This window comes from Tachypleus tridentatus, chromosome 9, assembly GCF_004210375.1.
Source record: "Tachypleus tridentatus isolate NWPU-2018 chromosome 9, ASM421037v1, whole genome shotgun sequence".
NCBI classification, from domain to species: domain Eukaryota; kingdom Metazoa; phylum Arthropoda; class Merostomata; order Xiphosura; family Limulidae; genus Tachypleus; species Tachypleus tridentatus.
In genome coordinates, this window is record NC_134833.1 from 88,974,724 (window position 1) to 89,046,812 (window position 72,089).

General features: G+C 33.3%; 1 protein-coding gene and 1 long non-coding RNA gene across 2 annotated transcripts; one reads left to right on the top strand and one right to left on the bottom strand.

Annotated features, from left to right (window-relative positions):
- Positions 1–18,039: 18,039 nt before the first annotated feature.
- On the top strand, positions 18,040–25,181 carry LOC143227424 (WD repeat-containing protein on Y chromosome-like). Its single transcript, XM_076458875.1, has 4 exons — positions 18,040–20,455; positions 22,957–23,453; positions 24,372–24,599; positions 25,044–25,181. The coding sequence occupies exons 1-4, from the start codon at positions 18,040–18,042 to the stop codon at positions 25,179–25,181; spliced, it is 3,279 nt and encodes a 1,092-aa protein (XP_076314990.1).
- Positions 25,182–28,020: 2,839 nt separating this feature from the next.
- LOC143225705 (uncharacterized) lies at positions 28,021–52,371 on the bottom strand. The gene is made up of 3 exons (XR_013013997.1): positions 52,171–52,371; positions 42,956–43,109; positions 28,021–31,998 (listed from the first exon to the last, which is right to left on the bottom strand). It is a non-coding gene; the product is annotated as an uncharacterized LOC143225705 (long non-coding RNA).
- Between the last annotated feature and the right edge of the window lie 19,718 nt (positions 52,372–72,089).

Sequence of the window (72,089 nt, forward strand, 5' to 3'; positions counted from 1 at the left end):
AGACGGTTAAAGGAGATAGTCTTCTTGTAGCTTTGCTCGAAATTCAAAACAAACAACTAATTCTCTCTGTTGTTGGCAAAAAAAGAAACAAAAAATAGTATATTTCTCCAATCAGTCTCACGTCGGCACTACACTCTGATCTGTATGAGGTATTGAAAGTCTAGCCTGTATATCATAGTTTCGCTAGCCAGACTCGTACTCATATAGCGGACAATTTTCAAATGAGTTGAAGAATGTTTCACTTCTCGTCTCACTTTTTATACAAAAATAAGAACCTACAAAAACGCTTAAATCACAAACGCATAATCACTTTATCGTTATCTTTTCATGACGCAACGAAGATTGCTAATGCTCAAAACTACATTAAGCTGTATTAGATATTTACGACTGTTCCATTTTAAACTTAATACGATCGGTTGGATAGCTTACACAGCTAAGTGTCATATTTATTTATTTTTAGAAACGAGAGTTTACGGTATATGTGTTTACGAATTATACGTTATATAACATATACTTTCTATTGTTATGAAACAGCGATTCTTATATTGTTGCATCGTGTTACTAGAACATTAAAAAATTATATTCTTATTGTTTTAATTCAATATTATTGACTCTTTTCACCAAGAATTTCATAGAATGTTCTGGACTTCTGTCGGACTATAAACACGCGTTGAAAGATTATTATTTGGATATAAACTGCGTAATTGTGAGTTTAACAGTAAAGACCATATAATGACTAATTTTAAAGTGAAACCATTATAGAGTGTATTGTAGTAAAAGAGCAGAAAAGAATAATTTGTCTTGTGAATTGTGTGTCTTAATGTAATTAAACCAGCCACTGCGCCCTTCGACGAAAAAAAAACAATTATTTAAAGCTCTGGGTACAACTGTGATAACCAACAATGCAACAAACATTTGGGCCCTGCATGGCCAGGTGGGTTAAGGCGTTCGACTCGTAATCTGAGAGTCGCAGGTTCAAATCCTGGTCGCACCAAACATGCTCGCTGCTTCAGCCCCGGAGGCGTTATAATATGACTATCAATCCTACTATTCGTTGGCAAAAAGTAACCCAAGAGTTAGCAGTGGGTGGTGATGACTAGCCGCCTTCCCTTTAGTCTTGCACTCCTAAATTAGGGACGGCTACCGCAGATAGCCCCCGTGTAGCTTTGCGCGAAATTCAAAAACAAACATTTGTATATATGTTTTACTTGTTTTAATATATTATTTTGAAACAAGTGGGCTGTGTTGTTGTTGTTTTTTTATTGTTGAAATTTATCGCCAACAAGTCACAGACACTTACTGTTAAGAATTCGGCCTACAAAACTTGAAAATAGCAATATGGCTTCAGTTTCCAATTAAAATGTCGACCAAAGCCATTGTATGCGACTATTTCAAGCAAGCCATAAAATGCTAATACTTCATCCGCAGAATGAAAAAGTAAAATACCATAAGAAGCTCAACTATAACCATATAAACATGTTTTTTTTTTTAATTTTAGGAAAATAAGGTGTGTCCAAACTCCCTTGAACTCCATATAAGTGAACATTCAGTACTGGATATGATGTTAATACCACGCTAGCACATCATATACTAAATTCTTCAGAGAGAAAACACTATTTTGTATTCCTTAAAAAAAAGAAATTAGTGCTAAAAGATGTTAAGAGAATAATAACTTTTTAAACAAGGAAAAGATGAAAAAATACACAAGCATGGTTTGTTTGGTTTTAGAATTTCGCACAAAGCTACTCGAGGACTATCTGCGCTAGCCGTCCCTAATTTAGCAGTGTAAGACTAGAGGAAAGGCAGCTAGTCATCACCACCCACCGCCAACTCTTGGGCTACTTATTTACCAACGAATAGTGGGATTGACCGTCAGGTTATAACGCCTCCACGACTGAAAGGGCGAGCATGTTTGGTGCGACCGGAACACAAGCATGGAAATATTATGTTTGTTTAAAGTTAAGTATAAAGCTAGACAATAGGCCCTCTATAACGTACCTTCTACAAGTATCAAAAGTTGTTTTTTTGTGTTGCAAGTCTACAGACTTACCACTGTGAGAGATGAACTATTTCTAACAAAAAAGATATATATGTATATATAAACAAAATACAGAAATTAACTCTTTCTTTTTAACACAATAGTATTATATAACACAAAAAGACACACAAACAAATAAAAACACTGACACATATACACATAACAAAAACAACACTGTAATAAAATTTAAAAATCAACAATATTCTTCCATTACTAGTTCTCCTTGTCATCTTTATTTCATAAAGCTGTAGCAGCTATTAAGATAATGGTTCGTAATTCTGTTTAACATCACTTTATAACAGTTAGATAAAAAGAGTGGAGGTTTGGAGAATTGTAGATCTACATGGTGGTCTATTTGTACTACAATAATTTGGGAGTTTTACATTGTAGAATTTTAGGGTGCTCTAAGGTTATATTTAAATATTAAGGATAACTGCCTCTCCACAACTGGCGGCAGACAGCGAAAAGCAGTAGGAGTAGAGACATTTTGAGTTCAAGCAATCAACTCTCAACCCTTAACTGATTATCCAAGTTGCTGGCTGGTTTGTCGTCGGCGTATGGATCTTGTCTGTCAGATGAAATATCCCCAACACTTTTGGGTGTTGTGGTCACAGACATTATTATCTAATGGTGACGAGGAGTAGCAATGGAGGAATAATTTTAAAATTAGGATCTCATTATAATACTGATTTCTGTTTGTATTAAGTTCGTCATTGTTTTATAATGTTGATTTAATCTCCTATTAACAATGTGTTTAATAACATTAGAGTTACTGACTTACATATTTCAATATAAATATACACACACAACACTTTAGATAAATGATATTGCAAAAACAAAACAAAATCAAAGAAACATGAAAACAACGAAGAACTATATGAACATTAAACTAGGGCAACCATGTTGTTGAGCCACTTTAATCGTATCCCAAGATCCTCTTTGCCGTTGCCAGCCCAATAAGATAATAATGTATTTCTTTATCGAACTAGAATAGAGATGTTAACTTCCACTACAACTGGTACCATTCTCAATTGTAGAAGTCCCAAGTATCCGTTTGTTTGGCCAGATCCTGGCAATGATACTTGAACGGTAAGATCAACTTCAGGATGAGACACGTGGGACAGCTGGTAGGTAGGCTGAATAGTAACTCAATCCGTGGTTGTTCACAGATGACTTCCTAAAGATTCTTGTCCATTGGCTCAACTGCTGCATCTGTTACAGTATCTTGTTTTTCATTATTTGCCCCGTAGATTGAGACTCTCTCATTATTTCTGTGTGAGAAGTTTTCAGCAGATCTTATCACAACTGTCAATGGAACCTAAGATGTATCAATTTTGTTGGCAAATATCATAAATCTGATACAAATTGACATTCAGTTAACTTCTAAATTAAAATTTCTGGTGATTTAAAATCTTAATACGTAGCATACGTAACATAATAAATCGGAAACGCATTCGAGATAAATTTTAATACGTAATGTGTTTCTTTGTGAGAATCATCAGTAGCTGTGTCTCAGAGACTGAGACGCTTGCTGGATGAAATGTTGCTATCTCTGCTATCTTGTCTAGCTGGGTATTGGCTGCAGTGGCTTTTATTCCCCATGAAACAACTACAGGAACTTCAATGTTAACCTGACCATTAAGTCAGTGAGATCTCACACACCAGATACTGTGCCAACAAACACATCATTCTATAGGGTCTCTGTTAGGTGAAAGATCAAACCTGTATCAATTGTCCTCTGTTTAGCGAAGATGTCTAGATTCTCGCCAAACAAAACAACTCTCTAATCATAACTGCATTGATTTTGCAAGATTTTAGAGTTTTGGTTACTTCACGAATTTCTCTAGCTATTTGAAGAACAAGATAGTCAGATTAATCTAACACTTGACTTTATATACCAAAGATTCATATTGAAAATGTTAAGTTAGTGAAATCCAATGAAATGTGTAGGTTTAAGAGGTTCACAATCTAATGACTACATTCATTATTTATTTACTCACATCTAAATCTACATTTAGAAACTGAGTAACTCCTGGTGCACTTGTACAAGGTCCACATTATTTCATGCATAACACACCCATAGAATGTATATCACTTCATTGTCTTTGAATGGTTCAATCCACAGGTCGCCATTCAGCTTTTATTTGACTAGTACTAAACTAACCATGATGGTAATATCTCTGCTACCTTGCAGGGTAAAGGCTGGGCTACAAAATAAGTTTTCAGAAGACGTCAGCATAGTCATCATGGGAACTTGTGGATCTGGCGTCGTCCTCGCCACCCTTTTGGTAGTTGCCTTTCGTGTCACAGCAATAGTTATCTTCTTTTTCCTCAGCATCTGGGAACCCTTCAATGATACTTTGACTCTGGAAAGGTCTCAATGTCAAGATATCTTATTACTGATGATTAGGGAGATTTTCTTGGAAAAATACAGTACACATGCTATTTCAATTAATATTTGAAAGTAATGCAATGAAAAGTGTACACTGACTCAGATTAGGTAAAAATAATATTTTCTTTTGACAACTAAATCCGCAAACTTCTTCATTGTCTTTCCTTGACAATCTTCTTTCAGTTAAAGTTTATTATTAAGAATAGTAGATATTTTAATGTTTCACTCCAGATCTGCAACCAAAATATCCCACTCTATACTTAGCAAAATTCATAGGTAAAACTAAGTTTTATCTTAAGCTTAGTGTTTTACAACTCAGAAAACCACAATTGAAAGGAAATTATGCTTTCTCACAAAAGTATTGTAACTGTTGCTGTTAATCTTACCTTTCTGTTAAGATTTTTTCTTGCCAAATATTGATATTGCCACATACAATGATACATTGTTGTGAAACGCATCAAAATTTTCAAAGCTCTGTTACTTATTTCAATGTATTCCATGGCCACTTGAATGCAAAATTGTGTAATGTCTTCCTGCTGAAATTTTGTTTTTAGGGTGTAATCAGTTGAACTTTCTATAAACTGTTTTTTCTCTTTCAAAGGCAAATCATTAGTATTTGCAAAGACAACAAAGAGATCTTGAATCCACAGTAATTCTTCTAAATGGAGGGAAGTACTTCCCAATAGTTGTACACAAATCAGATATGTGAGGCAAGACTGAAACTTTCGTATCTTCACTTAAGGAAATTTTATTCATAAATAAAAAACCACTGAGATTTTCGAAGCAATCAAGTTCTTCCATAAGTATACATTCACCCCAAAGTTTTAGTTTATGTTGAAGTGCTTCCATTTTAGCTTTGAAGTACGTTATCCTGGTACCCTGCATTGTAGCATTCACTTCATTAAGATAGGCAAATACGTCCGAAAGATAAGCCACTTTCTGTGTCCAGCATTTGTCTCTTAATTTGTATTCAACTTCAAAATGACATTCAGATGAAAAGAAATCTATCTCCTCACGCAGTTCGTAAAACCAATTAAGCACTTTTTTTCCAGAAAGCCATCAAACTTCAGTATGAAGCAGGAACTTTTCATGCAAACTTTCCATATCCTCACTGAGTAAACTGAAGACCTTCGCATTGAGTGGTCTTCATTTTATAAAATTAACTATTTTTATGACATCACCCAATACCTCTTTTACGTCTTCTGGCATTCGTTTCATTGCAAGTGCATGAAGATAAAGACAGCAGTGGATACTTTTGATATACGGGTTCTTCTTTTTTATGCGTACCACTGTGCCTGAAAATTTTCCACTCATAGCTACAACCCATCAGTGCAAATAAATACTTGAGCAAAGCTGTCATTGGATCTCATGTTTTTCCATCATCGATCAGTCTAAATATTTTTTCGCCTCTTGTTTGAGTAGGTAAATGTTTGCAAATTAGCATGTCTTCTTCAAAACTAGCTTCGTGAATATAGCAAACAAACACCAGCAACATCGCATAACCTGCGACATCTGTTAATTCATCCATCTGAAGCGAAAAAGTTGGACTCGCTTTCACTCGCCTTGTTAATTCCGTTAAGCAATTTGCTGACATGTCCTTGACTTTTAGAGAAACTGAATTGTCATAAAGGGGCACAGAGTCGATGTTTTGAAGAAATTTCTCATCAATCATGCACTCTACCAAATCTTTTTCGCATGGTTTTATCAGATCTTTAGCAATTGTATGAGCTTTACCTGCTTTTGCAATACGGTAACCAACACGATATAAAGCAATAAGAGCACTTTTGTTGTCCTGATGGGCAAATCAACGACATGTAGCTTTCCTTGCATCTAATTGTAAACACTTTCTTTTGAAATACTTGGAAGTTGGATTTTTTAATTGAGAGTGTTTGGCTTCTAGACGTCGTTATAACTTTGTTGGATGTAAACTACTGTTACTCAACACCGTTCAACACACAACCCACTAGGTCCATCTTCATTACCTGTCCATGTAAAACCATATTCAATAAAACTTCATCATATTTTCTTTTCTTTCTTGTTTCAGTACTTCTTGCATAATCCTGCGTTGAAGTGCTTGCACACGACGATAACGCCGATGAATTCGTATTAGGCCTAGTAAGATTTTTACTCGTATCAGATTTATTACTCATATTCAGCCACTTATCCATTATAAGGGAGACAACTAATTATTAATTTGCCTAAAACCGTATCCTTATATCTTTGGCACTTTAAAAGTATTTTCACGGACACTAAATAGCTTCTTAATGAACATTCGTCCAAGCACTTGAGTTTTATCATCATACAATGATATGCTGACCTAAGATCAGTGCTGACATAACGAAGTCAGAAATAAAAATTTGGGGAAAACAGACTGCTAGAATAATATATTTTTCTGAAGGAAAGTGGTAACCTATTATTTTTAATTTTTTTTTGTTTTTTAGTAGAAGGTTTTAAGCCAAATAACAAAATATTAAGCCAGATTTGACGTGCATCTAAATCTCGAACGAAATGAAACATGACGTCATGTGGTCGTATGACATCATGGAGCTCATTGGTACCAAATTTGTCTAAAACTAGAACGAATCTAACCAAATCTAACAATTACCAATCACAATTGTAATTATAATTATAGTTCTAGGAAGAAATATTAACATTTTAAAATTTCCTCGTGGAGCCCCAGAAAACTATGGCGGAGTATAGTTTGAAAAACCATGCTTTAGTGTACCTTTGAACTGCTGCATTTCGTACCTTAATGAATTAACTTGTCAGATTACAAAATCTACTCAGCCAGCCAAGCGTAATTAAGAATCTTTCACGCTTCAGCCATGTATTATAACGGCATTCAATTTTCACTTTGGTAAATCTATACTTTTACTGCCTTTTATGAGTTATGGTACTCATTCGTAGTTATTGACTTGCAAACTCATATGCATCAACTAATGAATACCTCAATCATCTCTACTTTCATGTAGACACCATGGGATGTCTATTCTAGACGGAGAACTGTATATGACATTGACGAAAGAAAGATTTTTTCTACAAAGCATAAGTATATTTGGTGAGAGACAAACTGATCTATATTCAGTTGCACAATACCCCAACATGGTGTAGATCAAAAGTTCATCCCAGTTAGCTTAGTTTAGATTAACTTAGTGAGCATGCTTTTAACAGCTTGTATTACTCTTTTTACTAACCCCTCAAATAAGGACAGTAAGTTGAAGTTTATGTCTTCAACATACCTATCACTACACAGCTCTATGAACAGTTTGCAGTTAAAATGAATAAACTTAGGTGCTATAAACTGGTCTATTCAGTGTTTCAACATTACATCAGCCATGGATGGTGCACAGGGTGGATACGTCTCAGCTTCATTGATGAAATATTCAGTTATCATGAATATATATATTGGTGCCCCTTCTCTGTCTGTGGAAGAGAGTAAATGATACCCACAGCTGTTCTCTGTAGAGAACACTCAACAATTTATTGTTGGGAGTTATTTTGTGTAGGTTGAGTTTGACTCTGTGCAGTACACACCATATAGTATACACGCCACTTTTGAATATCTCGAATCGAATATGGCCATAAGAAGCACCAGTGAATGTTTGAACAAGGATATAAGAATTAGACGGAATTAAAATAGATGTAGTTTTTAATAAATGTTTTCTATTTGGTTGTAGAACTTGAATCATTATATTTGCAAATAAACAACTAAAACATTATATAGAAGTCGTGGGATTAAGTAGTATTGAAACATTAAATGATACAGTTAGATGCACAATTAGTTGCTCAGAATGAAGGAAATGAATCATAAGACAATAGATATTTCAAATGTAACTTGAAAGAATATATTGCTAAAAGGCAAAAGCCAGAATGGATAAAGAAATCCCCTCAAAGAATACCAGATAGAAAGTACTGTTATAGATGAGGAAAAGGGGGCATTACAGACCATATCGACAATGAGTGAACCAGACATCGGAAAACAGGAATACATTAGACCTATTGAGTGAAATTCATCTTTAAAAACCCATGTGTTCAAAAGGCTGTAAAATGCTGAATATTTAAAGAAACCAGTCTACATTCTATGGGTTTATTATTAGTAGACCTTTCAATGTGTTGAAACAAACTGGTTTTGCAGGTACAATATTTTGATACGTTATAGCAATGAAATGAGGAATATTATCTATATAAATGATAAAAAAGAAGAATAAGTAATGTAAACAACAAGTGGAAATACTTTTCTAGTAAAAGAGAACTTGGAAGTTATTATTACAGTATAATTCTTCTCCGCACCTCGTTATGTGAAGATTGTTGACATTGATGACCAGCGAATATCAAGAAAAGTCTTCATGCATAGATATAAACGAAAGATTAGACTAGCTTCGAATGGCTTTACAATCAATTATAAGGCATCCATTTGCACTACCCAACAGATACTACAACAGAAGCTTAACTTCAAGTGTCAACAAGAAGAGCAGTAACTGTATTATCAAAAACTGATTTATCCAAACTAGGACTTAATAGAAATAAATTTATATTTAATGATCGGCGCAAAATAAAACTAAACACTCCAACATATCCTAATGGATTAATGACTGGAAAACATTATCATAGAATTGAAGAATAACTATGTTGTCATGAGCTCAATTGACCATGAAATTCGAGTCAAGTCTGGATGAGACACTACAAGATGTGAAAATACTGTGGCCATACTTTCATATCAGAAAACGTCAGGAATAGTCACCTTTGAGACAAGATGTAGAAAAGATGATATAATATCATAATATTATGACAACTTACCACCTCAATTACAAGAGCTGTAAAACCAGAGCTACCGTGATCTTGTGCTTATAGATCACATTATTTACTCACAGAATATGAATTAAGATACCTTCTCCAGTAGACCATGACTTCGATAAGCTAAACAAATAAAACATCTCTTAACACTTATAATGTAGATGTAGCCTCAATATGTCAGTTAACCACAATCACCCTCACTTGTAAAATATGTTTAAGCTTCAAAGAGATAAAGCTCGTGAAGGTATAAACAGTAATAGAACCAAGTACTAGTCCTTGGGCATTACCTTTTGTAGTTGTGAAGAAAAAGATGAACATACAATAATTTGTGTAGACTACTAAGGTTAAAAAAGAGGTCCTAGATAGCAAGATATTGTTTATTTCATGGTTTATTTCGACACCAAAGCCAATAGAAATAATAGTTGCATAGAATTAAGTTGGAGCATCACTTGAGAAAGTTGTTTTAGAGTGCTTTGTCTTCTGCACAGTATAACAATGGAAATAAATATATTATGATAGTGATGGACTATTTCACTTAATGTCAAGAATCATGTGCTGTTCCTAGCCAAGAAACAGAAACTGTAGCAAGGACACTAATCAGTATATTCATTTCAAATGTAGGGTTGCTAATGGAGCAACTTTACGATTAGAGAGAGATATTTGGGTCAGCCTTATTTGTGAAAATATGTCACAATCTTGAAATAAAAAAGCCAGGATAATGGTTCTTTACCCATTGTTGTGATAGCATAAAGGAGAGATACAACTGTACAATTTTAAGCCAATTAACCACTAATGTAGATAAACATCACAGAGAGTGGTATCAGTATCTTCCCCTTCAACTTAAAAGTTATTGAACAAGAGTATGTAAGGCAACAGATAACACACCATCATCATTGATATTTGAGAAAGACCTGAAAGCTTCTGAACCTTCTGTATGCACACCAGAGAATAGCTACTCAGCAGTCTCACAAATAAAGACATAAAAACTAAAGAAACACCATTGATGCCACACATGAGTTTCAATAAAAAAAGACTTAACTAAATTAGTGATAAAATAAAAAGTAGCTGTGATTTTTATACTGAAAAGATCGCACTACATTAAGGTAACAGTTTTTGTTGTATAATCTTTGCCACAATAAAAGACGAATTCCAAAGTTAAGTGGGTGTTGGGAAGAACCATGTATTGTTATAACACAAATCAATGGTGTGGCTAACAGAATCCAGAAAAACACTTGTCCGAGTTAAAAGTCATTTGTCGTTATTATCATTAGAATTACATTAGTGAGAAATTTGAATAACTTGAAAGAAAGAATTCGCCAGTGTAAAGTCAACCTACAGAAGATCCCAAAGTTTATTCTTAACTGCTTCCATATGACCACAAATGATAGAACCGCCAGATAACATGCTTAAACACCTATCTAGAAAGTACTCTTCTTCCCCTTAACAGAACAGCCAGAGATTACAAGGGACAAGAGGCATCTAATGCATATACCATAACCCTAAAGAAAAGAATATACCCCATAAACTAGTGAATAAAATTTTAATGTAGAGTCTTATTTCTGTTTTAGTATTTTTCAAACGACTTCATAATCCTAGATACAAGTGGTAGTGTTGCAAGTTATATTTTCGATGTTTTGGTTTAGATGTTCCTCTGCTAGTGGAAGCTATTAATTATGCTTGTTATTAAGAATGTATCCGAATATTAAAGATCAAGAAACTTTGTGAAATATTTAGAAACAGAAGCATATTATTTTTTGTTTTGAATTTTTGATCAAAGCTGCTCGAAGGCTATCTGCGTTATCCGTCACTAAATTAATATTAATAGACTAGAGAAAAGGCAGCTATCAAACAACATCCCTTGCCAACTCTTTGGCTGCTCTTTTGTCAACGATCATCCTATTACACCATCCTTGCTTGGAAGAGCTAGCACGTTCATTGACAAGGGTTTCAATCCTGCAAATTACGAGCTAGGTAACCTAACCATTTTGCTATGCTAGGCTAAGGAACGAGAAATAAAAATCAATAATATATTCATTAAGTGCTTCAGTTCAGGTCTATACAGTGAAAGTTATCGCATCTATTCCACCATTCATGCAGTTACTCAGTGAATTATGTATTTTTCTAGTAATCAAAACTAACATAGGCTACATTAAAAAGAAATTTCTGTTAATCATTATTGTGAACTTAGGTCTATTTTGTGTTATAGTGAACTTGTACTGCAGTTAACGTCATAGAAAACTGTATTAATTCTTTTTCAACTTTAATGAATTGATCTATAGAATAGAACATTTTAGCACAATTGATTTAGAGCTCTAATGGAAATATTATCTCAACACTCCTGTATTATTCCTGTAACTACCAGCAATCACATTGAGCTTGAAGGCCTATTCTTGCGCTTACCTGCATTGGTAAAATACAAATATGGCTGCCCAACTGGGTTAACATCAAATTCGACATCGAACTGAGAAAAGTGCAACACTTAGCATCATATAGCTTCATTGGATAAAATATATTTCGTGGAAATATGCCTTGACTCCTCCCACACACTTGAAAAGCGATCATTGGATAAAATATATTTCGTGGAAATATGCCTTGACTCCTCCCACACACTTGAAAAGCGATCATTGGATAAAATATATTTCGTGGAAATATGCCTTGACTCCTCTCACACACTTGAAAAGCGATCATCTTCGGCATTTGCAACACCATAGTATGCAATAAAAATGTTCTTTAACGGATGCCTCATGCAAACAGACTTCTAAAAGTGGGGAGCTCTGTGGTAATATTAGGAAAATCTCTTGTACAATTTATATATTTGGATCAAATTGATTGCCTGTTTTATCTGCTGTACAATCCATTCCATCAGTTAGGATCACTCCTACTGACAACATTTGAAGATCAACAGAACTCCAATACAATAACGACTTTTCCTTCTCTGAGTTGTTAAGATCTATCAAAGATTTGACAGTTTCCTTGCAAAATTTATATACGCATCATTTGTTAAGTTTAGTATGTATCCAGTAGAAGACATACGTCACTCTTCTTGTTAATTGAAATAGCCTTCAGTAGTAGAAGCTGAATGGCACTGTTAAAAATAGTATAAAAATTATTTTGAGCTGTTTCGCCGAGTTATATATGTGTTCATCCCTTTTCTCACATTCAAACATAGATTCATTTAGTTTCCAACAAGTTTAAGATTTTGCGTCTGTCAAAACCCTTTCAAACCTCTCGTAAAACTTAACGTTTTCAAAAAATGGTTTATTTTTTATTACCAGGACATTTAGGCGATAAGTTTAAATGAGGAGGTTCCTGTAGTGTTTTACTTACTATGTTTAGTTTAAAAATCACAGACAACACAGGATCTTGTAGAATTACTGCTTAGTTGCGAGATTCACACCTTGTAGTTATTCAATCAGTTCCGATGACACTTGTAAATACCAAACACTGAAACCAAAGCATTACAGCATCTATTTAGTTTGGTGACAGTTAATATACTCGACTTCTAATACTCTTCCATCAAGGTTTTCAGATTGTATGGATCATACTTCTTATGGTTACAATATTCTTGAGGACATACCACTGTATGTAGACTAAAGGAAAAAGTATTTCGAACTACTACAAAGAAAAAGGGTTTAACTTTAAGACAAGACACTGGAGCAATCAAACATGAGTAAGCACAAGATGGCACGAAAAGCTTATTGGATTTAGTTTGCTTTTTTTTAATTCGCGCAAACCTTCACGAGGGCTATCTGCGCTAGCCCACCCTAATATTTTGCGGTATAAGACTAAACGGAATTTAAACTTTGTCGGAAAATAGTTCCACTGTTTTCTGCAGTAAAATATAATGATATATAATTTTGTATTTTTGAGACGCTCACGATGATGTAAATTATCTTACCAGCTAACAGTTGTATACGTTCATTTTAATTTATTTTACCAAGATAGCGGGACTTAACCTCGTGCGTTGTCATTATTCTCACGTTTTCTATCATTACTATGTTACACTTAGAAACTTTAAAAGATTAAATTCAAAGCATTAACATCCTAGTGACCATATAGAAGATGTTTAAAATATTTTTTTTAATTTTTAATTGAAATAATTCAATTAAATTCAGTGTTTAATAACTTACAAACTATATTGATCAATTAATAACACATTTCACCATGTACTGCATAACTCTTTTGATACCAGTATGGTTTAATTTTACCTTGCAGACGATTTTTGTCATTGAACGAAAGGTCGCCGAGTAAGTACTTAGTAAAAGACAAAATATAATAAGAAATACTATTTTACAGACGTCTGAAACCTACAAACAAAAGAAATTTTGGTAAAAAACACGGTAGTAAAACGTCACGTCTGTCAGAAGCCGCTACGTCCAGGTAGTTAGGGTGCTAGCCTTGCAATCTGAGGGTCCCGAGCTAGAATCCCCACCACACCAAACATACTCTTTTTTTAAGCCATGGGGGCATTATAACGTTACGATCAATCCTACTATGCGTTGGCAAAAGAGTAGCCTAAGAATTGGCGGGGAATAAGGATGACTAGTTACCTTTCTTCTAATGTTGCACTGTTAAATTAGGGACGGCTATCACAGGTAGCCTTCTTGTAGCTATGCGTAAAAAAACCAAAAAACTACGATTATCAAAAATTTAAAAAAGTATATTAACAGTTTTAAACCAACTCGAAACCTGATAAAGGACTGTTGCGCGAAAGGTTTATTTTAGATTCACTTTTAAAACTATTTTAATTGCGCGAGCTTTTCATCATTATCATATTTTCTATTTTAGATCTTACAATTTCCTCGTCTATACATTGATTTTATTATTAAAACCTATCACGATTATCAGACCAGTTGATTTCATTGTTTCGCCAGGTTTCAGCGTTCACATTATATCAATGCAATATACTTATCTAACAGACTAAAGAGCATTTAAAGAGAGTTTTTGATTTTTTTAAAAAGAAATAATAACAACATTAAGAGTAAAGTCCAAAATGGATCAATAAATTATTGTGTGAACGGTTTTACCGCGGAAATGTTCATCTTAATGAACTAGAACTGCGAATCTTCATCAATTATCAATCAGGTTTCGATACTCATGGTGTGCAAAAACAGATAGCTTGTTTGTTTTTTTGGAATTTCGCACAAAGCTACTCGAGGGCTATCTGTGCTAGCCGTCCCTAATTTAGCAGTGTAAGACTAGAGGGAAGGCAGCTAGTCATCACCACCCACCGCCAACTCTTGGGCTACTCTTTTACCAACGAAAAGTGGGATTGACCGCACATTATAACGCCCCACGGCTGGGAGGGCGAGCATGTTTAGCGCGACGCGGGCGCGAATTCGCGATCCTCGGATTACGAGTCGCGCGCCTTACGCGCTTGGCCATGCAAGGCCAACAGATAACTTATTGTTGAGCTTTGTACGTAATAACAAACAAATATTGTCCCCCTCGTGGACATAGCAGATACCCTGATATGGTTTTGCTATAAAAAAAAAAACAAACGCGCATCCTTTTGTTGTTGTTTGTTTTAAGTTTCCTTCATTCCGACTGTTTTTATAAATAAAATATTGAATAATACCTTGTTAATTCACTATTTAAATTATTGGGTACATGCTGTTAATTGCAAGTTGAACTAGAGGGGAACTCAGTGGATCGCATACCTGCACCACTTACCGTCGATCAGCCCTCAAAATATAATGAAATGTGTCCAAACATTCCGTTATTATCAGCAGACATGTACCATTTTTGACAGAACAATGAGAAAAGCTATTCTACATAAGACCCTTTAGTCTGATCATTTTTGACTGAATAATAGAGTAAATATAGTGTGAAAAACTGGTGCCTATGTTGTGCCCTGACTCTCCAAACACTAATCACTTCTAAGTTGGGCCAAAGTCCAAATATATATCAACTTTCGTCCGAATCCATTTAACCATTTTCGAGAAATCTTACCGACAAACACACACACACAGGGGTTAAAACATAATATACGTCATCATCGGTGACGGTGGTAATTATACATTTTACGTTTCCAAGTTTTTGTTGTGGTTATTGCGTGTATATACATTTTATAAATTTTGGTTTATCATGAAAATTCCAGAAGGTTTTATAATGAAGTGGGAATTGTCATGTTCACAAAGAAAGGAAGAAGTAGCTGACCGGAAGCTGACCACATGTTTGAAAGGAGTTGTGTAACTAAGTGTCGGAATGTAGAGGGCGTGCTTTGGGAACCTGACGATGACCGAAGAAGGTCGAAACGTTGTTCGCTCCTCTGCATAAAAAAATTTCTGAACCTAAACGAGCCGTTTTTACATATATCTTTTTCTCTACAAGTGGGGTTTCTCGACATCACTAATGTGTATGGCTGTATTAAAACCTTCTTATATAGTTGAACTAAAAATAAATCGCTTGTGATTCAGATAAAATTTTATCCATATGCATAGTCCTTGGATGTATCGACAAGTTATGTGAAATGATTTTGTTTGTAGTTAAGCACAAAGCTACACAATGAGCTATCTGTGCTATGCCCACTATGAGTATCGAAACACGGTTTCTATCAGTGTAAGTCTGCAGACATGCCGCTGTGTCACAGAAGGTAGGCGTGCGTGTGGGTGTGTTTGAGTTAAAAAGCAAAACTTTGTTGCTGGCTTAAGTAATATCAAAAGTTGAAGAAAATATGGTAATTTTACGAAATGTCTAGAAACAATGTTATAGATATAAATACAGGCATCCTATCAGTTCAAGATTTCTGAATAATGAACGAGTATTTAGTAATCAATTGTTTTTAGGGCTGTATTTGGATCAGTGTTAGTTATTGTATGTATTCAGTTACTCTATCGATTAACCGTGAAATTATACAATTGTACAATAAGTTTATTATTATATTAGTTTAGCACCATTAGCGAGGTACTTTTGTTTGAATGTCATTTGTATAATCAGGTCTACAACAAGTGAAAGTAATTTGTAGAAATATCTAGGTAAAATAAACTAATCTGTTATTATCACGTAAACTGGATTATTTTCATGAAATAATTTAAAACAACTCACTCAACAAAAGAACGGCGTTAACATTATAATGAATATAAACTCACGATAGAGATTTTTTGTTCCTGATGTGTTATTTTTATATTTAAGTAATATATTGCCACGTAATTTAACATATACACTATTGAAAATAACCGTTACATTTAAACTTGATATTGTTGTTAACCGTACAATGTCCGAAAATTTCCAGTTCAAAAGAGGCTGGTTGCAATGTCTTAATTAATTTGAAAGAAACATTTCCACTGTAAGGGTGTGCATGATACTAATAATGCAATTATTAAATTTTATTATAATATTGTTTAAGAAACCTTAATAGTATTTTTTTTTTACCAATAGTTCATAGTCTGATAGAATGGGATTTATAATATTATTGTTTTTGAAGTTAAGCACAAAGCTACACAATGAACAATTTGTGTTCTATGCACCACATGTATTGAAACCTGATTCCTAACGCTTTAAGTACGCAACTAAAGTAATGTCGCTGTGCCACTGGGGTGTATTTATAATTTACATTTGCGGTTCAATGCACATTGTCATTAACTGATATCGTAACATTTATGAAATAATGATTAGATCTTTCCTCTGAAACTGTCTGTTGTTTCAGATTAAGTTCTAATATTCAATTTACAATATATCAGTTACTGATTTAAGGATTTAGTTTAATAACAACTCAAATAAATATGTACATATGCTTGTTTTTCGTGCAAAAATTAACTAAATAACAAACAACCAATTAAATTAAGGGGAAGAAATTCTAGAAAGACTGAACAACAATAATACTGGGTATCGCATTGTCCATGACGAAACAAAACAACATATTCATTACATAACAGATTATTTAATTTCTGTAGTGCTTATTGGTGTATAAAAGACAAGTTAATACAAGAAATGCATGATCTTATGACGCCAAACTGTAGTTTTGTTATTTAATTATATACTAAACGTTTCGTTTCACAGCTTCGTACTGTTAGTTTCGGGGGGTGTTTTAAGTGGCCTTACCAGTGACACAGTGATATGTCTGCGGCTTATACTGCTACAAATCGGGTTTCGATACCTGTGATGGCAGAACATAGATAAACAGTTTTGTTTTAGTTAATGCACCCCAAGACACTGTTAAACTAAACGATGAGTATCTAATTAAATTTAAAATACTACATTTTGATGTTATAAAAGCGTTTAATTCTAGTATTAATATGTTCGTTGTATAGGAAATATTTGAATGAAGTAATATAACTCAAAAAATATCTCGTTTCTTTTGTTGCCAACACTCTGCAAACAAAGGTATTACTAACAGTATTGTTAGAATAACTGTGAGATTAAATGATCAATAGAATATTATTGTAACTATTAGGTACCATACAAAGTTACCGTGTCAACCAGTTTAGTCGCGTATAACACTTTTAACTGCAATTAATATTCGCTTAATTAAACGTTTGAAAATGCTGTTATTAGGAAAGTCATAAAATATAAAATTACCGGAGTTGTTTCAACATTTCAACATACAGCCTTTTAAGGTGTTGGATAGAAAATAGCCTACAAAGCTCAAACACTTAAAAGAAACGTAATACACAGTAACATAAACGTTTTGTGCATGTGTTTGTTTTTGATAAGCTGCAGATTATATCACATTAAATATTTAAATAAGCAGATAACAAAAAGCTAAATTTGTTTCAGTTTGATTGGTAACGATGAAGATGCGATAGTTTCTTTAATAAAGTGTAAAAATTACTGTGCCAATAGCATTTTAATCTTACTAATCCAGGAATTTAATATGGAGTCAACACAAGAGAAAATCGAAGAATGCCCAGAAAATGAAAAACTTGAAGATAAATTAAACTTTGAACATCTAAAACGTTTGCAAAGACTTTTTGGGGAAATGGACACTGATGGAAGTGGAGCGTTAGACATTGACGAATTTAAAACTGCAATGGCTGCTCTACTTGGAGGACACATTGACGAACACGAACTGGAATTAATATTTATGAAGATCGACACAAACTGTGACGGGACAATCGATTGGGAAGAATATTTAAGTTATATGCTGTTAGAATACTTAGAAAAAGATTCCATGAGCAGTAACTATCGTGAGAAACCATTTCCTGGAAAACTACGGTTAATTTCGAGCTTCGACCACAAAGGATCTATTGTTCGCATCTCATTTTATCCCAGCAATATTCAGACCATGTCAGATTCTGATAATCTCAGTGGCAAGTACTTGACCTTAAGTAAAGAGGGAAATCTGTGTTTTTGGTCTAGTGATATGAATTTAATAAAAACCATCTACGTACATGAAAAAAGTGTTAGAATTAGCAAAGCATGGATGACTGATATGGTATGTCTTCCAAATGTTAATCTTTTGGCGATTTCTACTACAGAAAGTGACATTCGATTTTTCGACAGTAACCCCTCAAAATGTGAGCAGACATATCAAATCGTTACAATGAATCATTGTGTTGTAGCAATGAGTTACTATTTCAACTCATTAAACCCTAACGAAGCTTATATGGTAGTCGGAGATAGTAGTGGAAGTGTGTACTGCTTATGGTTTTCACAATGTCTCGTCGATGGACTATTTGATTCACTCTTGAAAAAGCAAAGACCTAATCGAAAGATACACTTCAACGAATTACTCGGTAAAGCAGTTCCAGGGCTTTTAGTACTCTCATTTCCAGGTCTTCACGACAATTGGATTCGACAAGTACGTTATGTCCCACAGTTGGCGTCATTTATTTCTTGTGCTGCTTCTTCAAACTTTTCAATGTGTAACTATGACGTACAAGGCCAAGGACGCTACATTTACCGACTACGTCGAGGCATCACCTGTTTTGACTACAGTGAAAGTCAAAACTTCATCATCACAGGAGCCATGGATCGTACAGTCCGTGTGTGGAATCCACACGTAACCAGCAAAGCAGTCCTTATTATTCAGGGTCACTTATCAGCTATCACTCATGTCATTCTCCAAGATGAACTCCACCAAGCTATCTCCATTAGCGAAGATAAGCACATCAAAGTCTGGGACTTAAGAAGCCAACAGTGTGTTCAAGCAATAAAGGGAGAATCCCTCAAACCACTCGGCAGTTTAACAATTTCCTCCGCGTTCTTCCATCAGTCTCAACAAATTCTTATCTTAGGTACCTCTAAGCTCGGATATTTCGACAACTTTTTTCCTGAGGGTGAAATTCCGGAACGTGCATATACGTCACATCCCAAATGTTTATGTGGTGCACTTTACAATTCATTATTCAATTATGTTATCAGCGCGTGTCATGGTTCTGTAATAACTGTCTGGGACTTAACCACCGGAGATAAGTTAATACAGTTTAATAAGTGCCATAAAATCACTAAAATTGGCGTTGATTATCCTGTTGAGATCACAGCAATGACCTTAGATCCTACTGAAAGAAGGCTGATCACGGGAGGAAGCGATGGAACCGTGAAAATCTGGAACTTCAATAATGGTGCTTGTCTGCGTGAAATGAAAACGATAGGAAAACGAGAGATTACCAATATTCTCTGCCAAAAGCAGTACATTATAGTAGCAGGCTGGAATAAACTTGTCACAACATTTTTAGACAGTGACGATGATGATTCGTACAAAGTATGGACATCTAAACACAAAGACGATATTGTAGCCATGGATTATTACAAGGATAGGCTCTTAGCTACTGCTTCTTATGATGGAGAGATTATTCTATGGATGTTGGAAACGGGCCACGTTTCTAAGCGATTACGGGAAATGTACTCCCAACCAGAGAGTTGGGTGCAGAATAATTCGGATCTTAGTAAAAATGTACACATGCCAACCGAAAATAAAGAAAGCGGTGCAAAAGGCAACTTGGTTGAAAACAGTACACCTGTATTAAACAGTAGTATGAGTCAGGCTCATGAGAATCAACAATGCGACAATGCTTTGTTTTCAAACAAGCCAACATTACATGAAGATTCTGTATTTATTCGCTGTTTTGATACAAATCCAGTTTCAATCAGTCATTTACTCTTTCTTAAAACGAGAGAAGTTTTACCAGAGGTTGCAGTCCTTCTAGCAACGGCAAAAGATGGTTTTGTACGTGCTTGGTCCATACATCAAAATGGTCAGATCCTTGGAAAATTTTATGCTCCAAAACGAGAAGATCAATCAGTAACGTGCATAACAACAGATCAAATGAATAATTACTTGTTTACAGGTATAGGATTTGCTTGTTTATTAATTTGTAGCTAAGCCCAAAGCTACACAATAGGCTATCTGTGCGCTACCCTTTATGGGTATCGAAGCCCAGTTTCTAGCGTCGTACTGGTACAAGAATCAACATAATTTGAATACGTATGTTTATATGTATATATACATAATAAAGAATTCAAAATTAACTATACTAATAAATATCCGAATGGCATTAGCTAATTCATAGTTATATCAACTTAACATAATGTATGCTCTGATTTGCATGAATTGTAACAAGGACCTTGTTCCCCTGAATAGCATTCCATTTACACATTTCAATATAAAATGTGACAAGTGAAATTCCATACGTACTTTATTAATGTTCTACTTTTGATAATTTTATTATAACTGCAAAAATAAAACACATTTATTCATTTTTGATGGTATTGTTTGTTTGTTTTTTAATTTCGCACGTAGCTACTCGAGGGCTATCTGTGCTAGCCGTCCCTAATTTAGCAGTGTAAGACTAGAGGGAAGGCAGCTAGTCATTACCACCCACCGCCAACTCTTGGACTACTCTTTTACCAACGAATAGTGGGATTGACCGTTACATTATAACGCCCCCACGGCTGAAAGGGCAAGCATGTTTGGCGCGACGGGGATGCGAACCCGCGAACCTCAGATTACGAGTCGCATGCCTTAACACGCTTGGTCATGCCGGGCCTTTTGATGGTATAATTAGATAAATGTTTGGTGTGTTTTTTTTAGTAAATGAGATGTAAATCGATCAGTGTTGGAGCGCGTAATTAGTACCTGTACACTAGAAATCATGGAATAGTTATGAAATAAATCCAAATGTTAAGTATGTGTAGCAAATTTAAAGTTTCAACCACAAATTAATAAAAAACATGAATATAAACAAGTAGAAGAGATTTGTTTCGCAAAAATCATATGTAACTCTGTGTTGTTGTTGTTTGTTAGTTTGGATTTACTATTCAAACTAATTGTTTCGCATTTATCAGTAGCCATTAAATTCTGAATTTCGGATTTGAACATAATTTCTTTAATTATTTAACTTCGTTAGCATAAAGCTTTACAGACGAAAAAGTGATTTTGAGTCAACATTGATTACAGTCACCCTTGTGGAGATAATACACAATAAATGTTCTGTTTTATTGAGAAATAAAATTTACAAGATCGATAATTTCCTTGTTTGTTTTTAAATTTCGCGCAAATCTACACGAGGTCTTTCTGCTCTATTCTTTCCTAATTTTGTAATGAAAATCTAGAGGGAAGACAGTTAGTGATTTCCACCCTCCTCCAACTATTGGACTACTCTTTTCTTCAGTAGAAATGACTGTCACATCATAACACCTCTGCGGTTGACAGGACAAGCATGTTTGAAGGGAGGGTATTCAAACCCGCAACTCTCAGATTCTGAGCCAAGCTTCAAGGGCCCTAACCACCTGGCCATGCCAGGCCCGATAGTTGGTTTGTAGCATAATTCAGCGATGTCGCAACTTTAGTATTGTTTGTTGGTTGTTGTTTTTTTTAATTTCGCGCAAAACTGCAATAGGGTTATCTGCGCTAACCATCCCTAATTGAGTAGTGTGATACTAGAGAAAAAATAGCTAGTCATCATCATCCACTGCAAACTCTATGGATACTCTTTTACCAACGAATAGTGGGATTGACCGTCACATAATAACATTTCCACGGCTGAAAGGACGAGCATGTTTGATTTGACGGGGATTCTAACCCGTGTCCATCAGATTACGAGTCGGACGCACTAGCAACCAAGCCATGCCGGGCCTCTTTATTAGTGAATCATTTCGGGCGTTACAATAATATTCATAAAGGTGTCTGATGTTACTTGAATATCCTGTATTTATTAAATAATTTGCTAAACATAACATTCCCCAGTTCGACAGTTGTAAATCTACAGCTTTCCAACCTTAAAATTCAAGTTCGATTCCATACTATGTAAACAGCATAGAGCCAAGTTTTGTTTTGCTTTGAAACAAACTTCAGTTGCATATACTTAAACAGATTAGGAATAATGTTTTAACTTTTCTCTAGTTACAGTTATTTAAAAATATGAGAAATAACTTCATACTGTGATGCATATATGTTATAAATTTGTCAACTGCTTTTGTTTGTTTGCTTCAATGGTATAAAATAAAACTGTTTTATTTATTCGTAAATAATCTAAACATGCTCGCCCTCCCAGCCGTGGGGGTGTATAATGTGACGGTCAATCCCACTATTCGTTGGTAAAAGAGTAGCCCAAGAGTTGGCGGTGAGTGGTGCTGACTAGTGCCTTCCCTCTAGTCTTATACTGCTAAATTAGGGACGGCTAGCACAGATAGCCCTCGAGTAGCTTTGTGCGAAATTCCAAACAAACAAAAAATCGTAAATAATATAAATTTAGAATTTTAATTTAACAGATCAGGGTTGTCTTCTTTTCATTTTACATGGTACTTTTTTCTGTAATTTTATTTTTACGTTAAAACTTATGTTTCATAGGCGATTCCTTAGGATATATTCGAATATGGTCTCTCTCCTCCTACGGAATATCAACAGCAACCTGTGAAGTTATTTCGCACGTTCCACAGCTTAGATACCTGTCTCATGAAAATATGGAATCACACTTAAGAGAGTTTCCATACCTGAGATTTAAAATATTAAATAGCATTCGAACTCGTCGAATGGCTGAACAATCGCCTAAATTTGTGCAGTTTCCAACTTGTACTATTGGCAAGCCTCCACTGTTGTTGAATTCATATCGTGCTCACATGGAGAAAGTTGTTCACTTGAACTTCATTGATGGGAAAAACCTTCTAATCAGTTCCAGTAAGGACTGTTGTGTTCGCCTTTGGACACTAGGGGGAAAGTTCATTGGAACTTTTGGTCAAAGGGAACAATGGAATCTTCATGAAGAGTTGCTCATTCCCAACACAACGGTGCGACGAAACATTCTCCCGCCAGATGTCAGGCGTATAGCTTCGGCCACAACATTAAAAGTAAATATTCAGATTTATTCCACAAAGTTAATAATTTTATTGACAAAATTTAATGTCAGGTAGTCAGTGACGTAGACAAAAGTAACAAATATAATTTTTTCATGCTTTTTTTAAGGATTATAGTAAACTAGCAGTTACCAACAATTTTATTATTGATTTAATGAACTAAATCTGTGCTCTACTCATTGATTGGATTAAACATTAAATTTTAGCGCTATAAGCCCTCGAGTTTACTGTTAAATCATTGGATGGCAAAAAATATTATGATAATGTATTATGTTTTCAGGCTTTTCAGAGGTTTAAAAATGAAAACATGAAAATACAAATTTGAAATAAAGAATTCATAAATTATACTACTAAATTATAGGTGTTAAATTCTGAAGAATATGGTCACGAATAATTATATATGCAAACTTGAAGTGAATTTCCAAATGCGTCACATTTTCCTTTTTTCTTTGTTCCTTTGATATGCACATTGAATTCTAAAAGTATTTTCACATATGTCCAAACTTTCCTGAATACAGCTTATGATTTCCAATTCGCCTCTTATTAAATTTGGCTCTCTGAGGATAAATACACTATTTAGACACACTGCATTTGTAAATCTAGTATTATATTCGACTAAAAAGAGAAATCTGACTTTTCTAACTTTAATTGTCATTTGAGTTCTTTTAATTATATATATATATATAGTGTTATCTCCTACGTAAAAATAGCTTTTAATAATAATTATATAGATGTGTGTTTAGATTATATTATATATACGTAAAGAGTAAGAAATTTGCAGCTTTAAGCATTAGATGCCAAAGAACACAAACAGTTGTATCCAGTATTCCAATAAAGATAATTTTTTTGGAAAAAAAAGACAGTGTTTCGTAAGTTCAGTTCAAATGAGTTTGATCTTTTGTATTCTGATAGGTCTTTAACGAGGGTCAATGTCCTCATTGGGTTATGGCACGCAACATAATATCTCTTTGCTTGGGAAACATTAAAAAAGGAATCCCTAATAAAATTACTGAATCCAACCTCAGACAACGGACAATAAAACCCAACAGTTCTAAAAGCATCCTGGGGAAGTTTTATGAATCAAAGAAGAAACACAAGCCACCTCCTCAGCTGTTACCTCTGTCACAAATTAACAAAAACGTAAGGATTTTTTATATTTATTTTTTCCCGCTAATTGGAGCATAAAAATTGTGGGTGTTACATTATGTCTTGATGTCTTACGGTTACAGCTTGAAAGTACATTGGAATATCTTAATACTTCTGTTTCTCATGCTCAAAATGTTTCATATTTATATTCAGATGTATCATTTTCCCATGAGTGCTATGTCACTTAATTATCGTTACATGATCCTTAATTTGTCTCTTTATATTCTATATTTGTATGTTTTTTATGAAAACGTTTTTTATTCAGAATTTCAGTGATGTTATGATTTATAGTTAATTTAATTATTAAAATTATATTACGCTAAAATTATTTTTATAATATTCCAGAATGCTTTCTTTATTACATTTTGAAAGTTTAAGATATATAATATTAATATGCCGTTTTCATTTGATTTACATTTAATCATTTTTAATCATAAGATGGCAGTTTTCAACGCTCTTCCTTGTTCCTCACTTGATGACAGTGCCGAAGAAATATTGCAACCTGTTCGTGACATAGTAACAAGAATTCAACGTAGTAAAATAAGTGTTCGATTTAAAAACCTTTTTAATAAGTAACAAATAATAAGTTCCTTCTTATTTCATTATTAATATAAAGTAAATAAATAAAGTCTTTGGCATAACTTTGTAAATTTACAAAATATTAACGAACAGGTCTATAAGTGTTACAATATTTTTAGAAGTCAAAATATTAATTCTCGACTATCTAAACTGTAAGTTTCGTAATATTGTAGTTTGTGCCAGAAATTATCATAAATGTTTTAAAACTTCTTGTTCCAATTTCACAGCGTTACAAATACTTATAGTAGAAGTATAAATTTGTATGAAGAATACATACACAAATTAATTAAAATTAATTATATTTTCAAACGTAGTATGTGAGTTACTGTTTAACATCTCATTCATTAAAAACAAAAAAAAGCATATTTGCCTTCGTATCTCTACAACTCGTGTTATTGTTTGTTGAGATTTAAGCACAAATCAATACAATAAGCTATTTGTGCTCTGCCCGCCACGTTTATCGATATCCGGTTTTTAGCAGTGTTAGCAATCTCTTGGAAACACTTTTGTTTACTTGTTTATGGTTAAGCGTAGAGAAATATAATGAACTATCTCCGCGGTACCCATCACGAGTATCGAAACCTGGTTTCTTACTTTATAAGTTCAGAGGCTTATCGCTTTACCATTAAGAAGGCAAGTTGAACAACATTAATTTTTGTAATGAAATAAAAAAAGGAGTATTTAACGGTCCAGGACTGTGATCGGTGAATATATATATATTAGGTTGAGGAATAATTCGTGAGCGTTTTTAAATAATTTCATTCAAGCATTACATGCAAGACTATACAATACTTCAATGCATGAACACATTACACCCAAAACATTTATTGTGATACTTCATTTCATGTAATACCTAGGTATATAGTATGCATTGTTTTAAACGAAATTGCAAGAAAGTAAATGCGAAAAGCAGATGGTGTCGAAAATGCTCGATTTTGTCCACTTGACATTCCATTTAATGAGCTGAAAATGAAAGCAAAAATTAAAGACATATGAAAATCAAACACATCATCTATTAGAGCAAACAATTATCTACCAAATGACACGAAATATTTTGCGAAAGCGTTTCATTTTTGAATATATTTTTTTAACTTGAAAATACGCTCACGAATTATTCCTCAACCCAATATATATGTGTATATATTAACTGATTTTGCCATTTTGAATAATTAACTTTAAATAACTTTAATTTCAGTGGAAATGGATAGTTTTTTTGTGGAGCAAAAAATTCAAGTTTTCATGAATAAAATATCCAATAGATATATTTTTCGAAAATTAGTGTCTTTCAACTTGAAACATCATTAAGTGACTCAGTTCACCCGTGCATTTTTAACAATAAGGGTCCCATAACAATACAGAGATCAATTCTGTGATCATAATAAATTCAAGGTCACAACTGCTTTTAGGTTTTCAATTGGAAAATATTATCTTATTATCTTCCTTCAATGCCATTTAGTTTTCTTCTTAAAGGAAGTGGTGAAAACGTATATTGCATGTTATAATTTTATATTTTCTAAACCTCGTGCACATTAGTTCACATAAAACAAACTCAATCGCTATTAAATATTGGCTCAATTAACCCTCTAGGAGCACACATCTAAAATACATAAACTGCTTACGCGAAGAAGCTTTCACTAAATTTAAGTCACACAAGTGTAATTTGTGAAACACAGAAGCTGGCGAAGCATGATTATTATAAATTATACCGGCCTGAATATTTCTAAATTAAGTGAAACGCGTTGTCGGCAATGGATATGAAAAATACAGCGTGTTTTACTATTATTGTACATTCTCTTAATTTTTGAAAACCGCTAAGAAACTAGATGTAGAACGCAATGCTGAAAAATATAATAGGCCTGTAACGGATATACTGTTATACATTTATTTTAATATATGTTATTTAAAACTATCAAAGTATTAAATACGTATGTGCGCGTGAGCATGCATACCTGGCACAACGTAGAGATATTTTGACATGAATACCATATTTGCAGGTTATTAATACTGTTATCGATACGCACGTGGTTTTCTTATTTTAAATCAATTTCGGTCAAGCCCAGCTTGTGTATCTCATCTGATGATATCAAGTAAATCCGGTGAAACATTGCAATAAAATTTTACTGCATATAACGGACAAAAACTCGTCTAAACATTATGTACCCTATGGTTAAGTATACATTTGGAGATTAACAGAAGCAGGCTACCATTAAAGTCATTATGTTAATAATAAGCTTTTAGGTTTGTTTGTTTTTCTTAGAGCAAAGCCACATCGGAAATCGAACCTCTGATTTTAGCGTTGTAAATCCGTGGACTTACCGCTGTACTAGCGGGGTGGCAACTTTTAAGTCCAATTGACAACAGAAATGGTACACGACTTTCTGTTTAAGTACTTACTAAAAAAACATTTATTTTCTCTGAGTCACTAACAAACAAATGCAGAATTGACCTTGAAATTTCTGCAAATAACATTCAATCTTTGAACTGACAACTTCAGCAGGTCTGTCTGATGATTTTCATAAGGGGGTGTAGAAGCTGTTGTTGAGAGCGATAAAACTATTCATCAAGTGGTTTTAGTCTATGAAAATGAAAATATCATAAAGGAGAGGGGATATTGCCCTTCTACATCCTCCTCATTTAGCGTCCCTAACATTTATTTATAACTTCCAGCCAGGGTTAGTATTCAAAGCTTGCATATCCTTTTTTCCCTAATTTATCTGCAAATAAACTAACTTATAAAACAATAATATTAAAGACATACGTATGAAAAGACAATAACTGCATAGACACGTTTCTTTTATTGTTGTACATATATATATATATATCAACATTTATCATTTCATAATTTTATTCGTCAACTAAACTGTTCATAATATTATCATGTGCAAAGTAAGAAAACTGGTGCCGTTAATTTTGCTCCATAAATATGAAATGTTGAATTTGCAAAATTTTTGAATATTAAAGAGAAGAACATGAAGTTTTCTACAAATAAAAACCACTTTAATGTGAGAAATATATTCCTAAAATGTGCTTATGGGACAATTTTTCTATATTTGAAAAACCTACGGTTATTAAAAATGTATTAATGGAAGAAATCTATAATTATTAAATACTAAAATTCACCCGCATCTGCAGAAAATTTCATTAAAATATAAGCACGATTAACAGAAAAAGCCATATTATAATAATAACAACCACTGAATATTGAATGATTGCAAATGTCTTATCATTAGTAAAGACAGTACAATGGAAATAAATACGTTTTAATGAAATATCTATTAAATTATTTCTCAAAAGTATATGAAACTATGAAATAGATTTAGTAACAGATTAAAGATAAATGCGTACGGAATATTTTATAATATTCTTATTATATAAAGATATATGTATATATATATATATATATTTCTATTTTTGTTTAGAAACAGTATGTTTATTTGTTTCATTATTGAATTTCATGCGAAATCGCCCGAGGGTTATATGTTCTAGCCTTTCCAAATTTTGAAGTGTTAGGCTAGAGTTTTTTTTATTGTTTTACGAATTAAGCACAAAGCTACACAATGTGCTCTCTGTGCTAAGCCCACCACGGGTATCGAAACCCGGTTTTAGCGATTTGAGTTCGCAGACCTGTTGCTGTGCCACTGAGAGGCGATAGACTATATATTTGGTTTGTTTTGAATTTTGCGAAAAGCTACTCGAAGGCTATCTGCACTAGCCGTCCCTAATTTAGCAGTGTAAGGCTAGAGGGAATCTAAAAAATGACTCACTATTAGACTTATATTAAACATCATCAGCAAGTGTAGTTAGAGCTTAAGATGTAATATTTCCTCTTTAAAAGCATGAATTATAACAGGTGTTATGTTTATGAAGTATTTTAATTAATGTAGAAGCTGTGCCAAAATTAACTTAACTAGGCCTAAATTGCAGCAGAAATTTGTGTTGATACTTATTACTATACGGTACTATACTTTCACGTATAATATGAAAGTATTTCATAGTCTGTTTGTTTTTAATTTCGCGCAAAGCTACTCGAGCCCCTAATTTAGCAGTGTAAGACTAGAGGGAAGACAGCTAGTCAACACCACCCACCGCCAATCTTGGGCTACTCTTTTACCAACGAATAGTGGGATTAACCGTCACATAATAACGCCCCAACGGCTGAAAGGGCGAGCGTGTTTGGTACGACCTGGATTCGAACCCGCGACCCTCGGATTATGAGTCGAACGCCTTAACACGCTTGGACATGCCGGGACCCATAATCTGTTTAACAGAAATGTGTTGTTGTCTTCAAGGTCGTTTAATAGGCTGTCAGAATTAAGTACATATTTAACTCGCTAAAAAGAAAAAATATATATACAGCATGTTTAGAGCTATTTTTTTCAGCAACGTGCAACACCTTTCTTTAACACAAAAGTTATATTTCCACAAATAAGAGGAAAAGACGAAAAAGGGTGACAAGAGTTTAAACTATAAACTAGAGTGTTCTGGATGTTCAAAATAGCTTCTAAATCTGCGTGACCCTCAGACAAATAGAAAACTAAAGGGTTTATCTGCACGTGAATATTGAAAACACGGAAATATAACTTATGAAGAAGAAAATAGACTACTTGTGAAAAAATGAATCCAGACTGGACGGAAGGTCGGTAGAAATATCGATAGGAAACAAATGTGAACGACCACAAATAAATAAAATGGTTCTGTCAAAGATATATAAATCATAAAAAAGTTTATGGCTGAAACAGATTAAAGAGGTAGAATGAAAAATAAAGAATAATACTGTCCTAAAACATTGTTATCAAATGCTAAACTAAATGTTCTAAGATGAGATGTATTTCATATAACACTTTTAACTGGTTGACGAGATTTGGCATTTACTGAACAAAGTTTTTCCCTATGATAAAAGCAAGTGTCATAATTTGGCTTAATGATTGCGCTTATTTTTTTCTATGGCTCAGATTACTTAGAAAAATAAATATTCTAGGCAATCTCTGTTTAATTTTTTTCATTTAATAAAGGCATTCCTGGTTGATTGCATTTTCTATACAAACTGTTTATCATACAGGTCAAGTAATTGTTCAGAGGTGAAGCTGTTTATAGACCAGTGTGCCAATCAATTAAAATAAAACATTCTAGGCGAAACATCGCCAAAATGCTTATTTGAAGTAAACGGAAAGCTACACAATGGGCTATCTGTGATCTGCCCATCACAGGTATCGAAACTCGATTTATAGCGTTATAAGTCCTCAAACATATCCATAAGAATGCACCATTACATTTTAAAAAAATTAAATTTTTTTCTCGGAAGAACATGCCTCCAGCTCTATATTCAAGGTGATCTCCATGTGTTTACGCTTTCGGCGAGCATATTAAATGTTTCTAGATTTTACTTCATTCATATGAAATGAGTTATTGAAAAAAAATTAATAATTATATTTTTGTCCTTTTATTAACATTAAAATAAATTCATTCAAAATATTTTGAAAAATGACAAAATAATTAACTTAAAGAAACTATTATAAACTGTTCACTTTATACATTAACTCTGCACTGGATAACCATTTTATATATATATATATTAATTTATAAATTGACAATTTGAGTCATGTTAAAGATAAAAAAAAATGTTTCTATAAAAAACATCTGTTCTTTACAGCTTGCAAACTGCTCAAACCTTTTAAAAATAAACTATTTCAAGTTAAGTTTACGTGCTCTAGTTTTGGTAACTAAATAGTACTAAAATTTCATATATGTTTTTTGCTTACACCTTTGTCATTTGTACTTCGGTAGGCGCAAATATTGAAAAATATTATAAATATACTTATTTAGATAAAACGTTCTTAATCTATGCTTTCTTTACCAATTATTTTGAGCTCCCCAGTAAATTCGTTAGAAGTAATTTTGTTTTGTTTCTTTCTGAGAAGAAATGTAGTGTTCGAAAATTTCTTACCACTCTAGAGTATAAGGTTTCTGTATCCAGTATACTGAATTTATATAAATCGTGTATTTTCACTTACTAATACATATCTGCTTGTTCGTAGTACACGATTTTTTCGTAAACAAATATATGTAAGACCAGTGTCTGCCATAACTAGGATACAATAAGTCGGGCAAAATCTTTAGTCAAATTATTGAAGCAATGTTATTTTTGTAATGTTTTAGTATAACTTTAATCCTTTATGGCATCAAAATTAAATCTTTTTTGGATATGATCAAAATGAAAATTTCCTCGTTTGGCTTACATACAGAACGTGGTTTGATTTATCCGGATATTTTTCTCCTCGAATTTTAAGAAGAAATAATTTATTTTATATATCTTAAAATACTTAAAGAATTTGTGGTTTTCCTCACTGTTTAGTCTAATCATCTGTTAGATATATGTGATTACAATGATACTCATTACTAACAATTATTTTTTATGTTCTTACTGTTATTTTGTTTCAAACCTCATATGCGTGGGTTTATACATTCCTTTCTGTTTCATTTATTTTGCACAAATATCACGTGGGTTTATATGTTCCTTTATGTTTCTTATGAGAGTAAAATGACATCTGCCGTGCTTCGTTTTTAGGTTTTGGTTTTGATGAATATAACCCCAACAATTTGTCTTCTTCACATGGAGGTTTCGGTGTGAGGGGAGAAGAAAACCCCGATCCTGGTCTCTCTTTCTCTGGCGTACAAAGAGGCGGTGATTCTCTCGAGGGTCCTGGTGGTGGCTTTTGTGCTCTCTGCTGGCGTTGCCTTTTTAATTGTTTTGTCGTTAAGTGTGATCCATGGTATGAAGTGAGTGTTTTGAAGAAAGAACAGATGCATCCCATACCTATGAAGAAACAAGATATATTTGAAACCCCAAAATAATGCTTCTCTTTATTAAATGAGAGTCTACGCTTAATATTCAAATAACTTCCGGGATTTTGAGCACGCCATTACATACTACATCCTTTCACTCATAATGTATTCGTATTTAAGCTACAATTCGTGACTGATATACAAATATACTGGAATTCTCTAATTTGAATTTTGGGTACAACTTACATTTTTACACAATTAATACTGCTTATTATTATTAAAACTGTAAAATAAGTATCCATGTACCTTTGATGATATAAGACTAGGAAATTATAGTTGGGTTCCTAGAAACCGTTTGCTACGAAACATTACACAAATAAAAGCTTTCAACTCTAAAGCCAGGTCTTTCTTTATAGGCGCTTTCAATATGGAACGAACGAGCTCTTCTCGACGGTAGCATTTATACAAAACCTTCAAAAAATTAATTTATTTTTCATAAGTATGATAGATGTATTTAGCAACTTAACAAATAGCATATAACTTACGTAATTTAAATAAATAAAAAAAACTGAAAGAGTATAACAATGTACAACGAACCATCAACCAAAGCAGCTCTGTATTTAATCAAGAGAAGGTATCGGTACACAACAAACAAGCTGAAACAATTGCGAAACTACATCATGAAAGATAATACAATAACAACCTAATCTTGTCATAAACAGATCAGATCGACAACTAAACGATGTTAAACTGTTGAACTATCACTTTTGAAGAAAGGCCCAAACTTCGCTGTCAACCACAAGACAGTTCCCCGCCTAGAATTAAAAAGCAACCTAGAAAATTTATCCAGAAGACTGGTGATTCACTAAAAAAGTAGAAGACAAAAAAATCTGGTCATGTGGCTGTAGAATGAATTGGATTGCTTATTATGTTTAGTTTCATTATATCCCTGCTCATTCTTAGTGAGCCATAACAAATAAAACAACGAAACTCAATATTCACAAGAATATTTTGTTATTCAACATAAAGCATATAGTTTTAAAACAGAAATACATCTTTGCATATAATAATAAAACACCAACGAACTCACGTCATATATAAGTAATGCTATTCAGTTCTTTACTCTTGATATTTCAACTAAACATTACCATCTAGTCATGAAATATAAAAATATATATCACTTCTCTGAAACAGGTAATAATTAGATTTATAAGTTTGATTTAGACAAATAATGGTAGACAGAAATGCAATAACTTGAACAATTGTACCACAAATAAAACACAAAATAGTGACGTTTACTGGATCCAAATCGAAACCAACCAATTACTGTAGCTGAAAATAATTAGCGGCTTACCAGGCTCAAAAGAAGCCAGACCAATCGTGCATTTTCAAGTAGAACGAAAAATAATAATGTCCCCAGTCTAACAACGTTAATTTTTGGACTTATAAGCTAAAAGTAGGGGTTTGATTCCTCTAGTGAATAGATAGTAACAAGTGGTTTTGCTGTAAAACAAACAAATGAATAATGAATAACATAATGCCAAATTTAGAAGTAAGCTAGCCAGTTAAGAGTGTCCTTCACAAAAATAAATTAATTTCCGACACACCAAATGTAATTGGAAGCAGATGAATCAAATATTTCATTTAAGAAAAGAAAACTAAATACCAACATGTCAGCTTTAGTCACGTTATCCACAACTGTCACAACACATCCGATACAAAATGAAATGACCAATCAACCGATCTTTCCACTTACCGATAACAACTAGTTACATGCTTTTATTCTAATGATTTTGTTGTTGTTGTTGTGTCAGAATTTTTTATTAATGCTGTGCAATCGTTCCTAATTTCGACCTGAAATATAGGGAAGGCAGTTGACAAATTTTGTCAACTCTAACAGCTGTGAACAACATTTTTTTGACACTGAACTCATAAACTCACTAAATACTAATTAATTTTACCAATGATTATTCTTATTATAATACTTGATTTTTATCTGTCCTGAAAATGCGCGTGCGCTTTATTTCGACTGATGTAACTATATTTTAGTGAAATTTGTGTAGCAAAATATTAAAAATATTATCTAAATTTTAAAAATCGTCTAATGTTAAACCGCAGAATAATTTTGTAAGTTTATTTATTGTTAAGATGAAGGATGGTATATTTTAGCTTTAAAGCAATAAACGTACACAAGTTAGTGTTAATTTAGTTATTTTTCGAATATAAGCCGTTAATAAAGACTTAACTGAAGGAACGTGCATTTTTCGATGTCGGTGATTAAAACTATTTAGTGTTATTCTAGATTTGTTTATTTGGTTGTTTTTTTAATTTCGAGCAAAACTACACGAGGGCTATCTGCTCTAGCCGTCCCTAATTTAGCAGTGTAGGACTAGAGGGAAGGTAACTAGTTATCACCATCCACTACCAACTCTTGGGCTACTCTTTTACCAAAGAAAAATGAGATTGACCGTTACATTATAACGTCCTCACGACTTATAGTGTGACCATGTTTAATGTGACGGGGATTCGAACCCGCGATCCTAAGATTACGAGTCAAGCACCCCTAACTATCTGTCCATACAAGGCCAATTATTCTGGAAAACCTATATATAAGAAAATACTGTCGAATACTGGTATTAATTTGACCACAAATATTTCACGAATCTATGCAAGTTTGTAAATAAAACACTCTCACCTGTAGATATTAGACGAAGCTTCACGATTAGTGCATCATCATTGTTAGCAAATCCTTTCTATAAAACAACTAAATTGTAACAATGAAAATATAGCTTAACACAGTATTTTCAGAAACGATTCTTTAGAATAATTTATAGGAGAAGGTTCTTGTGATTGTTACTTAGGTCACTAGATATTTTGTACATTACACCACCTATAGCATAGAAAGAATATGAGTTATGAGATATCCTTTATAAAGTTGTCAGTTATATCAGAATAAGTCAGCCTAACTAGAGTGGTGATCCCTTCCACAACAACAGACTAGTAAACACAAATATATCTACTTTTCTTGAGACCCTCATACCAGTAAGTTCTACAATTATAAATTTTACTCTAAAATTGTCATTTTGTCAAGAAACTTCCGGTAGCTGATGATTATAATTTACTCAGTATTCTTCAAACTGAAGTATACCAGTGCAACTCCAGGCTGTCAAGTTATCATGTATCTTTGCCTAAAATGAACAATGTAAGAAGCTTCAAAAATTATAATTAACGTAAAAACTGCAACTTGTCTCTGATTATTTGAGACCCTTGTTATTCGTATAGACATTCTTTGGACTTGATGAGACACTAAGTGCGAGAAAGCTTATGGTTGCTAACGTAAAAAAAAAAAAAAATCATTGTTATAATATTTATGTGCTCGTGATACAAGAGAAACAGTGAGAAGACAACATACGACTTTATTGCCAAGAGTTACGCATATATACATAACTGGAGTATACTTACTGGTACTATTTTTTCTTCTATGCTGACACAAGACATAATAGATATGAACGAGTTGCTGATAGATTTTATGATACTAATAATTTTACGTGAAGTAAACGTGCTTTCTCTACAATATACCTTATCTTTTTCACATTACTCTCATAAATGGAACTATCGACAGCGTTTATCAAGAGAAGAAAACAAAATCATGTTGAACATGAAGAAAAAATTAAGCAACTTTTGTTGTGGAAACAAACAATAAGAAGCAGCAGAACAAAAAAATGTTGTTGTTTTTTACTATGAAAGTATAGTGTGGATGAGTTTTTTGCTTCTGTTAGATTCTCCTGATTCAAAATACAAAACTGTTTTTGTATTGTATTTTTACATTTTAAGGTGAAAACACTATAATGAATTTAAGACTGTCTCAAATTCAATGCGAATTAATATTTGGCTGAATTACTCAACTGATTACTCCGCTTAAACCCCCTCAACACAGTTTATTCAATCAAAAAATAACGTTTAAACTGTTATCTTCCAAAACTCAAAGTATTCTATTTTCCCTATCCTACCCATGAAAAGAGATCGGGTACCTTCTTATATGCTACAAGTATAGTAAGAGCTTATAATTATTTGTAGGCTAGATTCCATTCGACAACAAAACATTTGATACTTCAAAAAATATAAGTGATGTGGGGTAATTTGATGATACTGATTTCAAATATGCAGCCAGAATCTATCTATTTCTTCTAGGTTTAGAGTTATTATAATATATTAACATTTTATCAGATCTATGTAAAATATCAACTCTATACAATAGATTTATGTTGTGAAATTAAGTTTACTTGGTCAGCTTAATGGAAAAATACATGTTTTTAATTACTTTAAATATTGACTGTATTGTATTGACGTAAAAGTTCAAATATATTGTTCATATATGCTTTATATCCTCGATGTAATTGTAGGGAATTGCATCATTTTATTCTCATGCTCAACTGCAAAACTCGGGAATCATGAAACTCTCACGTGTTCAGTTTGCTAGAGCATTCGAGACGTCCGTTCAGTGAGCATACAAGAGGAGGAGTCATAGCCCACTCTATAAATTGCCTCTCACTCACTCAGTTGGTCACTTCACCTCGCTCCGTGAACAGTCAAAACAAGCTACGATCTCCTCACATCATGCCCGCGATATAATAAAATTATACAAATTTTGTTTTTAAAATCTTTTAAACTCTAGTTCTGTAAACACAAAATTATTTTATATTTTTAGAAAATTATTTGAAATGTTTGTGCTTTCAGTTCAATTAAAGCCCGAAAGTGTAAAAAAATCACCTAAACAGTATCTAGTACATTTGTGTGAAATATATCACGGATTTTTAATGCACTAATGAAAGAATAATGTACTGAACATCATCTTCAACAATGAAGACTTTTATCAACTCATCTAAAGTTAAAGTGAAAGATGTACGTTTGCACAATGAAAGCACTAAACGACTCCATCAATTCCTGTTACTCGTGCTGTGCACATGAAAGAAACTTATCAAAGCATGCAGATTATACATTTATAAATGCAATTCTAAATGAACAAAGTTAAATAAGAATTGAAACCTTCACGATATAAAATAATATTTCAATGAACCTGTCATAACTCAAGTACTAGAGGTTATTAATAGCTTTCGGCATAATTTTTGGAATCAGCATCGTAAAATTACTGACAAACAGATGATTTTTTCTAATTATAGAGTAAAAAAACTTATTCCTGTAAAAATAAAACCATTAAAAATAATCTTGTACAATGAAATGAATGGTGTTTTCTAGTGGTACTGTGATACGGAACTGATTTGTTTTCATCTTATCATCATTTTGTACATATTTTTCAGTTGAAACACTTGAGACATAAATAAGAATACTAACATTCTATAGTAACTTTGTTCTATTAATCCACTATAACAATATTTGTTGTGATTTTGTAGATGTACCACTGACCTTCTAACTAATCAATCCATATGAAATAATTGATAGCTAATGAAACAGAAACGGCACCACTACACAAAAGCTTCTAAATAAATCTCTTTAAGTACTGAGGGTAAAACCTGAAAAATTAAATTGTTTTAAAGCATAACATGCTAACTAATACATGGTAAAGTAACAAGCATATAAACAGATTAGGTCACTTGTAATATGTTTATCATTTAAACAACTATTTATTCTTTAAAACAAATGTAAAAAGATTTTCATAGATACTAAAATACGCATTTTTGTTTTAAAATTTCCATTACAAAATATATGAATAACTATGTGGCAAACATAAAGTTAATTTTCTCTTTCTCTCTCTTACATATACACAAAACCTCCCTCTGTCTTGTAAATAAAGTTGAATATCAACATAATTTATAAAATGTTTTTACATTTTCAGCATACCAATGAATCTGTGATGTATCACCTAGTCTAATGAAAGGTTATGATAAAATTTACATATATTGAATAAATTTACTGCAACATGAATAATAATGATATGTTTCAGTTAGGTTTCATATAATGTTACATAATTTTTTAATTTAATTTTTCTAACAAAATATTCATCAACGAAAGCCTTCATCTGAAATAAAACTGTTAACAACAGTGTGTGAAGCAATTGAAATAGAGTCTGCACAGATCCAAACTTGCTCTTCATTACCTCAGTTCTTAATAAAGGGTGAACATGCCCACGCTGTATTTGGTTTGCCAAGAAAATTAAATAGAAAGTTGCACATGTATATCAAATAAGTTCATAAATACCAAAAAAACTTGAGATTCAATGACAGAAAGGAAAGACTAAAGAGAAATATTGAATGTTTCTCACGTGTTGTTTATTCGCTGAAAAAAAAAAAACTTTATTTTTGCAGGCTGTGCTGAAGTTTTAAAGTCCAGTTTTGAGGGAGAAAAACAAATTATAATGGAAGTTTTGGCAAAGAAAGGAAATAACAATTTTAGTTATACTTATCCAAAGGATATTAGAGCATTTGTCATAACTCTCCAGTTTTCTTCCTGTACGATTTTGTTAGGAAAACCTTTCACCTTGTTCTAACATACTTTAGGTTAATAACATCATGTCAGAGTAAAGTAAATGAGGAACCTGTTTATACCAAGGGTGCCTTTGCAGCCCTCTAAGTAAGAATTGTACACGACCAACAGAAAGGGTGTAAAACTATATGTGCATTAATGCTGGATGAAAGGGCCATAAGAAGACACATTGAGTTTATTAATAACAGGTGCTGGAATTTGGTAGATGTTGGCAATGCACAATGTGATGCTGCTCCAGTTTCCAAAAATTCTTTTGTAATCATGGTTGTTTCAGTAAATGATTGTTGTAAAATACCTAAGAAATTTCTTGGTACAAGGACTTACTGGTGAGGAAAGAGTTAACATTGTGATTGAGTCTCTTCATCGGTTGCACATTTTACGATGATGAAAGTGTTGTACTAGTGGGGGGCGAAAGTGTTGGGTTCAGATTTAAGTGTTGAAAGTCTGAAACCATGTTTTCTTCATCTATCTGACCCAATCAGTTTGGTTCATGTAATGTTTGATCCATGCCATGAGCTTAAACTGGTTAGAAATGCATTTGCAGAAAGTGACACCTTTTCTGATATGCATAGTAAAGTGACACAGTAGTCACACATTGAGAATCTGCTCAAATTACAGAAAACTGAATGAGTTCAGCTTGGCAATAATTTAAGAAATATTCGTTTAGAATTGAAAAATAACAAAACGAAGGCGAATCTTGTTGCTCAAGTTATAAGTTCAAGTGTTGCTAGTGCACTACAATACTGTGGACATGATAATGAACCTTTCTTTTCAAGGGCTAAGAAGGGGCTGTAAAATTCCTTAAACTTTTGGTGGCACCTTTGATGTTTTAAATGCCAGAAACCCTCTTAGAAAGGGGATGCAAAGCCTCAGTGAGTGTAGCAAACATTAACAACTAGATGGGAGTACTTAATGAAACTAAGGAATATAGCATGTCTTTGAAAGACAAATAAGGTAAAACAATTGTCACAAGTAAGAGGAAAAATAGTTTTCTTGATTTCTTTGTTTGTATTGAAAGTGTTCAGAATGTTTTTCATGATCATGTGGGAGATTCAAGTCCATGTCTATGGCATTTATTGACCTACAAAATAAGTCAGGATCTCATTGAGTTGTTTATTCATCTATCCGTGCTAAAGGTGGTCTCAACAACAAAGTACCTGCTCAATAGTTCTTGGCTGCATACAAAAGGCTACTTGTGTGTCACAATATAGTAGCAGACACAAGTGACTGCATCCAAGACAACACAAACATTCTTGGTGTGCTACCAGATTTTGATAATTTAGCTGATCATCTCACAGTCACTTCATGTTCAGATATCTCTGTCTTGAGAAAATATGACCTCTTATATCAAAAGCCAACTATAAATGGACATGATTATGTTGAGATTCCAAACTTAATCAATTTGTCTTCTTACAAGGAGGCAATAGTGTCCTATGTTGCTGGGTATGTAGTTTGAATGGTTAAGAAAAGACTAGATCGCTAGTATTATGTGGAGGCATTGTCTAACAAAGATAGAAAAGACTATGCCTTCGTATTTATAAAGGACAAGGGAGGCTTGTAAAAGGTATCTTCAAGTGTTATCAAAATGTGTGAGGAGACTGAAAAATATAATCAGCATTTGTTAAAGTCCACATGTGATAACTTTTTACAATAAAATTTTATCTGCTGTTCTCTGAAATCTCTCATATGTGAACCTGTTTCCAATACTTAATGACTGTTTGATACTGATGTTATTAATTACAATTCATGTCTCCTGGTTAAAGTCGTTTCTGAATCATTTGCTAAGATAAGATTAAAACATCTAGGTAAACAGTTCAATGAGAAGCTAATAGGACAAAAATAAGAAGAGAACTGTCAAAACTAATTCGAATTAAACACCAGTAGCAATAAAGATAATCTAGAAATACACACTATAAGTGTTCCAGTTAAATAAAGTTAATCTTGAGATACATACTACAAGCGTTCAAATTACATAAAGTTATTCTTGAGGCACATACTATAAATATTCAAACTATATGTAATTAATCTTGAAACACATATTGAGGCAGGTGATGAAAACCAATCGATCATTATTAAGTATTTTCATTCGTTAACAATTTTTGTCTTCTGACATGTTTATATTACAAAGGATGATTTTAAATTTTCGTTTATAGGTATATATCTTTTAAAATATAATAATAAAAATGCACTTCATCATTATCAGATCACACGGTTCTTTAATTAAGCTGAAGAAATAAGCTTGTAGACCAATGACTTAAAACACCATTGTGTACCCTGCTATAACCCCAAAACAAGTAATATAACGCTTTCTTTCTTTCATGCCACATAGTGGTTTTTCTGTAGACATATACTGCTAGAAATTGGATTTCGATATCCGTAATGGGCAGAGCGCAGACAACTCTTTGTATAACTTTGTGCATAATAACGAGACAACAACTTCCTTTCACAAAATGAACATTTATCCTATTTATGGCCTATTTCATAACGTAGTAAAATAAATATTTCGTATTTCTTATTTAGTTCTAGATATATTACAGACCCTAGCTTTGCTCACTAAACTTGTAAAATCATATGTTGTATACAAGCTGAACTTACACATTTAATAAGAAAATAGAGTGACGCACACAAATTCATTCAATGTTTCATTTGTAAATGCTAAATTGTATATCATAACAATTAATGCTCTTTCAGTTTAGACAAAATAAAATTAAACTTGTTTCCATACAAAATACAACCACATTCTTCATGAACACAACGAATGCTAAAATTTAACAAGAATAAAAAAAAAACAATTTAAAAAACAAAACACAAAGCGCGATGTATTTCTTTCTATGCTTTTTATTTTAAAAGAACTGCAAGATGGAGGCATTTTTTCTTCAATTACAACAATATTCCTACATATAAAGTTTTGACTTTCTAAATACACTTGACGCAAATTATGCTTTTTATGAAATATTTTGTCGTGAAACTAATCTAATATCTGCGCCCTCTTTCGATAATAAAGTTTTTGTAAATTATAAACAATAAAACAGCAGATTGCAAAACATAAGAGCTTTTAATCTTAAACCAAGTCAAGAATTAAAATAAACTAACGTAAAGATAAATAAACAAAGTAAAAATTAAAATCGTCACGTTTGTTACATAAAAAGCTGAATAAAACAGACTTTTAAATAACAAAACAACATTGATAAAATTACGTATTGGTAAAAAGTACAGTAAATGTTCATATTTGAAACGCCTCTCAAAATTAAAGTTGAAAGAAGAATGGAAATGTAAAATAACCGGAACTACATTCAGTATAAAATAAGATGCGCAACTTTGTAGAGACCTTTTTCAATAATGTTTAGTAATTTGTTTGGTTTGGTTTGGTTTATGAGGTTATGAAAAACATAAATCAAAAGAAAATCATTTTAAAACAAAAATACCAAACTCTACAACCAAAGCGTTTAAGAAAGGAGGATCTTTCTTCATGGTGGTTTGTTTGTTTGAAGTTAAACATAGCACAACAAAATGGGTTATCTGTGCTCTGCCCACCGCCAGTATAGAAACACGGATTTTAGGGTTTTAAGTCCGCAGACATATCGTCTAGCACTGGAAAGTTCTCCATCAAGAACAAACTGAGAATGTTTGGTTAGTTTCGATGTATAGTACATCCAATGCTCTAAGAGTTTGGATAACGTAACATACCGTTACAATTAAATATTCATGAGTCAAGGATTGATTCGTTATTTATTTAGTTTTTAATTTATTCTCTTCCCCAAAACATAAATTTAAGTGAAGAAAAAATAATGTACGGACCTAATCTGTTTTTAATTTACTACTTTTCTGCAACAAACTAGTTTCGTTGAATACCTAGCTCGTCATTGCTGAGAAATAATGGAAAATTAATTGTTATGCTATGTTGCGTTATACAAACATGTGAAACATTTCAGGGTAACAGTAGATAATAATCAACTATTCATACAAACCGAGAAAAATGTCTACATTTCAATACGACATTACACTTACTTTATTTACTTACTATGCTCTTTCAAGTAGCTTGTTTGTTTTTTAGTTTCGCGCAAAGCTACAAGAGGACTATTTGCACAAGCCGTCCTTAATTTTGCAGTGTAAGACTAGAGGGAAAGCAGCTAGTCATCATCACCTACCGCCAGTTCTTGGTCTTTCACCAACGAATAGTGAGATTGATCGCCACATTATATAGCCCGACACCTGAAAGGGCTAGCGTTTACTGAGACGGATATTTGAAGCTACGACTTACAGTCGAGCGTTCTAACCACCTGGCCATGCTAAGCCCTTCCAAGTGGCACCGATAAGCTGACGCAGCGAAAGTACTGAATCGAAAAATATTTCCGGCTTCTGCATCATCGTTTCTTCATGAAATTCTCTCTTTGATAATGAAAATAAATTACAAAGTAAAATTTTTACATTAGTCAACACAAGAAACACGAAAATAAAATTAAGAAAACTAACCTATAATTTCATACCTTGTGATTAATTTATCACCTTAAATACACAATTTTGCCATTTACATCGGCGTGGTACCCTGCTGGTATAGCGGTAAGTCTACGGATTTACAACGCTACAATCAGGGGTTCGATTTCCCTCGGTGGACTCAGCAGATATCCCGATGTGGCTTTACTATAAGAAAACGCACACATATATATTGAAGCTTAATAATAGTTTTTTAAAAGAAATTTAAAGACCTAAAGAAAGAGATGACTTTTTGTTTATGCCGAGAAGTATCTTTTGAATAGATCGGAGTAATGTATATAACCACTGCTATCTGATCTTACGTGAGATGCGGAACCTCTTTGGAATTTTTACTTAAAATCTAAAGGTAGAAATACTTTAACTGATTTTAAAATGTTTCAACAGCATTGCGAATAGATATTTAACTAACGTATTTCACTATATTACACCACTTTGTCCCATTCCAAATAGTAGCTTCAAGAAAATTTAAATTATCTTCTTAAACCCAAACATTATACTAACAAAGTTCCAATATTTTTCTTCATAGAAATTCCAAATTCTATACGACTATTTGAAAATACGAAAGGAATAGGGAATTTTAAATCAAATTAGAATATTTCAACCCATTAAATAAACTGCCCAATCATTATATGACGTTACTAAAATACTGATGAGGAAGGACTAGGCTGGCCTTGTAGTTAACTTACTTATATAATTTAGATGAAGGGGTTTCAGATATCATGTTGCTTTGCGCGTTATAAAAGTGAGAGTCGATCCCTTTACTTTGTTGAAAGAGATAGGCGTTGTCTTTGTGACGGTCATTACAGCTAGTTGACTGTCATTCCTTTAGTTAGGAAATCACGAACTTCTCTACATGAACCAGTGGGGCCTCTGACCCTACCGTTTAATACATAAGTGTATGAGGTTCCGCTCAGTAGGCAAGTTATTTGAAATTGATGAACGATCGAATTTCTGGTAAAAAGTGTTAAACATAAAAATCAGTTTCTACGCACGATATATATTACCTTGAAATGTGCAAGCATTCAACACAGTTACTGGGGCTAGAAGGTAATACACTTTTATGCCATTAGGTGTAGGGTGTTGCTGGATTCGTAAGTGACTTGAGCTAAAATTATGTAATCAAAGCAGAAGATTATTTCGACATTCATATCACGTACTGGAAAACATCCCTACACGCAGAGAAAGCAGAATATTATGCGGTTTTCTAAAGCAAAATATTTAAACACGATTTGCTCGAGTTCGTTATATCTAAAGCAATTTTGAGGTATTTTCGCTAAAAAAGAGCAGTAAATGGAAGCAACTGTAGTTTTGGAAATAGAAAGTTTCCTTTCCATGTGTATGAAAATTATCTTATAATCAGAAGCGAGCAGCAGCTTAGTTTAAAAGCAATATGGAATAGTATTCCATTACAATAGTTCAATTAAACTGTGGTTAGGTTTTCTAAATATAAAGTAAGGCACGAGATTAATCGTGTACAAGTGGAATAATCCAACAGTCTGGTTTTATGAAGACAAAAAATAATAATTGTGTTCTCAATGTAATTTTAACCAAAAATTATTCAAATTTAGCCATTAGTTTATTGAAGTTTTTTTAACAATAAAGTCGATATTTATCAATACTTCACGATCAGAGAAAGTTGATTAAGTAATCATAACTAAAATAATTTAAGAAAACAATATCATTAATTTTATATCTCGAACTGCTTTCAACAGAGTAGGATTATTTAAAATACAAAAACTTATGGATATTAGACTGTATCGTTTTTAACAATCCTGAAACCCTCGCTATTATAGCTATATTTGCTCGTAATCTTAGTAATATTTCACAAAGATTTGCCACAGAAGACATAAGTTACTCTTAAATCCTATATCACCTAATTCCCTCCTTCTCAGTGACTCAATGATAAATCTGAGTGCTTATCAGGCTAAAATTCAGGTTTCAATACTCACTGAGAACACAGCACAGATAAATCATTGAGTGGCTTTGTATTTATCAACAAACAAGCAAGCAAAATAATGTTTTAAGTGTAAATATATATGTGTGAGTATTTACATCATAAAGAAAAAATGTTCGTAAAACTTACTTAAAATAAAAATAATCTATATTTACTCATGATAGTCTCTCTATAACCTATCAACTTTAAGTACACTTTAGTTAACGTAGATCATCATTGAATATTTCTATTTGATTTTAGTAATCTGGGTTAATAGATTTAGTAAATGTAAAGCTCATAAAAAACCTTTTTAAAATATTTCTTAGGTTTATAGATACTGGTTATCTTGTTGCATACAGATACATGCAATTTCCCGTTGTGGGACAGTGGTAAGTCTATGGAATTACAACGCTAAAATCCAAGGTTCGATTCCATGCGGTGAACGTAGTAGATATCCCAGTGTGGTTTAGCTTTAAAACAAATAGACAGTTTAATCGTTATAAGAACATGGCCCAGCTAAAAATGCACACTACATAATATCTCAAAAAACACTTATAATCACAAATGTTTGTTAAATAATAACCTATTTCATATCTATAAGAGTTTATTATACTACTTAAGTCTCAAGACAGTCGCAGTTTAATAGAATTGGATCGTGTTTCACAAATAAGTATTGATATTTCTGTAAAGTGTTGTTTATGAGTAACAGAACATACGGTAAATCAAACATTGCATGTCATCGTAGCTGGTATTGAAAATTATGTGTTAAACAAAGCCGTTGCCAGGGTGAGATCTGCAACTAAACACACCTGAACTACAGACATTAGGGAAGAGCGTATTTGAAACTAAATAAAAATCGTAATCGTAACATATTTCCTGAAATTGAAAATGAAATTAGTTTAAAATATAGTCGGACAGTTATTAAAAAGTCCTCACAGTTTTGACTTGTGCCAAGCCGCCCAGATCTCTAGCGACGTGTCACGCTATTTGGTAGACTTTAGCTATACTTTTGCAACAAGATATTTAAAATTATCAACTTTATGAGACGAAATTCATGTTTCTTATGTCTTTTTCTTTGACATTCACTTCATAAATGTTTATACGTCACTAATCGCCATTTTTTCTTAATGGAACGAACTTTAAAAATATTTTGGGAGTAGAGCTTATCACAAGAAATCTAAACATCTTGACCACGTCAAATTCGTGGATGTAAATAAATGGTAAAATCTAAGGAAATGTTCCAAGTTGTAAAGCTGTCCTGTCTTCAAATTTAGATGGATAAGGAGAAAAACATCATGTGTTACAAAAACGTTTCAAATCAGCACAACCTGATGAATAACTATCTTCAGTGTTATGCAAAAATCTAACCTACATAAAAGCCTGTGTGTCACGTCACGTCACACTTGACACGCTCGAAACAGAATGAGAAATCACAAAAGCCAAAATACGTTTATCCAGGTAGACAAGTTTGATTACTGTTTTTCCTTTATAATTTTAGTGACGTTGATGCAGGTGAAACGTAAATCCTTATAAGCGAAGTGAGTGTTGGTATTAAAAAAGCTCAAAGTAAGACATGCCCCCCAGTGGTTCAGCGGTGTGTCTGCAGACTTATATCGCTAAAATCCGGGTTTCGATATCCGTGGTTGGCAGAGCACAAATAGCTCATTGCGTAGCTTTGTGCTTAATTCAAAACAACAACAAGTAAGACAGTTTGGCATCACCTAGCCTAAAGTACATAAAATTTATCATAAAATTAAAGTATTGATTAACTTTCAAACTTAAATCGTTTCTGAATTAAGCCATATTCCCTTACATCACCAATGGTTTTTAATAAAAGAAGAATCAAACGTCTTTAATGAACAGTGTGTGTGTGTGTCTTTCTTATAGCAAAGCCACATCGGGCTATCTGCTGTGCCCACCGAGAGGAATCGAACCCCTGATTTTAGCAACGTAAATCCGTAGACTTACCGCTGTTCTTGCAGGGGGCTTTTACTGAACAGAGATTTTAAATTAAGAAATCAACAAATATTTTTTCAGTTTTGTATTCTACACATTTCATTTCATACATTCAGGACATGGACTAACAGCAGTATTAGGTTGTAGTTTTGTTGCTAAACAATATGACATAAAAACCATTGACGGAACAGTGTTACCAAAACGCACTGGTTTTTCTATATATTAGAAGCTACCCTGATTTTTTTTCACCAATAATTACTTCATGAATACGTCACGAATTCATTTCATGGATGATCTTAATTGTAACTGGTTTAAAAATAAATTTGTCGACACTTAACTGCCTCCACTGCACTTTTCTGCCTCTGTTTGTCAAGGCTGATTTCAAATTTATTTATTTCAGTTACTCCTAAAATGTGTGATTAGGTGTGGGGATGGCATTACTTGCTCCGTCATTTTTAATGGGCTATACGCTAGTTCCTCAAATGAACAAACAATCTGAGGAACAACATAGTATTACGAAAATTACTTCTATACATAGATCATGAAAAGCAATATGATGCTGATAAACAGAGCCTGAGAAAGAATGTGGTGCTATGTAATCTTCTACAAAAGCTTTACAAGGAAATCTATGTGTTATCAATTAGATGGATGTCTTTTATCCTTGTTTTGTTTTTTCTTATATATAATTCATATTATATTATTTCAGTATTATTTCAATTTATTGTATCAGATTTTCTTTGACATAATGGATATCTGCAGATAGATCTATCATGTTTCTAAGCTTTACTTTTTGGTGATCTCTCTGTTTCTCCATTGTGTAGTTGTTTCCATTCACGGGAGATGCTATAAGTTGGTGTTTTTCCTATATTATGGCATTTCAGGTGATTTTGTGTGTACTAATTTCGATCGTATTGTGTTGTGGCTTCTAAATGCTGTTATGACTTTCTTCTGTTTACGTATTCTCTGTATATTGTCAGAAGGATATCTGACATCCCTGAATATGGTTGTATTTCAATAAGTTTATTGCTGTTTATTCACAATATTTATCTTCTTTTATCAAGTACTCTGTATATCTATTGTTGAGAAGGGTCGTGTTGGTATTTTTCTTCTATTTTCTTAATTTTCTAGGTATTATAAATCTTGAACATTCCGGTAACCGGGCAGTCTATGACGCCTGTGTTTACACTATCGAGGTGGTTTTGTTTAAGAATGATATATTTACCCATACCCGTGTGTTTTTCCTGTAAACTCCTATGGTATATGAGTTACCTGTCTTGGTAACCATCACATCAAGGAAAGGTAAATAGTTATCTTGTTCTGTTTCTGTTGTGAACTTGGGTTCCTTCATTTTTACTATTAAATTTAGTTTCAAGGGTATCACTTTCCTCCCTTCAAAAAGGGCAGATAAATCCCTACCATTGAACATAGGAGCAATTTTTGAACACTAAGGTATAAACGATTAACCCTTAATACCAACAGCTACAAAAATTACAGACTCACATGATCCGATCATCTCTTAATATCAACAGTTACAGATGATTACAGACTCACATGATCTGATCACCTCTTAATACCAACAGCTGATAAAGGTTACAGACATCACGTAATCTGATCATATCTTAATATCAATAGCTGCAAAAGATTACAGACTTCACACAATCCGACCACCCCTAAGTACCAACAGCTACAAAAAATTACTGACTTCACATGGTTCGATCGGTTCTTAGCCGGCCCGGCATGGCCAAGCGCGTTAAGGCATGCGACTCGTAATCCGAGGGTCGCTGGTTCGCATCCCCGTCACGCCAAACATGCTCGCCCTTTCAGCCGTGGGGGCGTTATAATGTGACGGTCAATCACACTATTCGTTGGTAAAAGAGTAGCCCAAGAGTTGGCGGTGGGTGGTGATGATTAGCTGCCTTCCCTCTAGTCTTACAGTGCTAAATTAGGGACCGCTAGCACAGATAGCCCTCGAGTAGCTTTGAGCGAAATTCAAAAACAAACAAACAGTTCTTAGTTATAACATTAAAGACCTTAAAACTCCATGTTTAGAAATGTGTTTAATATGATGATAAATGTTTAAACTCTAAAGAATTTCATCAATGTTCTATAGAATGTTTTTAAATATTACGCACGGTTGATACTTAATATACAGAATAAGATATAAAGTAGTCTTTGAACTTACTTCTAGCGGCCCGGCATGACCAGGCTGGTTAAGGCGTTCGACTCGTAATCTGAGGGTTGTGGGTTCGAATCCCCATCGCACCAAACATGCTCGCCCTTTCAGCCGTGGGAGCGTTATAATGTTAAGATCAATCCCAGTGTTTGTTGGTAAAAGAGTAGCTCAAGAGTTGGCAGTGGGTGGTGATGAATAGCTGCTTTCCCTCTAGTATTACACTGCTAAATTAGGAACGCCTAGCGCAGATAGCCCTCGTGTAGCTTTGTGCGAAATTTAAAAACAAAAATAAAACTCGTATCTAAATATGTTAAGCTCTAAACATATAAAGAGAATGTTTAGGTCCAAAACTTCGTTTGTATTTTTTAATGTGTCATTTATGTATGGGTGTAGGACAAACATATTCCTTCAAAATAACATAAGCCATCTTTAATGTTTATTTTTGTCAGGCCTTTTTTTAACGTTTCTTTTATGAGACTAATACGAGTTCTCTTATGTTTTGTTTTATGATACTAGCATGTTTTCTTTGATGCACTTATTCTCAGACTAACGTATCTTTTTTGATATTCCTGTTCTCAGACAAACATGTTTTTTTTTATTCTTTTTTTCATCCGGTAAAATAACGTGTATTCTTTTACGTTTCCTTTACGTGACTAATAAGTTTTCTTTGTTCTTTTTGTCAGACTAATAAGTTTTCTTTGATATTTCTTTTGTCAGACTAATATGCTTTTTTCGGAGTTTCATTTTTGAGAATAACAGTTTTTTGGAGATTATTTTGTCAGATTAACATTTTTTTGGTGTTTCTTATATCAGACTAACAAGTTTTCTTCGGTGTTTCTTTTGTCAAAATGACATTCTTATTTGACTTTCTCTTCTGTGAGATTAAAATACCGAAATTAAAATATGTCACCTTTCTCAGATTAGTTATAGAAATTTTGTTATTAAAAGTATATTACGTGCTACCATAAAAACCAATAATATTATATTTGAAGAAAAGTACAGTTTCGTACATCTAAACTTTGTCTTCAAATAATTTTCAAGCACTACACTCACATAACAAATATTGACCTCCAACAACCTATAAAGACTTGCACCTCAAAATGTTTTCAAGACTTTCACTAACAGATAATGTTGAACTTCAAAAAAATTCAATCTCTGCGTTAGTATATAAAAATGTTAACCTCAAATATTTTCAAGACTTACACTAGCATATAAAAAAATACTGACGTGAAAAAGTTTTAAAGACTTGAACTATCACGTCAGTGTTGGTCTCAAAGATTTGTCAAGACTTATGCTAACAGAATAAAATGCTGATCTCAAAAAGTTTTTAAGGAAGTGGTTGAAATACGTTAAATCCTCTTAGATGAACTCGAAATATATTGTAAAAATGTTAATTAGGTGTAAGATATTCGGAGAAGTTTGGGGTCGCTTTATATAAACCGTATGATACTACGGGTTTTAGGATTATTAACAAAAAATATGATATTGATATTTTAACTGACGTAGTTATTTCATTTGCCCGTCTGTTAATGTTTACCCATTCTAAGTAGAACTAAACTCCTGTCTCTTTTACTTTTTGTAAACATTTCTCGTTTTAAACTTGGTAATGTTCTTATTTTCATAATTCACAGCCACGTCTTTTATATTTTTAATCATTATTGGAAAACATAATGATAAAACACTTAAGAATAGTCTCATTAAGTATTTTACTTTTTCTCCATTGGACGATGCCCTCTCCCACCAGTGGCGCAGAGGTATTCTGCGGACTTACAACACTAGAAACCGAGTTTCGATACCCGTGGTGAGCAGAGCATATAAAGACCATTTGTGTAGCTTTGTGCTTAACCTTAGACAAACAACAATCACATTAACTGTATTTTTATCACACGTGTTTTGTTTATATCGTTAGGAGTACTCTCAGAAGGGTAAGTTTGAGATAACGTAGACTACGATTTAAAAACTTCGAAGTTAAGTTCCAGTCGAGTGAAACGTATCACTCTTCCTTACCTCTATATACAGTTAAACAAAGATTCAGAGTAGCTTCCAGGGAGTGATGAGGTGATACAACTCATTTTATAAATGCATATATTATATGCGTTCTGGTTTGGTTTGAATTGAATTTCGCGCAAAGCTACACGATAGCTATCTGCACTAGCCGTCCCTAATTTAGCAGTGTAAGATTAGAGGGAAGGCAACTAGTCATCACCACCCACAGCCAACTCTGTGGCTACTCTTTTACCAACGAGCATGTTTGGTACGACGGAGATTTGAACCCGTAACCCTCAGATTACGAGTCGAATGAGTTAACCACCTATTTATGCCGGGCCCAATATGCGTTCTGTTTCCAGTTAAATGTCAAGCAAATTCTATAGATACCTTTTGGCATCTAAGATGATTTTACTAGCTTTATAAATAAATTACTTCCCGAAATTAGCACTGATGAAATCATTACTACAAAACATATCATGCACGTCTGAAAATACAAAAGTAATTTATCTCTGAGTTCAACTTTATGAGCACATGTGCTAACATTTAGCTACTGATCAGAGCTTTGAATGGTTCTTAAGCCGAATAACATGGTTAACTGCCACTACATAAAGAGCCTAAAGCTTATGCAAAATGTTCAGTTACAATATGGGTCGAGCCTTCAATCCTATATATGTAGCTCGATACGATAGCCATTAGGTCACACCTGGTTCTATATAACATACAGTTTCAGTAAACTTCTTAAACTATTGTAATTATCTTTTACACTTCAACCATTAGTATACTGTGTGTATTTTTTTATAGCAACGCCACGTCCGGCTAGGTGCTGAGTCCACCGAGGAGAATCGAATCCCTGATTTTAGCATTGCAAATACGTAGATATACCGCTGTACCAGTGTGGGACTATTATAGTGTAATGAAATAAAACTCCTCAGTTAAATATTTTAATAGCTTCCAGATTTTCATTTCTAAATTCTAATTAAATATAGCTTACTCATTACGTAGATAAAATGTGTAATATAAATAACGAAACAATCTACTTAATTTTATATGATATAGTAACTGGCAGTATGTGATGTCAAATAAACAAATAAAAAAAGCAAATAAAATTTGTAATGAATAGAAAGCTATAATTTTCAATAAAGGTGTTACCAGATTACCTGAAATTTCAAATTTCGTGCTTGTTGTTTAGTGAAATGTTCCCACTAAGTGCCGTCCCTGAGCCATATTTAGAGAGTACGCTTTCTTCTTCCGCTCACTACATGAATACCTACAATAAACCGAGACCTTAGCTATCTTACAGGGAAAGCAACGTGGTGTTAGGTTTTCTGTTCTGCTGGTTGTGGCTTTCGGTAGCAGAACTTCGAGTACACGTAAAATCGATCAGTTGATAACCCTCGCAACATAGTTGCTTCATATTTAGGCCTCTCAGATGAGAATGAGAGAAATAATTATTCGATATATTTTTTTTCCTGCACATCTGAAAGTACTTACACATAACACACACACACGTAGTCGTGTTGTTTCATAATACTAAATTCTAGACTCGGAAATTGAATATACGTGTTATCATAAAGAAAATACCAACATACGCAATTAAGTTCATATACCTAGACGTGATATGCCAACCATATTGGCATAGCCGGGAAAAGAAAGACGGTAAAATAGGATTAGGCGATCATTATATGAGATGTAAACTGGACTCGGGCCTCGGCTCAGCTTCATAAATGAGTGATTAAAATGGATAAATTACAGTAAAGTGAAGGTTTATGAGCCGTCTAAAAACTAGCATGTAGATTTCAATTCTTGTTCCAAAACAAACAGTGGAATGCGGCGCGTGCTTGTTTTTCTGAGTCGATTGCACTATTATCTAACTCTTTTGTTGCAAGCATAAAGCAGCATAAATCTTTAATGGCACACCACTATATGCGCATGCTCAGAAACCTGTAGCAACCAGGAGAGTTTCCTCTAGATTTTTGTCTAAAAACTTTGCCATGAACGAGCTTTACATAGAAATGGAAAAATCACGGAAAACTTTGGTTAAGTTTCTTTAAAATAATCCATGAGCTTCAGTGTTTTTACTTGGTTTTACTGATTCGTAAACAAAAAATTAGATGTGATTTATCGTGGACCCCCCAGTGGTACAGCGGCATGTCTGCGGAATACTAATGCTAGAAACCGGGTTTCGATACCCATGAAGCGCAGAACATAGACAGCCCATTGTGTAGCTATGTGCGTAGTTTCAAACAAACAAATAAACAAGTTATCACGGAAAAACATTTAATGAAGAGATTAATAAACATCCGTTTAAAAATCAATTACTAAACGTAGCTTAGAATGTTTAAACATTGTTTAACAGAGTGAGAACAATGATAAGAAGCTTAGACAATAAACAGTCTTACTTGGAAAGAGCTATTATCAGAATGTTTATATATTTTTTAAAGTATTTACACAATTATAAACAGTTCAGAGAATCGAAAGTCCTTCAATAGGACAGTAACTTTTTGTAGTGTATAAACAATTATGAAGAACTTAGACTACCAACATTCTAAAAAAAAACTATCATTAGAATGTTTTTACAATCTTTAGCAATGTAGAAACAATTCTGAGTAACTTAGACAGTTAACAGTTTATAAAAAGTAAAGTTATCAATGTGTTTGCACTTTATTAAAAGCTGAGGCCCGGCATGGCCAGGTGGTGAGAGCGCTTGACCCGTGATTTGAGATTTCGTTTTGAATTCCTGTCACACCATACATGGTCGTCCTTTCAGCCGTGGGGGCGTTATGATATTACAGTCAATCTCACTATTCGTTGGTAAAAGAGTAGCCCAAGAGTTCGCGGTGGATGGTGATGACTAGCTGCCTTCTCTCTAGTCTTTCACTGCTAAATTAGGAACTGCTAGCGCAGATAGCCTTCGTGTAGCTTTGTGTGAAATTAAAAACAAACAAACAAACTTTCTTTAGCTATGTACTTAATTAATAATAAATCATTGTTAATACCATCCTGTTTACAGCATAATTTTAATATACTATCCACATAAGCTCTAGAAAGTTAACAAAATTGGTTTCTTGCTAGTTCACAAAATGTCCAAATTCTTTCAATATACATGGGATGGACAAAACAAATGCCCCACGCACAATATTTTTTAAAACGCACTCGACGAGATCTGTTCAAATATGACCTCAAATCCTAATTTTAAAACTGGCTTTTGTAAATACTTGAACTTTATAATTAATTCATTTACATTTTATCACAAAAGGTGTTGTGAACCTGTTGTAGAGTCTTAGATCTTCTTATTACAATTAGCCTACAAAATGATCAAACAAGTTTCTCTGCAATTGTGAGACATTAAAAGATATCTTAGAAATAGGATGACTAATGTTACGGAATGGACAGGTCAATCCGCTGATACTATTCCAACTGAAAATTTATGGATTGAAGTAGGTCGATTAACGAAATATCGCAAGTTAAACACTGAAGGTGAATTTTGTGAAGAGCCCAAAGAAGGGTGATAGTTAATCACTCAGGAATTATTGAAAGCATGCCTCGTTGATGTGAAGCAGTTCTGAAATCCAAGGGAATGCCGACTAAATATTAACTTGCAAAACTGGTTTGTGTTATTTTGAATTTCATTTTTACGGTCAATTACTGCAGAGAAACTTGTTTGATCATTCTTTAGTCTAATTAGAATAAAAAGATCTAAGAAACTACACCAGGCGTACACTTTTTATGAGAAAGTGTAACTAAAATCATGAAAGTTCAGGTATTTATGAAAGCCAGCATTTAAGAACATATTTGAACAGATCTCGTCGAGTGTGTTCTAAAAACATATAGTTTTACATGTTTTTCAGGTTATTTGATAAAAGATATAACAAATTAACAACATTTTCAAGGGGGCACTTTTCGTCTACCCTCTGTGAATAAATTCCCTTGAAAGTAGGCCACTGACATTTTCTCTTTCTCTAAAAAACTCTACCTTTATCGCCTTTTTTAAAAGTATCATTTGTTTCAGGTCTACTTAAAAGTTTTAACACGTTTCCTTTCCTAACTTCATTTACTGATTTCTTGATGTTCTTACTGCGATATTTTCGGCTATAAACGATTCTGGTAGAGTAAGTAAAACAGTCAATCTAACGCTTGGTAGAGTAAGTAAAACAGTCAATCTAATGCTGAGATATACAAAGAAAACTGAAAAAGAAAATTAGAATGTAAGTAATAAAAAGTCACTCTGATAAAAGCAAGACAGCCGATTATGGGTTATTTTTTAAAATTGCATGACGTAAAGATTTTTAAGCTTACAAAAATGCAGTCACAAGTTCAGTAATGCTATTCAGTTTTTTTGAAGAATTTCTTTTCCCACCGTACGAGTTTGTTCATCAGGGGAACATAAAGCGTATAAAACGAAATAGAAAAAAATAGAATGAAGGCTTAAAAAAGTTTGGAGTTCCATATTAAGTCTCTATAATTAGTGGTAGTTGAATATCTGTTATACATATGTGTGATATCTGAGCAACATAAAATTTCGAGTATACGTTAATGATATATTACAAGTGACTTGCAAACCTCTGTACATTTTTTTAAAACGTTACTCCTTATGTATATGAACGTAAGGAACTATATTTGGTTATCTGGATCTTCTGAAAGCTATTGACATGATGCCACACAAAATATTTGTAAAACCAAAAAATTATATCTACAGGCGTGGAAGATACGTTATTTCGTTGCATAGAATGCCCCCCGCTAATACAGCGGTATGTCTCCGAAATACACTAAAATCAGGGGTTTGATTCCCCTTGGTGGGCTCAGTAGATAGTCTGATGTGGCTTTGCTCTAAGTAAACACACACACATTGCATGGAAGAGTACCTCGACGAGAGAAAGCAAAGGGTTGTAAGAAATGGAATTCAGTCACATTGGAATAATATCACTAATGGGGTATCACAGAGCTCAGTGTCAGAACCGTTGCTCTTTTTTATTTAGATCAATGACTCGATTAAGGAATGGTTAATAAATTATTGAAATTTACAGATAGTATTAAGGTCTTGGGTGTTACTGGCTACTTTACAAAATAATTTAGATCATTTAGTGAGTTGCACAAATAAATGACAAATGGGTTTTAATTATAATAATTGTAAGATAATGCATGTGGGTTACCATAATGTGAATTACAAATATATTTTGGATGAAAATAATCTCAACAGTGTTAAAAAGGAAAGAAATCTTGGTGTAATAGTCTATCAGCCTTTAAAGCCATCCAAGCAGTGTGTTGTAGAAAGCGATATGGTAGATAGGATTTTAGCTTATATCTAGAGAAATCCTGAATACAAGTCTAAAAATGTTATAATTTCATTGCACAAGTCACTAGTTAGCCTATATTTGAAATACTGTGTTCAGTATTAATAAAGATATTAAATTGAGGGAAATAGTTCACAGAAGGGTTGCTAGAATGGTGCTTAGGATGGAGGGGTTGTCATATGAGGAGAGGCTGAAATCTCTCAAACTGTTTTTCTCTTGAAAAAAGAATAGTTTGAAGAAATCCGATTGAGGTGTTTATATATTTGATAGTTTTAGTTTAATTTAGTGGATGGGACAGCCGAGATAGACCAATAGATTCTTTGTTTTCTCTAAATATTATGTTGTGTTATGTATTGGTAAAAAAAGTAAATATTTACCGTTCCTTTATATTATTCTTCTAAGAAATGTTTGAAACTAAAAGATGTTGAATTTAAATATATTATTTGTATGGTAATTTAGACAAATGGATCTATGTTATATTTTCTAGCTATTCGATATTCTCTAAGCAACATTCTTTTTATAAATTGGATTTCTCTCGGTGGGCTCAGCAGATAGTCCAATGTAACTTTGCTATAAGAAAACACACTTTTTATAAAATTATTTTTCAACCAACATGAAGATGCCAACTATGGAGGAAGAAAGAAGCAGTTGCCTCCATCCAAACCCCACTAAGAAGATTAAAAGAACCTATAAATAAAATACCAGTTTTATGCCTTTTCTGTGTATACTAAATGCTGCAGTACAATCCAATACCAGACCACATATTATTACATAATATTATATTATTACCTTAGAAGAGGTATCAGGATGTCATTTGGCGTTATAAGAGAAAGACATTTTATAATGACAAAATGTTCAAGAAAGAAAAATAGTAACAATAAAGTAAAGAACAGGTTGATGATTTTACCATTACTATTGCAACTTTAAACCTTTAGCTAGGCCTACTTTTAATGGTAAAAACAAAGCTGTTATATGCTGTTGAACATATAGGAGATAAGGCTACTTGTAGACTATTCAAACACTGCCTTAAGCACTCTGGAGAAAGGAGAAATCTAGTTGGCTGTTTATGGCACTGCGTTTTAGCTTGATTTTAAATAAGAACTATCTCATTAAACCGCGTGCCCAAGAGATGCTTTAGAAGATCTAAGATAAAAATAAATTTAACCTTTGTTCACTGAATGCCCAACATTCTTCATTCTCAGTTTGAACATTTGACCATGACTGAATGACAAAATGTGAGTTCGTTTCAATTTAAGAACATTTGGTTAGTTTTCATAACAGTTTTTTATATTTATTTTTGGTTTAGTTGATTTTTCTTTGAATTCATCTTGATAATAAATTTCATTTTAGTTTATACTGAAACTACCTGTGTATATCTCACATCTCTTCACAGTTGTTACAAGCCTGTGATGATTAGATTACATTTAAACATTAGTTGAATAAACCTTCACTGATAATAATATTTCGGTCGTAATCCCAGTAATTTTTCACGCACGAAGTTCAATCAGTTAAGAAAAATTTAAATTGGCCCTAAAACCATACATTAAATAAACAATACAAACTAATTTTCATAAATGTGATTAGACTTCAAAATAAATATTAAATAACAACATAGCATTTTAACCAATAAGAGTTAAAGAAACTGTTGAACTATAAAGAAAATAGATTTGATTGTTATTTACATACAATCTAATTTCACCATTCGTTTACTATTTAATTCTTCACAGCTTATCAGTGTTTTTGCATGTGTTTGCAGTATTACACATTCAATATGAAAACCGGCAAAGATTACAAAACTTACTCACAAGCAGAAGGCAAAGGACTAGACCTGACCACGTGGGTAGCATGCTTAGACTGTGGATTCAAAGGTTCATGACCCGTTGCCGATATATATTATAGCATCCCCCAATGGGATAACAGAATTCTACAAACTTATATCGCTAAAGTCTGACGTTCGATTCCACGCGGTAGACAGGTTAAGAGTCAAATGTAGCTTTGCTCGAAAACAAACAAAAAAGCAAATGCACGAACCAACCACATGTCAAAGGTTTGTACAGAGCATTATTATTTTCATACTCTCAACTTTATATTCTTTCGTTTTAAAAGTGTTATACACAGAAGCTAACACCATCTACGTCATCTTAATTAAACTGATGATTGAGAATTAAATTTAAATGAAACTAAACGCAGTATTGCAATAGAAATCAATGATGCACTATCCTTAAAATTACCAGTTGGACTCACCATGAGCTATATAGATACATTTTTCTAAACTATCCATGCACCATATTGATTGTAAGCCCATTATTTTGCTGGTTACAGTGTTTCTAATAGCATTTTTACGTATTATTCCTTCTTTCGGACGAGTCGCCGATTTATTATGTTACATATGTTAACGTATTACTATATTAAGTAACTGAAAATATGAATTTGAATCTAGTAGTTAATTAACTGTAAATATGTATCAAATTTATGTTATTTACCAACAAGATTGATACACACAATTTCCTTTTTTAATACAAATATATTTTAATAAATAAACATAAAAACAATTTAATTTATAATAACGATTATTGTTAATAGTTATTGCAAATGATGGTTTACATAGAAGAGTTTTACAATCTTACAGACATCACCGAGTATTAATTTGGTCTAAAACTGAATATCTTATCGATTATCCAAGTCCACGACGAATAAACTGATTCTGAGTTGTTATTGTTACGCCTCGTTTTAGCTAGCTAGGCTTCACATCTTACCGATCATGATATTTAATATTCTCGTAGAAATACTGACGTCCGAAGTAATTCCCTGAAGTTGATTGGTTTGTGATATTCGAAATCCATAAGGTGCCCGATTAAATTATGTAGTTTTCCAATTAATGGATCTTAATCATAATTATAGCCTCCTAGGCCTATAGTATACTGACTGTAGCTATCTAATAATATTATTCCTTTCCAGACTTTCGGCTAGCCGCTTTTTATAGGAATCACGCGAAACTCTAGAACCTTCACCAAAGTTCGCGTTCAACAATACTGTCAATCACTAGTATTATATACACACATAACACGTTGTTGATCCTTATTCGAGAATTCTCTACAAGTTTCGAGAACAGGCAGGACTTCCGCAATACACAGTCAAGAATATACGTCACATGCAAAAACCAAATTATACAGAAATAAGCGTAGACACTAAAATAAATGTATAACACTAAATCTGTTACAGCATGTGAGTCAATAAAATACTATCGATATTCCAATTAAACTTACTATCGACATATGGGTTCTCCTACGTGTTTTACGTACAAAATGAGCGATTTCACCGAATTATTTTGGTCTATTCCATAGCTAAGAGTTTTGAAACATAAAAACATAAAATAAATCAATATAATATAACATAAGGACCCCACTAATCGTAAAAGAGATACAGGAAAAAACAAGTCAGTAGTTTTAGGGTTATATTTTGTACATTCGTCATGTCCCTTCTTTGTGGCTTTAATTGTGATATTGTTGCTTTCTGTTGTAAGTAGAAATTTGTTAAGAAAAGAAAACTTCTAGCAAAACATACTAGCTCAATGTATTCTACTTTTAGTTCTCAACACCACGACATGCATTGTATTCGATTCACTGGGGCCCGGCATGGCCAGGTGGTTAAGGCACTCAACTCGTAATCTTAGGGTCGCGGGTTCGAATCCCCGTCACACCAAACATGCTCGCCCTTTCAGTCGTGGGGCGTTATAATGTAACTTACGAGTTCGAAAATCGTGCACACAATTTGTTTTCTTATTTTTAACGAATGTTATACTTTTCGTACAACAAATTAGTTACATTATTTCAGTCAAAATGAAAATTAAAAAACAAAAAAGCAAAAACAACAATTTATAAGTTCGCTAAAGGGTAGGAATACAAAATTTATATCAGTTCAGAAATTTACTGTATATGATGTAAGAACTATTGCTGGAAACTGTACAAAGGAATAATCCAGCAATTGGAACATCTTTCTTCCATGGAGGCCCGGCATGGCCAGGTGGTTAAGGCACTTGACTCGTAATCCGAGGGTCGCGAATTCGAATCCCTGTCACACCAAACATGCTCGCCCTCTCAGCCGTGAGAACGTTATAATGTGACTGTCAATCCCACTATTCGTTGGCAAAAGAGTAGCTCAAGAGTTGGCGGTGGGTGATTATAACTACCGGCCTTCTCTCTAGTCTTACACTGCCAAATTAGGAATGGCTAGCGCTGATAGCTCTCGTGTAGCTTTGCGTGAAATTAAAAAAAAAAACAATCAAATAACCACTTTTACATCGAGCTCACTAAACGTTTTCTTTATTCTACTTCAACTAACTCTCACAAAATATAAATTTTATGTTAAATTCTTATGAGTATGTAAAATAACACTTAGAGGGTTATCATTATTCAGAAAACAAAGATTAATAAAATGTATTTATAAAAAAAATTGTAACAGTATAAACGAAAGAGTTTCAATTAAAAATATCTAAATTTTATAACAAATTATAGCGTAAAACTAAATACTTATTTTCTATGTCAGCTGTCTAAAAGAAATACTATATTTAAGGGCCCGACATGGCCAGGTAGTGAGGATGCTCGACTCGTAATCTCAAGGTCGTGGGTTCGAATCCTCGTCACACCAAACATGCTCGTCCTTTCAGCCGCGGGGGCATTATAATGTATACGGCCAATTCCAAGATTCGTTGGTAAAAAACTAGCTCAAAAGATAGCTGTGTGTGGTGATGACTAGTTGCCTTCCTTCTAGTCTTACACTGCTAAATTAGGGATGCTAAAGCAGATATCTCTCGCATAGCTTTGCACAAAATTAAAAAACAAACAAACCATATTTAAGGCCTGGCATGGATAGGTGGTTAAGGTTCTTCACTTGCAATTCGAGGGTCACAGGCTTGAAACCTCCACTTGCAATTGAGGTTATAATGTACGGTCAATCCCACTATTTGTTAGTAAAAGAATATCTCAAGAGTTCGTGGTGCGTAATGATGACTAGCTAACTGCCTTCCCTCTAGTTTTTTCACTGCTTAATTAGGGACGGCTAGCGCAGATAGTCCTCGTGTAGCTTTGAGCGGAATTCAAACCTTATTTAAAATTATTTTTTTGCATATAAAATTCGTAGTTAAAACTAAATTGTAATAAGAAAACACACACACACACACACTAAGCGTGGGACGCGCAAATACCAGATTCGATTTTTATTACTCATTAGGAGCTCACCCAGCCGACCATGAAATTGAAATTATTTTAGGCGGGATTAGAGTAAATTCATCTATGTTCAAGCACATCAACTGTAAGGGATTGCTCTCCGAAGTCCAAAACTGTAAATAGGTCTCAAATCGGTCGATAGATGACGGAGCAACGAGTTAAAAGTTTGTATCTAACAAAACAAACGCAGAGTTATTGTATGAGTGGGAATGACTCCGCTAAAAATAACTGAGATATGCTTCCTTAATATTTCACAATATTTCTGCTTTATAAAATTATGTAATTTTTTATGGGCTCCGCCAACTTTCTTCCAACTCTTGTTTTTAAATTAGTAAATAACTTCGCATGTTTAACAGCAATAACTAACACTTCCTGTCTTTATTTGTTACAATAAGGTTGTTCTTTTTTCTATAGTTCTAGAGAGTAGGAAAACCTTAATGAAATTTGAGAAACTTAGTTTGTTTTGCCCCAATTATCAATATTTCCTCTCCTAGTTTAACATTTTAAGTCGTTTAATTAACAAATAATATTCAGTCTATTCTGAAAAAACGTTTGGTTTGTTTCGAATTTCGCACAAAGCTACACGAGGGCTATCTACACTAGCCGTCCCTAATTTAGTAGTGTAACACTAGAGGGAAGGCAGCTAGTCATCACCACCCACATACGAATTCTCCTTGATCAAAATTACCTGTGAAAATATCGAAATATTTATTCACATAACAACGCGTAGTTCACGATAAGTCTTCTGTGTGTTATTAAATGTCGAAAAAATTATACAGTATTTCGACACAAAAATGAAATCACAGTTATCCCATTACCTGTGTACGTGAATGGACTTGAACCACGGTGAACTACGAGCAAACCTTTGTTTATGCACATCAACAGATAATTTTCAATTAAACGTGAAAAGATTAGGTAGTGTACTACAGAAAAGTAAATTTCCAACTTTAAAAACGGCCACAGTGAAGGGCTTTTTTTTTCAGATAGGTATTTTCTACATTTCTAAGAACTTTCATACAAAATTAAATAACATTTTAAAGCACATTTAACATATAGAACACACTGAATTACAATTTCCTCGTTCCCCGACTGGTCAACGGAATTTTATGAATTTATAACACTATGATCCGGGATTCATTTCTGCGCAGAGAACATAGACCAGATAGCCATTTGTAGACGTTGCGCTAAAACTAATACGTTCTTCTGAAGTCAAAATTTCGTCCATACCATGTTGTTACTAATACTATAACACAATTAAAGTTATCATTTGAGAACATTGCGAACGTACTGTATGGTTTTTGCTCATGGAGTGATTTTGTTGTTTTTTTTCTGAGTTCGAAAGTAGAAGCGTAACTGTTCGTGTGAGATGGAATGAATTAAATATAATTGGGTGTATAACAGACTCTTACTGATCTCTCGTGAGTTAAGGAATTTAGATCCATACTTTACAAATCGAAAACTTCCGTGAGGAACCATCATCATTCAGTCGTCGTAAAATAATAGCACGTGACAGGCTTACGTTCTTCTTCTCTGTTGTTCGTCTTTCACCTTTTTTCTTTTTTCAAACGAGAAGCAATGTTCATAATATATAATTAGTTCATACTTATTACACTCTAATAAATAAATTGAAATAAAATTGTTCAGATAGCTCTTGTTCTAAAAATTCATATTTTTCATCAGTTCAAATTTATATTTTAAAAACCGTTAAATAGCATATTTTTGTGACTTATTCTGTTTCTTTACAGAGAAACCTAGTGTGTGAATTCAGGCTTAGAAAATACACTGCCGGCCAAAATCTTAAGGCCAATGAACATAAAGAAAAAATATGCATTTTGCGTTGTTGGACTCAACCACTTACTTAAGTAGAGCTTCGAAAGATGAAAATAAGAAAAGGGAAAACAAAAATAAAAACTTTTTTGGCATTTAATAGGGAAAATGTGAACACTATTAAATTAGCCTAAATTCTCGCTGATCAAAAGTTTAAAACCATACCAAAAAGAAGTCCTAAGTAGGGTAGGAAATGCTCAACAAGTGGTTTCAGTAGTGAGTTGCACAGCCGTCATTGCTAATAACTTCAAACATTCGCTTTGGAATGGTCGATATAAGCGTTTGCTGAAGGCTGGCTGGAATGTTATTCCAAGTGGTAAAGATGGCTTCACAAAGATCATGCACTGTTTGGAATTGACATCCATTTATATAGACTTCCCTTGCCATCCACCCCCAAACATTTTCAATGGGGTTCAGTTCGGGCGAACACGCTGGATGGTTCAAAAGAATGACAATGACATTATTCACCATAAAAAAGTCCTTTGTCATTCGGGCATTGTGGATTGCAGCGTTGTCCTGGAATATTCTTATCATGCCAGTAACGTTGGAAGCCATGTGGATCATTCAGGTTAATTTTTTTCTCATTAGAGAACATAAACTTCTTCTACATTTCTACGCCCCATGTTTGGTGCTTCTCTGCAAAGTTTAATCGAGCTGTTTCGTGGCCTTTGAAGATGTTTACGGTTTTTAAAGCCTTTCTCTTGTAAATGCTGTCTTATTGTCCTTGAGCTGCGATCTGCGTCCGTAAGGGCCTTAATCTGGTTCGACGATCGGCTGGCGTCTTGCCGGACAACCCGTCGAATCCTCCTGTTCAATACCAGCGAAAGTTTCTTGGGCCGACCACTTGAAATCTTCGTTCCATATCTTTCCGGGTCTTTTAAGAAATTTGCAACAGCAGTTTTACTACGCCCAATCTCACCAGTAATGGCACGTTGAGAGAGACCTTGCTTTTGCAGCTCGACAATTCTGCCACGTACAAACTCTGTCAACTTTTTAGCCTTTGTCATGTTTTTACCCAAGGTAAACCAGAAGATGTCAGTGTGAGATGTTAACAACGCTAATGCTTGAACACAAATGACTAAATGTCGTTACGTGTTTATCGATTAACGCTTCGTTTCAGTATGGTCTTAAACTTTTGACCAGCTAGTATTTAAGCTAAATTCCATAGTGTTCACATTTTCCCTATTAAATGCTAAAAAAGTTTTTTATTTTTATTTTCATCTTTCGAAGCTCTACTCAAATAAGTGATTGAGTCTAACAACGCAATATGCATGTTTTTTCTTTATGTTTATTGGCCTTAAGATTTTGGCTAGCAGTGTATATTACTAGTTACAATGCAGGGACTCATGTTGTTGTTGTTTTCTTTATCCTGAAATCAGGTCTTCTTTTATTTGGTTTGTTCAAAGGATCCATGAAAGAAGTTTGGTTTGATCTGTTTTGAATTTCGCACAAAGCTACTCGAGGGCTATCTGCGCTAGCCGTCCCTAATTTAGCAGTGTAAGACAAGAGGGAAGGCAGCTAGTCATCACCACCAACTCTTGGGCTACTCTTTTGCCAACGAATAGTGTGATTGACTGTTATATTATAACGCCCCCACGGCTGAAAGAGCGAGCATGTTTATGTGACAAGGATTCGACTCCGCGACCCTCGGATTACGAGTGGAGTGTCTCAACCACCTGACCATGCCAGGCCGAAAAAAAAGAGGAAAAAAGAAAGTAAGAAATCTTTCGCATTTTAATTTCTCTGTTTTAAGATCGAACGTGGTTTAGTAATTAGGATCCGAGGTTCGAGACGTGATATCGTTGAACGCACTTCATAACGATATAAATGTGAAGACGAATGTTGTTATTCTGTTGATAGAACTAGACAAAGTCCTCGTTGCGGCAGGTACTGTTGGGTGTCTTCACTCCCTCACCTAAACTTCCAGTGCCTCTGACAAGGCTATTTAACTTTTCTTTCAATGTTTCATATATCTGTTTTATTTATTATTCTGTTAATGTGTAACCAAACAGTCAGCTGGATCCAATTTCATCTTTGTAACTGCTCGGTTACAACGAAGTTATATTCGTGATGACGATAAACCTACTTCAAGCAAAAACGTATCTCAAGACGGCTGGTATGGGTATTACAACTTTTATTAAAAAGTTAGATAAATGAAGAGGTTTGACATTTTTTCGACGTCTTTGTGCGTTTGAGGGTTATGTTTCAAATCATATGTACATATACAAGTATATCTTTCACAGTTACTCTAGTTACTTTTCTTACAAATACAACATTTTAAAAAAGAAATTTCAGTGTGTATAATACACTTACAACAATACGTCAATTTGTTTCTTTATAAATATCGAACATAAAGTAGTTTCCCATTTTTTAAAAAAACGCTATCCTTCGGTTAAGAAAACGAATAAAACAGTGTTACAGCAAAAATATATTAACTGATTGTGAATTTATTAATCTATTATCAAGTGCATAAATACATATATTAAAGTGTAAATCATATGATATAGAAAATGCAGTCTCCAAGGTGTTCGTTTAACATGACGATATCATTTAAAAGTTTCAGTTATCAATACAACCTTAATATGTATCATAGCCATACAAATGTTCCACAGGACAGAAGAGCGAAATGTATAAATTGAAAGTTTCAATCAATAGAATAAGAAAAATGCTCTTTGAAAATGTAAGCACCTTGTCTTTCTAGAAACTGGACCTATTCTTTTACTTTCTGCAAAACATCCATATGTTTTGGAATCCAAAATCGGAAATATCAGCACATTTGCTATAATACTTGAATATTTTGCAGGAAGATAAAAGAACAACTATAAAATAGCGTTACACAACAACCTGTTAACCTCTAGGAGAAGAGAATGCACATAATCAAAGTTTTAGCATCACTTTACCAATAATCTAAGTTTCAGCATCACTTTATCGATAATCTTAATTTTTTTCACCACTTTATCCACGAGATGAGTTTTAGCATCACTTTATCAATAATCTAAGTTTTAGCATCACTTTATTCATAATCTAAGTTTAAGCACAACTTTATACATAATCTGAGTTTTAGCATAACATTACCCATAATTCAAGTTTATAGCATCACTTTATCCATAATCTAAATTTTAGCATAACTTTATTCATAATCCAAGTTTTAGTGTAATTTTATTCATAATCCAAGTTTTAGTATAATTACATCAATAATCGAAGTTTTAGCATAATTTTATTAATAATCTTAGTTTTAGAATCGCATCCTGTAACATGAAGGAGTGAATAAATCAGTGAACAATACAAAAATATATGACAAATAATATGCTTCGAATATTATTTAATTCCAAAAGCACGCATTTCATTTACATAAATGATATATGGACTTTTGCATAAATACGAGTCCATATAGAAGAACATACAGTGATGATTTTCACGAAGTCTTCCTCATCGCTTTATAGCACTAGAACTTTTGTTTGGGGGGGAGGGGATTTTCGACAGAAGAGATTGTTTGCAAAAGCAATACCGTCTTCCAGCCGGTATATTATTATTCATTATTCATTTTATTAGAAACAGTAAGACGTGGAGACACGGAAAGTGCATAATTTGACAAAGGAAACTAATTATGACGATTCTATTTATATAAATGTTTTTATTTTGTAACTTTCCATGTGGAAACTGGCACTAAAGTTACTTCTTCATCCAACATTTGATCAGATACTTTCCCTTTATTTGTGACTAAAAATTAAAATATATTTTGCTTCAACCAAATCCATGGCTGATATAAAGATGATATATCGTGAACATACAACTTATGGATACATAATCCGATTGTGTTTCGTTATTTCTATAAGAAAATCCTCTTGTTCCAGCATTTTCTTTGAACGAGATTCTGTATTCACGTATATGAAACGATGCGTTTCTTATTTATTCTTTCAACTGAGACCAAAACAGTTTAGAAACAATAACCTTTGGTGAGCACTAGTACGTGCTTGAAGAAAAGCATCACGAAATTATGTTGTTTTTAATATATTTTCCGGAGATATGTTGCACTTTTGAAGAAAAGAGAAACCATCAGAACCTTTGTGAGATGATAATAAAACAGTCTCGTGAACTAAAATGGAATGCTTGTTTTTTGGTTGTTATTTTCAAAATTTAAAGTTTTCTCGTATATTAAATTTAAAAACGCGATATTAGTAAATTACAAACAGTAATGTGACAGAAAAAAGTTACACTACCTAATAACGTATTTTGAACAAAAATATAATCTTGAATTTGTTAAATCCGACTTTTTTTCTGAATTGCATCGTAAATGTTTCTCCTTCTTTCCCAAATATGTTTGGTTTATTTGATAGACCTGTTATTTCTGAGAGGTATTACTGTAACAGCAAATGACATATGGAAACGAAACAGCTTATTAATACTAACTAATGTTTCATGTATATAAATAATACAATATACTGACAAATATTTCAATGATAAATCTACTCTACTATTAACAAGTGTTCCAATGATAGATCTGATATACTACTGTAAAATGTTCCAACGAGAGACGTGGTATACTGCAAGCAAGTATTTGCATAACAGACCTGGTGTACCATTTACAAGTTTTCCAACGATAGACCTGATATACTATTGACAAATGTTCCAATGATAACGTGGTATACTACTGAAAGTGTTCCAACAATAAACCTGGTATACTATTGACAATTTTTCCAATGATAAACCTGGTATAATAATGACAAGTGTTAGCATGATAGTCTTTGCATAGTATTGGCAAGTCTTAACATAATAGACCTGGTATACTATTGACAAAAACATCACTATAAAGCAGTGCAAAAAATAAAAGTAAATTATAGATACAAATGTGGATGATAAACTCAAGACTATATTTTGAGGAAAGAATTAAGAAAACATTTACAAAAACACTGTATTAATTTCAGTGATATATGCGCATTAAAAATAAAGTTTTCAAAGTTTAACTATTAGTCTACATTTCCAAAAGCGTGGGCTGTGGGGAAAGAAAAGTCTCAAAGGACAGCCTCACTCTTGCTGGAAGATGAGAGTTACGCTTCTCACACACACACAAAAATAAAATATGCATACATACATAACCTGTTTTTGCTATCCATAGGCCTCGTGAATCATTATTTTTTATAAGCCAAACACTTTATGTTCACTGATACTACCACAACCTAATCAAAAATACCTTAGGTGTTAAAATAACGTGCGGCCAAAAAAAAGAATCCAGCATATGACTTAAAGAAATTAAATCAAAACTGGCGGCCAAACAAGGAACTACACTTATAGTATTGATAACCATTTTACAACAAATGCTCATTTATTTGTTATACAGGCCGCATTTTTGTTCAGCACGGGGCATGATAACATGTAAAACATAAAAAACTACAGTTTTCCTGTTTGAAGTCAGCCCTCTTTAATTTGAATGATGAAAAAACACTGTTTACTCTCACTCTTAGGCGAAGCTGCAGTACAAATGTTAGACCGAAAGCTCATGTGGCCTTTTACGTAGGTGTGCACAAATATTTCAGTTAAGTTTGAGCGGTTTTTGTTGAATGATGTTGCAATATGTGGTTTATATTTATACCAAAGAGATTTCTAAATGTAGGTTGAACCAAATTAAAACAAAAAATATTCCGTATTTTTGGTGGAAAGAAGAAACGAACAGGAAGAAAATTAAAATTGGAAATGTTATATCTCGATTATTTCTTAATGGATTTCCTTAAAACTTGATATATAAAGTAAGAGTCCATCCAGTAGAGCACAGCCACTGAAAATATGTGTTAGTTTATATCAAGATATACTTAAATATAGAAGGTTGAAAACTGCTAAACTATTACTCCTGTTAATAGCAGTATGGCCTGCAGCAGGTTGTTATGGACACATAACACACTACAAATACCATGTATTTAGTATATTATTTTCATTATTAATAAAAAGCAGTTTTTATTAAATACAACTTAAATTTATAGCAGGGTTTTACTGTTTATATTTTTGTTAGTGCCAGTGTTGTTTCTATAAAACGTAATATATCATTCTTTTTAAGAATTAAGCACACAGGATCGCACACAAAAGTAGCAATGGTTCTTAAAAGAGACCTGAAACTCGAGCCATTGAGATGCTAATTGGTGTTACAGTATTTAATAGTGTTATCCAGTAAGCTTGTTCAATTTTTCTGATTCCGTTAGATGTAAAATCTGTCGCTATACCAGACAGTTTAATGTCTTCAAGAGTGTGTCCAGACATGTTAGTGTTTTGCGACCAAAATTTTCTTGTTTGTTTTGATTGTTGATTTGTGGTTATTAAAAGGTTCCTGTACCATTTCTTTTGGTTTCACCTACATATTGGAAATTATATCTTCGGCATTGGATTAGGTAAAACGCGTTTTTTATGTTTTGTTTTTGTTTTTGTAGAGCAAGTTTTGGTTTGTTTTGAATTTCACGGAAAGCTACTCAAAGGCTATCTGTGCTAACCGACGTTAATTCAGCAGTGAAAAATTAAGGGAAGGTAGCTAGCCATCACAACCCACCGCCAATTCTTGGGCTACTCTTTTACCAAAGAATAGTGGGATTAACCGTCACATTATAACAATCCCACGGCTGAAAGGGCGAGCATGTTTGATGTGACGGAATTCGAACCCGTGACCCTCGAATTACGAGTTAAGTGCCTTAACCACCTGACCATGCCAGGACCAATAGAGAAGGTCATGGGTTTAGTGATTTCGAACAACATTTGGTTGTCTTTATCGGAAAATTTGTCCGTTTCCTGCAATAACAGTGAATGTGTATTTCAACCTTATATATAAATACAATTTAATCGTATCTATACATGTACCAATTAAAAATAATGTAAACAGTTCTATAAATGGTTCTGATGAAGATTGTATGCATGGCATCGAAAAATAACGCTGGATACTTAATGTATTTAAAGAAGGCTGTGCATACGACGACAGAAATTAAATGTTGTATATGTGTTGTATATATAAAAGCTTGTACATATAACACAGATAAAAGACGTATATTCGACGTAAGTAGAGATTATGCATATGACTCAAATAAAACGATGAATATGTGAGGTTTGTTTTAAGTTTCGCTAATTTAGCGGTGTAAGACGAGAAGGAAGATATATAAGTAAGTCATCACGATTCACTGCGAATTCTTGGGCTATTCTTTTACCAACAAACAACGTGATTGATCGTACATAGTAACGCCCCCACGACTGAAAGGGTAAACATGTTTGGTGGGACCTAGATTGCGAGTCAAGCGCTCTAACCACCTGGTCATTCGGAGCCCCTGCTCTTTGGAGCTATGGATGCGTTATAAGAATAGCAGTCAATTCCATTATTCGATTATAAGAGTTGGTGATAATTGTTATTAACTAGCTGTGTCCCTCTAATCTGGTAGATCAAGATTAAGAAGAACTATATACGATTAACTCTTGTGTATCTTATGAGCGAAATTTTGAAAAACAAACAGTAAATTATTTGAATAACATTTATGTTTAAACATGATATTATTGGATAATTTGAATCCTACTAATTTCCAAAACTTTCCTAGCTCTAAAATAAATATATTTATAGCTTGTAATAGTATATAAACACATATTTATGTACACAACTGACAAAAAATACTTTAAATTTACTGGCTTCAGATATACATTGGAACAATAACTTGCATGGAATTCTAACTTAACTGCCAATATTCAAGAGTAATTATATCAAAAATTTACAGTTACCTGAATACTAATTTCTCTAATTTGATTATTGCTATCTTCTTATTTCTACTATCAGAATATATACGTACTTTCCATCATAGCTAATAAAAACAACTCTCTCCGAACAAAACTCAGTTAAGGGGCTTTAATTATTACTAAGCTTCCGCTAATTCAAGAAAATGTCCTAAACAGTGTTTCTTCTATGCTCATATAATTGGTTTCTAACCTTATAAACTCTAGCTAATTCCTACGTTAGAGAATTTAATCTACCTTCCTGAGTGTTGTTTTGCAGAAGTAAGTTTTGTAGTCATTAGATTAAAGATAGTTTATATTATTTCTTACATTCTAGCTACCAGTTCTCCCCGTTATACTATGAGTTAACAGTTTTATTCAATTTAAGTACTCGCATGGTTGTTTGGAACATAATCCAACCCCGTCTTACTACTGGAGCTTATCTCCAGCAGTTCTTGTAGTCGTAACATTCTGTTACCTTTACCATTATACTTATCGTCGTCGCATGACGTTTATGGGAACATGGGTTTCAGCTTAGAGTTGTGTAAGAAATGTAGCATTTCCTACTTTTATTTACACATAATTTTACATTAATGACAATAACAAAAAAAAAAAAACGTACTCAAAGATTTAGGTCAAGACAAAATGCTGTATTGTAAACTGTTATTTTGTTTGTAGTACACTCAATACAATCACTATCAGTGGCACAGTTACTCTTAGTAATCGATACTAATTAACATTAACAGAATCGATTGTTACTGCAATCGTTAATGTAAAAAGCCGCATGACGTATAATGTATTAAATGGCTTGTTGAAGAAAATTAATGACATAAACCTACAAAACAATTCAAACATATGCCCATTCTTTATCAGGCTGGAAAAACGTTGCGAATGTTTTTTTTTATTTTATTTATAAGCTAGTTGTAACATATCTCAAATAGCTGTTATGCTGCTAATTAGTCCTATGTAACAGGTTGTGATACACTGTTGAATTTGCAAATTGTA

What these genes read in the sequence shown, in the direction of transcription:
- LOC143227424 (XM_076458875.1), top strand. Translation starts at nt 18,040, where the DNA reads ATGGAGTCAACACAAGAGAAAATCGAAGAATGCCCAGAAAATGAAAAA. An exon ending in GAATAATTACTTGTTTACAG is followed by an intron (nt 20,456 to 22,956) that starts GTATAGGATTTG and finishes TATGTTTCATAG; the next exon opens with GCGATTCCTTAGGATATATT. An exon ending in CTTCGGCCACAACATTAAAA is followed by an intron (nt 23,454 to 24,371) that starts GTAAATATTCAG and finishes GTATTCTGATAG; the next exon opens with GTCTTTAACGAGGGTCAATG.